This window comes from Motacilla alba, chromosome Z (assembly GCF_015832195.1).
Source record: "Motacilla alba alba isolate MOTALB_02 chromosome Z, Motacilla_alba_V1.0_pri, whole genome shotgun sequence".
In the NCBI taxonomy this organism is placed as follows: domain Eukaryota; kingdom Metazoa; phylum Chordata; class Aves; order Passeriformes; family Motacillidae; genus Motacilla; species Motacilla alba.
Genome location: NC_052046.1, coordinates 61,462,490 through 61,530,106, shown reverse-complemented (window position 1 = coordinate 61,530,106; position 67,617 = coordinate 61,462,490). Strand labels below are relative to the sequence as shown.

Sequence of the window (67,617 nt, the reverse complement as noted above, 5' to 3'; positions counted from 1 at the left end):
GTGACCCACAGATGGCCTTAGAGGGTACCATCAAATCAGCCCCATGCATGTGTCTTCCAGGGGGCTTCCAGTGGGCTCCCTGCAACTGCCGCTTTGAGGCATGGCCAGACCCATTGCCCACACCTTTACTGGTCTAGAGAGCATGGGTTTGGGCCAAACGACTGGTGATTACACTGATATTGCAATATTCAGCTCAGATGATACTTTATGGTAAGTATATCTGAGTGTTCATCTTCAGAAATCAGGCCTCTGGGGATGTTTCAGACTGAGCAAGAAAGAAATACAAGCCACTTCAGAATCACTGCAAAAGTCCTGGTCAGGCACTTCAAAATGCTAACTGTTCATCCTCATTTGTAACTTTTCCATTAAATCAGAAAACTTGAAGATTTTCACTTTCTGCTAGTTTAAAAAAAAGTGTGATAGGAAAAAAATTTGTTTGTGTATCTAGAGATCATGTGAGCTTTTACACCTGCATGCAAAACAAAATAAATATATTTTGCTACTACTTTGAACTACATAGCCACTTCTATTAAAAGTGGCATTCAAATGCTATCTCTTGTGTGCCATAGATTAGTCATACTTTTTTCCAAGGAAGACTATAAATAGTGTTAGGAGGGAAACAGAGAGTATTTTGCAAATGAGTCCAGATGGAAAACTAACAGATGGCCTAGTGCTGTATTTTGTATGCTCAGCTCTATATTTAAATAAAAAAATTTTCATAATTAAGATGAAGGTCTGTAACAACGCTAGCTACTTTTCCTGTGGCAGCATCATACACCATGGATCACAGGTATGAACTGCAGGCTTTTCATTAAATAGTGGTTAATGTATGTACAAATCTTGCTACTCAATTTATTTAAAACAGAGAGGAATAAAATGTAATTAATGGAAATTAAATAATAAGAAAAAAAAAAGCCTTTCATACAAACATACGTCATATAGTAAAGACATTTACCACCATCTGGTCTTTTTTCCCCTGCAAACTGAATGACCCACCACCTTACTTGGAAGGGAAAGGAGAAGGATCACATTTGTTATAGGTCTTCATCAAAGATCCATAATGCCAGTAGGATTTTCCTATTTCACTACCTGAAAGAAATGGGGTTCTTGAATTTCAATAATAAGATCTGGAGAAGATAAACTGTGGCCCTACACATATATTGTAATCTGAGAACCGAATTCAGAGAAGTGCCTTACATGTTAGTATCTTCCATAAAGTGGCACGTGTATGTATGTAGATGTTACTGCCAGAGAGTGCTAAAGCAAGGGCTGTACCTCGCCCTCACTGTAACAGGTCACGGGACACAGCAGCCAGAGCAAGGGCTCCTTTCTCAGCAGGCAGCCCCAGCCTGTGCTCCTTACCACCCACAGCGTTGATGCAGCCTGCAAGAGATGCAATTGCACTTACACAAAAGAGCTTCTCTACATCTTCAGCATATTTTTCATGCCACCTGTGAGGAGGTAAGAGGTGCTCTTTTTCCAGTAGCAAGCAGGGGCTATTGAAGTCAGTGGCAAGTTACACTTGGTTTTGGGCCACTCAGAGTTCAGAAAGAGAAAAAATGGCTTAAAAAAACTTCCATCCTTCTGCTGTGTTCCCTGAGGCTTTCCTCAGCTGTCTCAATCCAAAACCCAACTGTAACTTTGTGGCAAGAGGGACTGCCTCTGTACAAGACAGAAATGCCACACAAATCTACCTGCCAAGAAATCTTTAGTAGCAGCAGGGTTCAATAAAGATGACTCTACCAGGAGACATCAGGCTGCAAGTCAGCAACTCAGTGGGCTTAAAAATCATTCACAGTGGTAGAAAATATGTGCTTTGTTATCAAATAGCTTCTTCTATTGCTCTCACAGTCATAACATTCAAGTGCCTTACCATAGCACATTAAATACTGTGACTCATAACTATCATCTGCCTCATTTTCCAGCTTATCCTCCTCCCATGGAGGGAATTTGATGTACAGCAGGGTGTCTTGTTTTGGTAGGGTAAATACTATTTTTTTCACATGTTTTGGTTTATACATTTACAAAGGAAAGCCTGAAGCTGCATGCCCTGAGTTGGACTGCCCTTTGTGGCAGTCATTTTCCTCTGTGGGAGGACAAGGAGTATATGTACAGGTTAGCTCCAGGGATGGCAAGCTTGCCCTTTTTGAGAACAAGGCCTTTTTGAGGTAAAGATACCAAATTCAGAAACTTTTTATTCTTGATAAACCACTCTGTAAACAGACAGTTTGAAGGTGCTCATGTTGTTATTTTTAAAACCAAGTAAGACGTTGATTCCTTCCTAGGGAGTGCTGCTATAATGCTGTCAGTCTCTGCTCTTCTGGAATTTGTTGTGTAGGTTTGACATTTCTGGAAGTCAATCTTAAAGTGAAGGCTCACTCACAAAATGCTTCCTCTTTTCCTCTTGTGTGCAGCTTGTGTGATCAGTAGCTGCAGAGACATCTGCTGGTTGTTAAATTTTGAGTATGTAGTAATCATAAGGAAGACAGAAAATTTCTCAAATAACACAAATTCTTTCATAACTTTCTCAATCTCCTGAAATTTGCTGAATTCAGATTGGGCTGATTGATGTAAGGGAGGAACAAAGAACTGGAATAATCTGTTTCTCTTATGAGATTTAGTAAGCCTTTAGAGTTGCAGGAAATCTTGTTTGAATGATGGCTCTGATTTTAGGGATTGAAGTTTTGCATTAGCAATATCAGAGTTAGGTTTGTTTAAATTTTTATGATGAGTCCTGCATTTTACATGACAACCTCAAACATCTTACCTATGTACAAAATAGTGTTTTGGTTTTACTTCTCTATTGCAAGAGCAAATTCTTTGAAGTAAAGAATATTCCTTTTTTATTGGTGCACTGCTTGGAAAATACATACTGCCATAAAGGTAGATACTACCTTCTATTAAATTATTTCCATGGCTTGCAGTGCTTTATGTTTGTGTTTGGGAAGATGGACTTCCTGTTCTTGAAATAAGGCACTACTCACACACTGTCCTGCCCACCCCCTACCTGCTCCATTGACATTGTCAGAGGTTAAACCAATTTCCCCTTATTTCCAAAGTTATCACTTAATTTCCATCATTCGGAAGATCTGGTAATTCAAGAAACTGAAACACCAGTTTGATAATACGGCAACATGCAATGTAATCTTGATTTTCAAGGCTTATAAATTTGACTGTAAATCAGTTCTGTGCAGAGGTTTGCCTCTTCTGTGCTTAATTACACCTGTGCAAACATCCATTTGTTTATCGTTGCCAAAAAACCTGTGTGAGCTATTTGCATTCCCAGAAACCGCACTTCCATATTGAGCACTTCTCTGAGAATGACAACATCTCAGCCATTAATTCAAATGTGATACACAAAATAGTTAATATTCTTGAACTTACCTGAATTTTCAGCTCATAGTTCTAAAGAAACTATGTGGCTGTAAGTGTAGCAGACTTAAAAATCCAATTGCTTCTGAAGGATGAAAGAAAATTCATTTATTTTCACTTGAGTTTGCTTTGTAAGTATTTACTGTTCTTTGCTATTTTATAGTTCCAGAAACCTTTAAGACCCTGCTATGCACATTAGCCACTGACTTTATCCCCACAAGGGGAAGACAATGGGATGTTTCCTCATGAACACTTCCTCATCTGGGAAAGTACACACAATATGGGCAAGGGCTCAGCAGGGCTTTAATACAAGCATTATTGTTTGTTGTCATTTTCTAGAGATGGAGTTTATTTTCCCACAGGTGCCCTCACAGTGCCGTGCTTCGCATTGGTACCTACAAATGTGTTGGTGACACAACAGAGTTTTGGCTGGTGCTGAGCAGCTCTGCACAGCACCAGTACTGTCTCTCCATCATTCCACCCTCCCACCAGCGGCCTGGGGCAAAATCTTGGCAGAGGACATAACCAGGACAGCTGACCCAAACTGGCCAAAGGGATATTCCACACCGTATGACATCAGCTCAGATAGAAAAGCTAAGCAAAGGACGAGAAAGGGAGAGCACTGGTTATTTACAGTGTTTGCCTTCCAGAGCAACTGTGATATGTCATGCAGCCTGCTTCATGGGAAGTGGTCCACTATTGATGGGAAGTACAGAATAAAATCATTGTGTTTTTCCTTTGTTTGAGTAAGCACCATTTTACTTTTGCCTTAGTAAACTGTCTTACCTTGACCTATGAGTTTTTTCCATTTTATTTTGTCCCCCTTCCGTGCCCAGCTGACGAAGGCAGCACTAGAGCAGTTTGGTGGGCACCTGGCATCCAGCCCGGGTCGACTCTCCACAGTTATATTTCATGGAAAGCTTCTAAATAAAATGCTGGAGCTCAGCGCTGTAACAGCAAAGGGTGGAAAAGCCCCAGAACAGGCTCAGGGGCTCCACCAGTGGTGGGGTATGCCTGTGGCTGCAGAGAAGCACAGGGCAGGCACGTCAGAGCCCAGCTCCCACGTGCAGCCCTGCTCGCCTCCCTGCTCTCAACAGCGTCTTGCACAGTGACGAACCCAGCGGGCACGTGGGCTTGGTGCTGTGACTTTATTTCTCTGAGGTACAATCTTTGGATTCAAGGGATCTAATATGAGGGCACTCTGCTGAAGACTACCAACATATCACATAATAACTGACAGCAGAGAAAATGTAAAAATCTGCTTGTAATAAGGCATACAAGGAATTTGTGATGGGATTTACAATGAACTTAGCTGTCATTAAAATGAAGAAGACAATATTATTGGCTGGATTAGATGAATCTCCTGTCCCAGAATAGGGTTTTTTTCCCCGACCTAGATGATTCTCTGATTCTATATAAGCACAAGGTCTTTCGACAGTTCTGCAGACATAATGTACCAGTCCATTGCCCAGGTTACCTATCCAGGAGATGGGTTATGCCTGTCAGGCAAAACCAACAGATTTATCTGTTTTCTTGCCCTGCTTTTTTTGTGTAACTATATTCTCTTCATGGCTGCAGAAGCATGGCTTTATTGTGACTGCTGTTGTTAATAAAATTTCTCAACACTTTTAATAGGACTCCATTTCAAAGGAAGCTGAGCAGTATCACTGCTAGGATCCAGACTTCAGGGGCATCTTCACCATTGGACGATATTCCTGTAATTTGTATGGTCCTGGACTGGCTCTCCAAGAGCAGGGTGAAGCAGAGGTTAATAGGCATGGGGATATCTGTGGGTACTTGGGCACTTCTGTCTTCAGAGTAGGCTTCTGTAACACAGCTTTTTTCTCAAGTACTGCTCAGACCATGGAGCTAAATTTAGATGCTTACCATGTTAGATGAAAAACAGTGTTTTGGGAAATATACTGGGGCATTGCAAGCCCCTGTCACTGATTAACAGAGGGGAGAATTACCAGTTAGTTGATTTTCCCCAGCTAAATTCAGAAATGGCTGTTTTAGGGCAGGTGTTCAAATATTCTCACAGAGACTCTCCTGCTGCCACAGACCCTTCAGGTGGAAAACTGTTGGTGTGACAAATAAATATGCAAAGGAAAGGTTGAGGACAGCTGCAGATTTTGGAGTAGTGACCCCAACACAATTGCACAGATGGAAGCAGCCACAGAGAGGCAGAGAGCAGATATTGCAAGTTTAATCATGGGAGAGATGTAAGGCGCAAGAGCAGGTGAAGAACCATTTCTGTTTTTTAAGCTTGGGATGTCCTTAGAGCATTTCCCAACTGCTTCAGTTCGCAAGTAATGGAATGGGCATTTTCAGGCATGATCCTTTTCCTGAAATTCTTCAACAGAAAAAAAACTTCAGTTGCTACTAAAGCTGGAGTTGTGGCCTTTATCTGGAAAGAGGATGAAAATGAGGATAAGAGGGGAATTATTTAGTGGCTTGAAACAAACTGCAGAGCTCTGAAGCAGGTGCCTCACTCCATTTCCTTTAAGCTTGCATGCCCTGACCAAGTCTCATTGTCCATTTAAGATAGCAAATCTGTCATGATGGTCATTGTGTTTTCTTGTGAGGAGAATTTTGTTTACACACAGAGCCTGCTTGCTGGTTCTCTTCCCTAAAGAGACTGTTTGGTTCTGTTTTGCTTGAGTGTGTCTAGGGGTATCTTCAATCATCAAATCTTGAATGAGTGCTTCACTACCTTCTTAAAAGCACTTTCACTACTGACAGATGAAGAGTAAAGTATAAGTGGATTGTTTCACAGTACCACATATAACACAGATGCTAGGGGAACCATGAGGCTACTGCCTTTTGTTAGCATACCAAAGAAAAAGCATGATTATTTACAACATCTGTTCTCTATTTAATGGGAAACCCTTTAGCTAATGAGGTAGTTTCTGCTGTTTGTGAAAAACAGAACAAGATTTTTAATAGTTTTTTTTTAACTTCCTTTAAAGTATGGCTCTATATGGATAATTTTGTTTCAGAAACGGAAGTCAACTGCCTGTCTCCATCAGGAATTTATATGAGAATACATGATACTTTGATTTGTCAAGGTTAGGTAAGGTAAGGTGAAGGCTTCCTATCCTGGCCTGTGGGGAGGGTTGTACTTTTGCAATGGGCAGGACTGCCTGCAATCTTGCAGCTGACCTAAAACTCACCAGGATTTGTTACTGTTTATGCCTGCTGCAGCTGTCTCCAGTTTTATATACTGAAGTGTGTTGCTTGGTGTTGGAGGCACAGCCCTCTGTAGTAAGCAGGTTTGAAAAATATTCTCTCTCCAGCTGCACTGTTTTGGGAGCCAGCAAAACCAGGCAGAGGGAAAGACACACTTGGAAACAGCAAACTGTGTGACTGCTAAGTGACTGGGTGACTGTCATGCTCCTTGGCTTTGCTTATGAACTGGAGGGCTGGAGTCTGTTCACAGTGATCATGGTCAGTGCAGGGATTTGAGCAGAACTTGATGTACCTGCCCTTCTGTTCTTTGCAGAAAGGTGAATGCTGCTTGGTGAGAGAGTTTATGCCTTAAAGTTTTCTGTTGTCCCTCAGACACTGTGGGCATTGATTACAATGGAAACTCAGTGTCGTATCCTTAGCAAGCAAGTCACTGAGACTGAAATTGCCACAGCTGTGAGGATGAATGCTGGCTAAGTCCAGCATTTCTAAATGCTCTAAAATTATATGACATGGAGAATTAAGCACAGGAAAATTTATGCATCAAGCATTCCCCCTTGTTTAACAAGGATGCAGTGAATATCCAAGACAGTGCAGTTAGGATTTTATCACAGGCTATGCTACAAATGGAGCAAACTTCAGCAGAGGGACTGAGAGCTGATTTCTTTCCTGAAGCTGAACAATGAATCAGTGGAAATGTGACAGGCATACTGCAGCCAGGAAATGAGGGTTCCAGAGGAAACTTCTTTTGTGGATGTACTTTACAAATCTTTTTCAGATTCTTAGAGCAGAACATTCTCTCCTGTTGTGATGGGAGAAAATAAATTCCCTGCGTTAGATCTTGAAGTCCATTTTGCTTAGTGTTTGGGAATCCACCTGAGGAAAGGCTAAGTAAAAATGGGCTAATAGGACAGCAGGATTTTAATCAAGTTTTCATATGGTGATGTTGAGGATCATCATAACTCTCTGAAAAAATTCTTGCCTACCTCGGTCTGGCACAGACAGCTAAATGAATGGCACTGGCACCAGAAGTAGTGTCCTCTTTCCAAGGTCCTCAGGGAATGCACACACGTGGGCTTACACATTTTGTGACAAAGTGCATTCCTGGGCTGCTGACTTAAGGCTCCATCCATAAAGAGCACCAGGCTCTCCACAGAACTCACCTGGCATGACTCAGGCTGCCCACTTGACTGAGGCTGCTGTTGCCCCCTGTGCCTCCAGTGCTATGCTCCTACGATCTGGCTTGCCAGGGTAGCCTCAGAGGGCAAATCCATGCCTGGTCTGTGTTAGCCCAACCCTCCTTCTCCTATTTTGTGGTGCGTTGGCTGGCTATTCAGAGTACTTAGACAAGGCAGTATTTCTGTAAAATAACACTGCTTTAAAGATACCACATTTTACTCTTGCTTCAAGCCACATTTTCAGTATTGTGTTTGATGCACACAGCTCCACCACATGCCTGAAGGAACCCTTATCCTGACCTCCTTTGTAATGCAAGGCTGTGGGGAACAAACACATAGCATGCTGAATAAAGTTCCTGATGGCTAACACCTTGGCAAGGTTACTGGACCGCCCAGTTTTCTGCAGTTACAGAGATGCAAAGACTTGAACAGTTTGTTGTGGGTTTTTTTGACTCTGCTTCTGCAATAGATGTGTAATTGAATCATATTCCTGGTGTATTAGATAATTACAGCTCTCTGCAACGAAGATGTCTTAAGGTTTTCCAGGTATCTGAGATAGACGTCTTAGATAATCTTTCCACAGGCAGCTCTTAAATCAGGTCTGCAGAAATAGTTTTCTAGGTCCTATGACATAGCAGGGTAGTGTAGTTCACAATAGGTAGAGACAAAATAGACAGGAGCAAGCTGTTACTGTAACTTTATTAGGATATTTTCCTACAGTTGGGATGCACACTTTTTAATATCTACCATTTTTTGTTTTTCCTGGAAATGATCTTCCAGGCTGCAATTAAAAAAATGGAGATGGTGCTTATTCCTATCTTAGGCAGCATTGCCTGTCTCTGGGGCCATGTGCAACTGGAGAGGAAGCTGGGCACCAGCCCTATGTTTCTTAATTTTCCCTTGTTCCCACACAGTGCATTATGAAGGAGCACAGCAGCCTGCAAAACACTATTATTACCACACTGTAATCAACAAGGTAATTTGAAGCTAGAAAAAAAGCAGTCACCTCGGGCTTCCTATTGTTCCTTGGGTCTTGTGCTTTGCCCATGTGTTACTTTGTGATTCTGCAGTGTTTCATGACAAAATATACTAAACACCTTAATAAGGAGCAGCCAGGCCATCCCCTTCTGAAGACTTTAATTCCTACTTTTGCAGCAGAAGCCTCACAGTTATCAAAGGGTTGTTCTTCCTGCTGTCCCTGAAAGTTAGTGCACTGAAGCATCATTACAATGTGGTCTGTATTTTAGGGCAGGAGACGCTGACAAGAACATCAGCTGCAGGAAAGGCAATGAAAGGACAATATTCTGTTCAAAATTAGGCTTGTTTGTACAACACAAGGGAAAAAACCATTTAAAACATAGGAAGCACAGCTGGTGCTAAATCACTCTGGTGTGTGTCTTTTTCTCTTTCTTGTGGTAACCACTCTTTTTAGTGAGCCACAGTGCAGTCACATCACACTGTGCACTGCTCTGCCCTTCTCCTCATGCAGACACACATATGCACCAAGCCCTTGCTGTGCAGAAGAACAGAGACAGAGCTGACCTCCTCCTTCTGTCTTCCTGCAGTGCTTTGACTTTCCTTGGGTTTGAGACTTTTCCCCTCTTTCCTTCCCTGTCTTCTTATACTGCCAACGCTGAACCTTCTCTCAAGATCCCTAGGTTTCAGCTTCCTCAGCTGATTGCTGCTTTTACCATTATTTTCCATGTGTTGAAATTAACATTTTAACATTATTTTCTATGTGCAGAAAGAAAAATTCTGTTTCTCTTGTTTTCAAGACTTTTGCCATTTTGTCTTGTTCCAAGGCTCACATAGCTCTTCTCTGCTCATCCTTCCCCTTTGTTCTCTTTCCACATTCTTACAGTGAAGAGGAGTGGCTCTGACCTTCTCTCCATTTCTCTGTCTCACCACTTTTTTTCCCTTCCTGGCATCAGCTCTAAAACATACCTACTGAAGCAAATGTCTCAGTTTTTTAAAATCTAGCCACCTATACAGAGAAATCCAACAAACAGATGAAATCATCCTGTTTTTCTCCTCTTTCTCCACTTATTTTTCCTGAGTTAGGTAAAAAGCTGTTTATGTAACATCCTGGAACAACTGAAAATGGCTTTTATTCTAAAGGATAAAAATGCATGGATGCCTGTGCAACAGGCTGAGCCCAGAGATATGGAAGACAATCAAGTCCTTCAGGACATAAAATGTTTGAGCCAATCTGATTGTAGCTTTTGATTTCTGGTTCTTTTCTTTGTCTTTCTTTTTTTTTTTTTTTTATTTAGGGTTTTTTATGTGCGTGTTGGTTTTTTGCGGGGGGGGGTCGCTGTTTGATTTTTGTGTTGTGGAGGTTTTTTTGTTGTGTTTTTGAGGGGCTGTTGTGGAGTTTTTTTGTTTGGGTTGTTTTGGTTTTCTAGGTTTTTTGGGGTTTTTTTGGCGGGGGGGTTTTTGGTTTTTTTGGGGGTTTTTTTGTTTGCAGGTGTTTTATTTTTATTCCTCAGTAATAAAGAAATGTTAGAAATCTACCTTTATAGAGAAAGAAAAATGCTGATCACATCTACGCTAGCTCTCAAAAGAAAAGTATAGCAATAGTGAAACAAAATTATTTTTGAACACCATCTTTCCTCTGCATTTATTTATCAGCAGATGTATAAATGGGGCACTGGGCATTGAAGGAGGCATTTCAAAATTGTTTTCCTCATGGCTTTATCACATACTTTGAAGTAGAACAAATTATAATGAGCAAACTACTCAGTGAGTTTGAAGCAGTCTTTTCTTCAGTTTGTAAATGATGAAGGCACTAGTTTACATTCTGACAGATTGTTTTGTTTGTAAGGTTTTGAAATACACTTTGTAGCCATATATAAATTCATGATTTTCCCCACGAAGAATTTGCTTCAACTGCCTGTTGGTTGATTATCCCTTTCTAGTGAATTAGCAGCAAAAAATACAGAAAAATAATTCATTTTCTTACTCAGAAAGCAGGAAAGAATATCAAACCATTCACAGAACTGCTAAATATCCAGGTATTAATGAATACAGCCACAAAAGACCACTTCCAAAAAAATGTAATCTGTGTAGGAAAGGGAATATAACAGAATCACTGGGTAATTTAAGAACATGCTCAACAATAATTATGCCTTCTTTTCTTTTCCACCCTGCTTTAGTCTACATGACATTCTCTCTCCTCTGATCTGCTGCCCATCTCTGCTGGACCTCCCTTGTTTACTATAAAGCAAACTTTGCAGGATGGTGTTCTTGGACAGAATACAGAAAAAGTCTTCTTTGTATAATGAAAACACTGTGAGGGAGTAATTTATTGGATTGGCATGTTGTTGTTTTTTGCTGCTCAAATGGCAGATTTACAGGCCTTTGCCGCGTAGGTATTTACTGCTGAGATAGGGAGGAAACTGAATCATAAACATCTCAGTGACTTTGAATAAAAGCAAAAGAACTGCTGAGGTCATTCTAGCAGCTTGTGTTTGCAGAGTGCAACAGAAGGTGTTCAGCACAAGACAAATACTTTCCTTGGCCAGCTGCCCTAGAATCTGCTCAATTAATGATATTAACTATTATTTGTTTGTGTGGGGGAGATATCCAAGAACAGTGCTCTTCTTAGTAAGTTACTTTGTCTACAACTGATCCTTCACAGAAAGATTCTTGTGATTACAATATTGAAAATATGTGGTGGCGGAAGTGTAATTGAGATCATGTCCCATTGCTTAGCCAAAAACATTACTGTGTATAATTAAGTCTCTTTTTGAGAGGCATAAAAATCCCCACATAAAGTTGCTTACCCACTCCAAATACTAGTTTGAAAGATGGGATTAGGAGGAAGTAACAAGAGGAAGCCCATCAAACTCAGTGGCTGCTCTACACTTCATGCTTGTGTGCCTTCTTGAGGCACACTTCACTCAATGAGAGGTATCTCCTGAGAGACCCTTCAGCTGCACAGAAAGTAGAGTGCAGCCCTTTCTCCCAGCAGTCTGAATGAGGAGAGGGGAGAAGGCTACGTGTTTTGATGCGGCATTACCCCCACATAGTCACAGCTGTTTAGCATGTTTTAAAATCTACAAGTAGCTAATACATCTACACAGAGGAAACTAGATATTTTGTCAGCAAACATAAATACCTCCAAATATTACCCTGTGTTTCTACCAGGAAGATGACAATGTTCAGGGCTACATGTTAGATTTCGACTCTCAAAGCCTACATAGTAGGACTCATTATTATCTTACAACAGCAGATATTACCACCAAAAGAAAAAAAACCAAAATTAAGGAATGTTGATTTTTGCTTTATTTTTCTTCGACGTGATGTACCCATATACAGCCGTCCCAACTAGTGTTAGTACAAATACACAAATACTGACAAATACTTAGATAAATGCCCATAACTGAACCTTGTCTTACATCATAAGGAGAATAGTGCTCCCTACAAATAGAGGCCAGCAAGATGTTTTGGCTCTCTTAAGAAATTTTTCAAGCTTCTATGTGTTTATTCAGAAGTCTGTGTACAGTATTTTTATTTTGTATTTACTGTCTGACCAAAGTTCACCTTCAGCCCTTATTTGTCCTGATGTAATCCTGATGTATTCCTAAGAATTACAATTTCTATACACCCAGTAGATTTATTTTGCCATAACTCCACTGCAATAATGATAACTTATTCAATTTATGCAGAAGACTAAAATGTGATATACAAAATCCATTCCTGTAGAACCTAATCTTACATTGTTTTTGTTTGAAACACTGTTTTTGCTTGAAAGTTCTGTATCCCAGATTTTCCCACACTTGTACTAATATAAGAGAAGAAATACACCTTTAAATACAGGATTTTTTTTACCTGATATTGAAAGTATGTTTCTACTTTGTTCCTTTCCTCTCTGGTGTTGCAAACATAACCTGCTCACACTACTTCACCAGGACATGGCAGTGTTGTCCACATCACATCACCAAGGTAAGACTCACATGCCAGAAGCCAAGATTCCACAAAAGTGGTATTTTAAGGTTACACACCTAATTTCAACTTTAAAATCCAGTACTTGACAACTGGTAAAGTCACTGTTGAAATGTGATCTGTGGAGCTCATGTCCTCTCTTGGTGTCTAACACTGGACATATGTGAACTGTCTCCTCAGACAACCTCTGGAGTATCCTTGCAATAGCCCAAATTCATGCAAGATCTGATCAGATGGCTTTCAAAGGTGGTTTCAAGAATTTGCACAGCAGTCCAAGGAAAATACCACATTCTTGTGGTAGGCAGGATTATGGTATCCCACTACTCTTCTCCCATGTGTGTGAGATGGGAGACGACAAAGCCATCCTGAAACCAGCAGCAGTTTTAACTGTGTAACTGTAGTGCCTTCCATTCACTTTGGGAACTTCATTTGGTTTATTTATTTACTTTATTTAGTTCAGTTCTCCTTTCAAACAGGACCTCATGCTGTGGGAGGAAAAATATATAATTTATTACTTATTGAACAGCAATGGCATCCATGGCCTCCCTGAAAACAGTATATCATTAAAGAATGTACCAGTCAAGATTTGCAGCAAGTGTCTGTTGTGTATGAAATGTAATCTGCATTTACCACAATGACTTTGAGGAACCCTGTTCATCACCTGTTTTGTGACAGTCATGTAAAAGAGAAAGAGAACACAAGGAGAGAATTTTCCCCATTGCTCCTGTCTCAAATCATTCCTCTCAAATTCCCCACAGACTAAAACAAGAGAGTCAACATGAGTTGCTTTCAGAACCCTGGCGATGTGAGTTTTCCTGCTGGAGTGATAATTTGTTTTCCTTCAGGCAGAATGTATCATTCACAATTCCCAGTATAAGTGTGTTTTCTAATTCTCTTCTTAAGGGAAAAATATACCAATTAGCTCAGTTTGTGGTTTGCCAGGTCTTAATTCATTAATAGAGACAGGTAGCTCAATGCATGTAAAACCTGACTTGCTAAGTAAAAAAACTGGACGCTGGACTCAGAATGACATTATCAAGGTTCTTGAGCTCTACCCACAGGTCTGCTACTGTGCCTCAAGAAACATCTCTTGTCCCTACCACTGGCATAAAAATAATCCCTGCACTGCCTTCTGAGTTATTGCTGAGACTTAAGACATGACTTTGTATAAAAGTGCCTCTCTTCACCATAAAGCTTGATGTGCTCAGTCCAAGCTCCTGGAAGCAGAAGGGTGGTGTAGCAACCCCAGTGAGAAACACAAGAGCCCCAATGCTATCTCACATGTTCATCAGGATTGCTTCCAAGAGCAGAGAGGTGCTCATAGTACTGCACCTGAGCAGTAGTGTCCTGAGCTAAGTCCAGCCTATCACTCCCACTCCCACCCCACAGTAGCTGCATTCTAGCACATAGTGATGAGTCATGGTGTTGTGATTCTCTGCCAGTTATGGGGGCTGAGACTCTGGACCTGTACACAAAGGACTCCCAATCCCCTTCACAAGTCCACCTGACTCAACCTGAGAATGTCTGAGGGACAGACAGACTGCTTCCCTTTTTACTTTTGTAGAGTTTGACCTGTCTTACTCAATGCTGGCTTGGCATCCTTTCTCTTAAGTCTATGGAAAGCAGTTTAGGTTTTCCTTCTCAACTCTGCAAGACTGCTGCTTGTTTTTAGAAGACCAATCCTGCGCATATGAAGTTTTTCCAAGCAATTTGATGGGGAGATAACTGAGGTGGCACTTGGTCATTCTTGGACTACAAAATACTCTGACAGTAGACAAGAACAAGGCAAACTCATTCTGATATTTCTTGTCCCACTGCAAGTGGAAGCTCATCCTTGTCCTCCCATCCCTTTTCTCCAACGCACTCGGAGCAGTTGGCAGAAATACCAGTCTGGAGCTCCTGAATGCAAACTTTTCTCATGGGAACTCATCTGTGCAGAAAGTCACCATGCAAGTGCATACTGAAAGAGCATGTTGTTTCTGCACTGTTGATCCCTTAAAAAAAATTAAAAAGAGGAAGTAAAGAGGAGCACTGGGGGAGCTGTTTAAGCTTGGCTGAAAGGATTCATATGGTCTGTGTCAGGCATTCCCTTTGGATGGCAGACATGGTGATGAAGTCACTGCAGATATTTTGTTTTGAAGGCCCTGGCCTTCATCTGGAATACAGAAGGCCATATTCATATTCATATTCCTCAGTCTACTAAAATGGACTTAAAAGAAGTTGGTATGAAATGTAGGTGTATGCTTTTGTAAAAGTCTGGCCTTTGAGAACAGCTCTCTCCATTAAGAGAGGGTAGATGGCAAAAGGTAGGAAAATCATGGACTTCTGAATTAATGCCAAAAAAAACTAAATGAGGAAGTTGCAGGCAGCTGATTAAAACTGATGGACAAAGCTATGTTCGATATATACATGCACGGCTATTTTGAAGGATGCAATCAAGGGAGGTATAGTTATTCAGAGGTCTATTTAGCAGCATTGCTCCACCTCAGCTGCTGCCCATTTGCAGCAGTTCATCCATGGAAAGAACTTATGCCATGCTTTCTGCAAACCACTAACTCAGAGTACCCAGGGGCACCTGCAGAAAGACAGAAGGAAAAAGGCACTGAGATCAGACTTCTTGCTGCATGCTGCAGCTTGTAACAGTGGGACACACTGGCAAGGCTGGCTCATCCCCCAGCCCAGACACCTGCTACCCAGTGATCTGATGTCCTTCAAATGCCCTCTAGTGGCTGTGGCTCTGCCTGGGGGCCACATCCCCGTGGTGCAGCTGGAGGAAAAGAGCACTTTGCATGCACACACAAAGCATAGCCTGAAAGCACATGTGTGCAAAATGGCTGGTGCTCACTGGTAGCCCCCAGCTCCCCCATTTCTGGTGCTACTACACAAAAGTAGCATCCAATAGTGCAGCTCTCAGCTCCACCAAGCAGAAGAGCTATGCTGGGAAGGAACTGATGTTCCAACACTGATGGAGGCTCAGTGGGCCATCCATGTGTTCATACAAAGTGCATTGCTGTTTTAAAGACCACTGTCTGAAGGGAAATTTTCTCTTCTGAATCTCTGCTTAAAAGGAGACATAGCACTCCAAGCACCAGGGAAGAAGATTAGGCTCCCTGAGACAACATGGTCAGGAACCACTGAGTAAAGGATCCTAATATAAACATCAGTGGGATCTGTCACAGACTGAAAAAAGTCTTTGGACAATGAGGTTCTATTGCTGAAGGTCCTAAACAGTAATTGAGGAATCTTCTGCAAGAAGTACAGCTTGGTGAAGAAATTAAAGGAATTCAAGACACGCTATGAGCTGCATGTTTACTTAGGGGAGTGGGGAGTCAGATGGAACAACAACAAGACCCTGTCCCTGTCATGAGGAAGCATAAGGCTGGTTTCTGAGGTGTCTAATATGCCTGTGAAGTTTGCACTTTCAGGTGAGGGAGTTGTCTGACCTGCATCTTAAGGTTTTAAGGAGCATAATGGCTTGGATTCTGCTGCAGCAGATCATGAGAAGTCAAATGGCTGTGATAGTGACAATCAACACAATTGACGGGGAGGCTGAAAATCACTCTGATATTCTCTCTAGATTTCTTTATATTTTTCCAGTATTTTGCCCTCCTATTATTACAGAGATGCTACTTTTTCTTTTCAGATGCTGTTTTTGCTTTCCAAACCAGTATTCACTGACTGCTCCACGGTTGGCCCTTGCTTAGATAACCTTTGGGAGCAACACAGCTCCCGCTTGGTGTGTCTGTGACTGCAGAGTGTTTTTGTAATGCTGGGTTTGGCATTGATAACTTCTCACACCTGCTGCAGATCTACCAAAATTATTTCTCAAGAAGTTTCAAACTTGTGTGTGGAGCAAGAGAGTTACAGAAATACTGCTTCACATCCTGGTTTTCTGCAACTATATTAAGAGTGTAAGATATTTGGGGCACGGATCACCTCCTAGGGCATTGGTTCAGCCTGTGCTGCAATGACATCCAGAAGACCTAATATTTTACTGCCCAGAAAAGCAGAGAGGGAAAAAAGGCACTGTATCCTTGTGGGAAGAATGCCCTGATCTATTCTCTGTGTGGATGTGCAAATTACAACAGATGATGCACTCAGCAATTATGTTCTTTGCATACATAAGCAGGAACAACAGCTCCCAAACTGCCAATATCTCTCTCGATTCTCACCAAATGGCTGCGTGTCACATGGTCACACAGCAAGGGGGATGAAGGAAATGAGAGGAAAGAATGGCAGAGGAGGAAGCTTCAAATGGGTACATACATGCATCCCAAATTAACTGCATCTTTTTTAAAAATGACTGAAATTCACCTGCTCTTCAGGTCTTCTCTTCTTTGAAGTATTTTGTTTTGAGCATTTTAAGCTCTCTCTGAAAGGATAAATGTGTCTTCAGCTACCCATGCCTTAGAGTGCACAGCCTGAGCCTATCTGTGTGGTGGACTGCTTCTTTAATCAAGTCAATTTTCTGCCCTTCCCTCTCTGTCGCCTGGATCTTCACATAAAAGAAGAACAATGCCCCCTCATTCCCAACCCCGCCCCCCAAAAAAAACCCTAAAACCCCACCCAAACCTAATAACCAAACAAAAAGCCTCCAAACCCAACACAAACAAATAAACAAAAGTCCCAACACAAACAACTGAAATAAAAGGAAACTGGCTCTTTCTCACAGACCACCTTCTGAGAATTTCTGTGATTCATTCCACATTCTGAATTACACCCTTCTGCTCACACAAGAACCATGGCAGACAGTAGGCACAAGGGCAGAAGATGTTACCCTTTCCCTTGTCTGTATTTTGAGTCCTTCTTACAACCTCTCAGAAAGTTTGAGAGAAAGTATAAGAGCTGTGTGTGGTTTAGGACCTCTGAGGCTGGCTTCTCGTAGCAAAGGGTTACTCCTGCCCTTACAAAGCTTCACACTGACATGCTGATGGAAGACTGCAATTTCTACAAGTGTTGATAACCAGATAATGTTTTATATCACCTGCCACACAATCTTCCCTGAATCATGGAGTCTGCTGTCTTTTCTGCTTTCCTGCAGACTTCAGGAGAAAGAAACTCTCAACTTCATCTGCATATGAAAAAGGGTTGAGACCTCCAAACTCAGACATTTGGAAGATGACATAATTTGATGTGAATCAGCATGATTGGCAGTCAACGCATAATGCTGGCTCTTGCAGCTCAAAAGTGCCTGGTAATTGGCAGAACTGTGAAGCTCACCATGTTGTAGTCTGTGAGGTGCATTTCTTGATATTCCCTCTTTGTACAGTTATTTGATAACTGAGAACAGTTATTTGATAGTTCAAATTATTCAGACCACATCAGGGCTCAGGAAAGGTGGAAGAAGACAGAAATGGAGGTAGCCTGATCCTCTGACAGGTAGCCAATGAAACAATGACACCAGGTGTGAAGTCACTTAGAGTGAGCTTTTGAAGTAACACAGCCTGTTGGGTGGTGCTAAGCTCTGTTTAAAAGCTGGGACAGAATTTTTGCAATGGAAACAGCTGGATACTGAGTGCTTTTAAAAATCTGGCTCTTGTTTAGCTGCCTCCATGGGAACTGAGCTTAACTGAAAACCTGGCCCTGACTGGGCATGCTGAGCACTTTAAAATGGGCCCTTCTGGTCTTTAGAAATTTCAGCTGATAGCATTCTGCAAATAGCTGAGATTTCCTTTCTGAAGTACTACTGTTCTGTGTTACATGTTTTTTGTTGTTGCTTTCTTTTTCAGCTGACACAAACGTCAGTGCCTGCCAGTCTGTTCCAGGCTTTGTAAGCTTGTGCAGTTACAGCCTGCTAATTCCTTTGCTTACACGCCAAAAGCCAGAAGTAGCTATCCGTCACCTTACTGTTTGCTGCTTTGAATCCCAGCCTGAGTGAGTATGTGAATCCTTCAGCCTGAGTCCAGAGTAATGCTAAAATTCAAGCCTTATCTGCGGGAGGAACACTGACCATCAAAAGCCTAAAAGCCTCAGCCAAATCTTGAAGCCCTGTGCATGCACAATTGTGGAAATAAAGCTTATATGTTCCCTGCAGAATAAACAGACAATATTGACATGCAGCAGTGAGAGAAACAGAAGGTATGAAGTGTTGAAGCCACTTAGATACAAGTGCACAAAGCATGCGTAAGCAAGGTGGAAAAAATATTAGATCAAATTTCTATCATTGTGTTTCAAAAACACAACAGGACAAGTGCTTAGTATATATCACCAACTGTGAGGAGCCAGTGAAGAGTTATTAATAATTCCCGATAACAATGAGATGGGAGATTTCAAATATAGGCAGAGAACCATATGTTAAAAATCTCTTACAGGGCTGCACCCAGTTATTTAGCATGGGTGGCTGCCAGTTGACAAGTGAGCTGTTTTCATAGCTTGCAGTGATGCTCTCACAGGAATGTGAGAGGTGTCTGGACAGTATATCTCCAACATTCATGTCAGCTACACACTGTTGGGAAGTGGTGATTGATGCCATGTAGCACATTAGTGTTCTTGGATGCTCATGCCTGTAGCATGGGGACATGAAGGCACCAGCAGTGCTAGCTACATGATTATGGTGTGACTTCGGGGCATATTATAAAATCCATGGAAACATGCAGTCAAGCATTTTTAACAGTCTTGTTCCAAAGGGCCAAGGCAATGCAGCAGGCAGAAGGCCAAATTTGTCTTCCCATGAAACCCTGTTTTTTGTACAGGCAAGGAGTCATTTACTGTTTCTTTGAAGCTGAAGAGTGATGGTAAACAGAGCCTCAATGCCAGCTGGAGAGTATGCAGATAATTCTGCTTTCATATGAAAGGTATGAGGCTGGTCTGAACCACTGGACTCTCTGGGTAGAGGACAAATCTTCCAGCTGCTAACTTCCTGTTGGCTGTTGGCTTCCTGCATCTGAAAATGTCTCCTTCTGGGCAGTAAAGTCAAAGCAAAGTGGCAAAAAACAGGAGAGATACTCCTCCTGCTCTCCCTGAATCTGTGAATTTCTTGTTGCACTACTTGGGTCTGTTCAGAAGAGAGCAGCCAGCTTCTGCTTGCCCCATGCCTAAACAGACTCCATTCCTGTGGTAACACTGTCTGCACATTTGCATGCAAAGTATGATTTTCACTACACTGTTTAGATTGGCTATTGTGTGATATAATCATTCTGTCAGGGTGGGGGAGTAAGGGAGGAAAATCCTACCTAGTTTTTGTTTTGCTTCGGCTATCTGAATACTGATTTGGTTTCTTAAAAAAAAAAAAAAAAAAAGTTTGTGACAGAAACAGGAGCAGGAGAGGGAGGACCAGCATTGATTGCTGCTAGGGAAAAGAGCGTTTTGTTGGCTAAACTTCATAATGACTTTTACACTCTTCTTCCACATTAAAGACCATACTGTCTTTTGATGTTATGCCTGTGACCACAAAGTTGAGTGCAGATGTCTCTCCTTCTCTTCCCTCTGAGTGATAGCAAGGACAGGCTGCACCCTCCACAGGTGCAGATGGTGTCTGAGTGGCTTTTTGGGGTCTGCACTATGTCCACTGTCAGGAGTCAAGTTTAATATTTTAAAAATGGAGATCTTTCTGTATGAGACACTAAATTAACTATCTCTTTAATATATCCTTGAGATAGTCCTACCAACTGTCTTAGTTTTGAGTGAATCCTAACAAAAGCCTGACATGGATTAGATTAACTGGGGTCTAATACTGGGCATTTTCTGATGAAAGTTTTGCTGTGGGTGGTTTGGTTCCAATTTAAAGGAGATTCCCCCTTCTGTTTCTTCAGGATCTCTAGGGTAAGGCGAAAAATATGCTCCCTGATGTGCATTCTTTCCTGCAGCTATTTCAGACTGTGCATAGTCTGCTTCTCCACAGTGACCAGGCAGGTGTTTAGTACGTTATGGGAGATTAAACAGATTTCCCTGCTTTGAGAGAACAATAATCTTATGACCATTCAGTGGCTGTATGGTTTTTGTTCTTTTTTGTCCTAAACAGTTTAAAGATACTGGAGTTTCATGTATCTTAAACACAGATCCATAAAGTTCAAAACATGAATCTGGTTTTGTGCAACTTACTGATACAGAAGGAGGTCCACTTGTGAAGAAGAAAATGCAGAGATTTACTGCATATATTGTGGAGAAATACGGCAGTGCGACATGAAACCCAGCATCAAATTAGGGGAGGACATCTCAGGCACAAACATCAGCCTCATGCTTCATCTTCATGCCTTCCTTAGGTAGTAGCCATTAGATATTCACACATGGGATCTGAGAGCCCACTCTACTGATTTTGTTGGGGTAGATCCAAGGATAAGCCTCAAGAATGAAGAAGAAGCAAACCTCCTCCCATGATAGGAAACCATGGATGGATAGGAAACAAAGGATGAAAAAATTAATTCCTTCATCTTGAGAAGATTTACCACTCCTACTCTTGGGGTGCCTGATTATGAAATTTTGCTTGTCTCCCTCATTTTGCTTTTCCACCTACAGCTTTGTACATGTAGGAAAAAATGGCCATCTGAAAACCCTCAGAAGCAGAGCTTTTTCCACTGATCCATGTTCAGCCCTGCACCTGCACTGCACACATCCACCAATGGATTACATATGGTGCCCTCTGCTCTCAGAGGGATGTGCATGTGACAAGAGAGCCTGCATACTTCTTCAGCCTGCAAGCTGCTGCTGGAGGATGCTGTTGATCACCACATGAGCTGCAACTGTCAGTGTGAGGAGAAGGCCTGTCCCACAAAAGTCCCAGAAGCTATGTGTGTGCTTTCCTCCCTGGGATGTCCTCATGCAAAAACACACTACTGCTGTTTCATCCAAGATAACGGGCTCCACTGTTACACAAACAGTGGGCTCAAACTGGACTCAGCAGTATCCCACAGACAGTGAGATGGATTGTGCATGCATGATGGCAGGTTTGCAACTTAACAGCTCACTTTAAAAAAATGTTAAGATGGTGTTTAACTAGCTACTAAAATGTCCTCATGAGGACTATAGCAATTAGGAATTTATCTTTGTTTGAAACAAGAAAAATATTTCCCACAATGCATCAAACCCTGAATATAAACTTGTCAATAGGTGGAGAGATTTATTTTGATGACCCCTTTGTTCCAGTTTGCCCTTCTCAAGATTTGGCTAGCACAGAAGAAAATCATGGATCCAGGAATCAGCCAAGTCACTCCTCATACAGAAATTTAAATTTCTGTCCCTACAGTGTAAAAGACATGAGAGGAGAAAGTGCATAATTTTGGGCCTTCATCCAAAATCATACAGGGATATTAGGAATTATACTGTAAAATCATCAGGACTGGAAACACATGAGCATTTTCTGCAGTAGACCTCACCGACTTTTTTACGTGACATGCAATATGACACTAATAGTATACTTTGTTGATAAATAAAATTATAACAAATATGTCCATGCACTGAAATAACAGAGAAAATCATGTTTGTGCTTACAGAGTAAAGTAGACATACGTTGCAATTTATCTCTCTACACTGTTACTGCCCAAAGAAATGTACTTATATTTAATCCAACTCTGGTGCACATGACAGGCATTCTGCAGCTGTCAGTGATGTTATGTACTGCAAACTCCAAACATCCATTGTAAAACTCTGCTCATTATAAGAAGTAAAATATGGTACCTGAATCTTAACTGAAGTATTAATAATAAAAATGGATTACACGCATCTTGTTTGCTGAGTAATTATTCCAGGGATGAGACTGGTTTCAGATTTTGCCTCACTGACTGAATGGCAGAACAGGTATTTGTATGCAGTGTCTTTGACCTGAGAGAAAATGTCAGAAACTTTGTAAGTTTTAGAAGGAGAAATAAAAGGTTCTTTGTTTTTTTTGCTTTAACTATTAAGTAAAACTCTATTGTCTGTGTTATTTCTTAGAAAAAAGAAGAATCTCAGAAAAACTAAATATAATTTATTGAATAAAAGTCTGTAAAAACATAAATTTCTCTACACTTGAACATGATCTATTTTTTGAATGTGTATCATTGAGGCTTTGTTGATAAGGCTGTTAATGAAAACCCCAACCCTGTGTAAGAGGCATACATTTAGATGATGCAGTAGTGTTTAATTTTTTAGCAAGCTTCAGATGTAGGCTGCTTGAACTGCTTATCTTTTATATGTACAGAAAATGTATGAAACATTTCACTTGTGTAGAATTCTGGGCCTCTATCTACAGCTCAGCCATCGGCAATGTGTACCAGGCAAGTTCTGTGCACATCCCAGTGCTGGCAGCCTGATGTCATAAAATCTAGGAATGATTTGGGGTGGCAGATCCAAAGAAAGATTAAAGATCATCTAGTTCCAGCTCCCCTACCATGGGCAGGGATATCTTCTACCAGATTAGCTTTGTCAGGGTCCCATCCAACTCTGCCTTGAATATTTCCAGGGATGGGGCACCTGCAACCTCTCTAGGCAACTTCTTCCAGTACCTCACCACCCTCAAAGTAAGAAATTTTTCCTAATAATCTAATCCACATCTACCCTCTTTCAGCTTAAAGCTTTTCTCCTACCAAACACGGCTTTTAAAAAAGTTCCTCTCCAGATTTCTTACGCACTCTTTTCCTCAGCCTCTTGTTTGAAGAACCCTCTTGTCTAGGCAAAAGTATTGAAACAGTGTGTTCTACCCAAGAATCATGCTGAATCAGGAAGAGCATCTTAACTGTACAGTTTCAAGGGGAATGTACCCTGAAGCCTTGGAAGTTACCTTGGCAAAGCTTCAAAAGCTAGAAATATAAACCCCCAAAACTGGCATAACAGCAGCTGATTTAAAGGATTCCTTATTGCTTTCAATGAGATCTAAGTTCTACTGAATTTAACAGGGACTTTTCTTGTTGTGGAAGGTGTTTCAGACTTCATGTAAACTTAACCCCAGGTGTGGTTCAAATCAGGACCATTTTACCCAGGGTCAGGCAACATGTGATGACTTTCCTTCTGCTCCTTGAAAAGGACTGTTCACATCTGAAGGAGCAAAACCATTGAAAGCAGGAAGGAAAAGCATATTTCCAGTGTTCACTGCCTCCCAAACAAGTGAGATGGAGCTGTTAGATTATGGTGGGACCATTCATCCTGTGGCCAGTGCCTCACATGCCACCTGCAAGCTGGCTGCTGTATCCATGGCAATGGCAGCTCAGCTTCTAACTTTTAGACATGCAGAAAATTATTTCATACTTGATGTAATGGCTGTCTGGTTGGACATTCATAGCTAATAAACAATAGGCTTTAGGTCAGGTGTTTCCTGGCAGCTAATGGCCACCTGTGCTAAAAGTTGTCAGTTGCTGCAGTAATTCATTAAATGATAGAAAATGGTCATTATGTCAGTCATTATGGCATCAGTGCAAAAGTTTTGTTTCAAGTGTAATCGGCTTTATGACACTAATGCCACTTCTTAATGAAAAAGGAAGCTATCTGGTAAGTAGAGAAATGCAGTGTACACAGCCAAACTGGTAAAACTTGCAGGGAAAAGACCCAACTTGTGTGAACTGCCAAAGGCCAGTGAAAAAAAGAAATAGCATTATCTTTCTTGACAGAAAGCACTACACCCTTTACAATTTAGACTTTTTCTGAGAAGCTAGGGAAGGGGGAAGTACAGTACCCCACTTCAACACTCTACACATTGATTCCACTTCTACAAAATTATGGATAAATTATGTTTCCTACCAGGATGTGAGAAACCATAAAAAAGCAAAAGCTTTCTCTACAGGTAGAGTATAACGTTGGCAAGAGCACATGTATGAATTTCTACTCAGAAGACATTAAAATGACAAGGGTCATGTAAGTATTCACAGTGGCAAGAACCACGTATTTCTGGGTATACCATTTGTAGTGATAACATCTCATAAGAGCCCCGAGCTTGGTACATATCAAAAGGAATCTATTTTCAAGTTTTACTTTGTGCCTAATCTTTGCAATCTCTCCCATGCAATCTGTAAATGGCAATTGATTTGTACATGGATGAGAATTTGTAATAAAGAAGTGCAGGAAGACGTCCTTTTCTTTCTTCTTCAAACACCTTTCTTCTGCCTTGGTGAGGAAAATGTTGCACTTAAATTGAGCTGTATACTTCACAGAGGCATAGTGTGGTGTAACTTCTAAGCTCCGACTAGAAAAGAGGATCATAACCACCTCTCCAGCAATTTTCAAATTTGCGTGTTGACTGTTGCTATTGAATTCAGAAACTACTTATGCCTCAAAACCCATGCAGTGTGGACCAGATACTGGGAAGTACTTCCTGTGACCTCTGTAGCTGTTTGGCAATTAGCAGTTGCACAGCTGGCCGAAAAGCCAAGAGCAGCCACTGGGTCTGGCATGTTACCTGAGCTGGGTGCTGGAGAAGAACACATCAATTAGGACAGCCAACAATTTTCAGCTGCACCTTCCAAAGAGACATCCAGGTTTACATGTGCTTGTAAGCAGGAGGAGGAGCAGTCACAAAGCAGGGCACAGCTGGGCAGATGTGCTGTACAAAGGAAATAGAAAGGAAATTCACTTATTTGCCTGGTTTTGCTTGTCCTCAGAAAAAGTACACAGAGATTCTTTTCCACAAATAGAGATAATGCTGATCATTTACATTAATAAGTAGCTAGTGTCCTCAGGCAAACATTGAAGGGCAAAGAATTCAACGGGAATTTTATCCCTAACACCATCAGCCCAGGATGCTACCACTGGGCCCTACCTGCATAGCATAATATTCATCATTTACATGCACATGTGAAAGGAAGAAGGAGGATCAGCAGGGGTAAGAGTCATGAAGGATGAAGAAGACGATCGTATCAGCACTACTACTTGACCTCAGGCCTCTTCTCTAGTTCTAATAACTTTTTTATCATTTGAATAAATTCACGAGCTTTCACTTGCATTTTAGCCAAAGGTGAAACAGCAGGCAAAACTCTCCCTCCCTGAGAGTTTTGGAGCAGCAAAGGAGGGGTCTTTACTTTTGTATACAGAATGTCAGGTTCGAAAAAAGGATGGATGGTCATGGGAGAAAAAAGTGAGCAGAATAACAAAGTAGCTACACTGGCTGATGGAAAACAGTAGGTAATTTGAGAAGAGTTTGATTACACAGGGCAAATTAAAAGACTGAGCTTGCAAATAGAAACCAAAAAAATGACAGTGATGAAAGAATTCGAAAATAAATAAATTAAAAGGCAGAGGTAGATGGAAGTAAAATATTGCTTTCATCACCTAGTGGAAAATGTGTATTAATGTTTCAATAACAGGACAAAGAGAGAACTACATTCTACCATAATTTTAAATTAATTAGGGATCTCTTGCAGCAAATTCACGTACATATATATATGTACATAATGTGTGCGTATGTAACAAATACATGGAAATTTACTCCCACTGCAGAAATTCCTATGAGATTTGCCCACTTCTGCAGAATTGCTTCAGTCTGTCTAGTCCTTACTAACAGTGTCTCTAATGCTCTGTTTCTGAGGTAAAATGGAAAGGTGAACAGCAAGTGAATTATAATATCTTTTAAAGTGTGGTGATGGTCTGAAGAAACATTAGAAAGGTACAAACTAGCTGAATTCTGGCATTTGAAGTTAATAGTCTGCATCTCATTAGAAATAAGTACAATATAAAATTAAATATGATACCCCATTGTTATGAAATTTACTGAATGCACAATTCAACTACTAAAGAATTGCTCTATCTGCCACAACTCTTTGCAAACTCCAGAAGAGTCTGCATGAAGACAGAACAGGCTGCAAGTGGAATGGATTTGATACCTGGCTGCTTACCAGACAAAGGCTGGCAATCTTTGCCATTAGGCAATGTAGTGCCTTAGTGTAGATACACCCCCTGAAAACTGCAATCTTGAGAAGGCAGGGCCACACATTTCTGCAAACTCATGCTCCTTTTGTCCTTTAGGGTGGTGAACCAGATGCTTTTGCAGAGAGACTTAAAATACAGAGAAAACATACTCAGACATGACATCTGGTTTTGTTTCCTTCACAAATAAGGGATTTAAAAGGTCATCTAATGGAGGTATATGTCATCCCACTGACAAAGAAAATTATTGAAGCAATATAACAGTTATTATGAAAGTATGAGATGAAGAAGTGCCAATGGTGTGTGAAAGACTTATGTGCAAGTTATTCAAAGGGGAAATTTTGACTGAAAAAGGAACTATGGAATGAACATAAATTCTCTGAAGTGCTTAGTGGTAACTGAGCACTATGCATTCTGAACTAAACAAAACTAAGGCCATGCAAAAGTTCTTCCCATCAACATCCTACAAATTAACTTATCCAAGGAGAAGAAAAGGAGTGTACCTGCAAAAAAGTAATTTTTGCACTTGATTCATTTGTGTTTATTCTATGTGAAGACAGAGGTGATTGGGCCATCTGTGCTGTACAAACAAAAATAAATTCTAAAGTGCATGAATCCTACAGCACCTTTAAAAAAGAAAGTTTTTTTTTATTCTTTGGAGACCAAAACTGGCCTCAAGCTGTATTACCTAATGAGCATCATGCACTACCTCATGGGCAAAATGTGAATGAAAATCTGAAAATCCTTCAAGTCAATGTGCAGTGTTTCTAGTAGCAAGAACATCCTTCTCCCACACCACTGACAGTGTCAATTTCACAAAGATAAGTAAGTAATGAGTCATTTTGAACAGCGGGTAATGACAGTACTGGCCTTTTTTCTCACTTGTGCCAAAACCCCTTTCACACCAACCTGGAAGACTAGAGAGTCCTAAAAGCAGCACTTCACCATGTGTTGAGCAACCTTAATGAACATGAAAATCAAGCCCATTACCTGAGAGAGGGTATAATAAAGTGTCTGGATGCCAATAACCCTCACAGGTGCCCCTCTCACTGGGAGACATAAAGAGACTCATCAAAGTCACTAGAAAGGGAAATTATTCCATTAGCTGCAGAAATCAGGAAAAAACACTTCCAAGAAAGGTGGCACTCTGTACTTCGAAGGAGGAAGAGCCTCTCTCCCTCTCTGCAGTTGGTTTTGCAGACAGTAAAAGGTTGTGGGGGGGAGGAAAGAAAGAATAAAGGAAAAAAGAGGTCTTTCTAAAGCTTGAGCACTGCTTATCTGCAGGATCTACTATCTCTGCAGGACAGTGCATTGAGCAGACAAGTGCAGCTAAGGATGACTGGAGAGACAGGAGAGAAGATAAAAGAGAAACAAAGACAAAAGCTGAGAAAATATTACTAGAGTAAAGCTAGAGAGGAGAAAGAATCAAAAGTAAATCAAAAGTAAAAGGGAGAAAAATGAAAATTAAAAAAGCCAAACCCATAAACAAATAACCCTACAGACTTAAACCAGGAGTCTCTAATAGGAGTTTGGGCTACAATGCAGTACAAATCTGAGCTTAAGAGAAAACAAAAACAAGACACATGGGAATACTTTCTCTTTCAATTTGTCCTTGTTTGTTATATGTCCTGATTTTACTTCTAAAAAGGGAAACTCTCTGGCTGAGAAAAAGCCTTAAACATTCCTTGATGTTACCACTTACTTTCTCATCTTACATTCCCATGATTGGAATGTTTTCACTTTGACTATCAATGTTTTCTCTATCATCAAGCAGCTGCATTGAGTGCAGCACCTGGGTACAGTGGGATTTGGGGCCTGGCACTGGGGAAAAAAGGGTGGTAGTGACACCCAAAATCCACAGGGCTCTCAGAAAAATATTTCCCATAATAAAGGCACATAGGCATCATGCACCTTTTGCACTGAAACATCTTGTTTATACCTTACGCCCAGAGTACAGAGGCAGTAACCTTGGAATGCTTTACCTTGGCAGTAACCATCAGGAATGCTTTTCTAACCTGAAGCTCTCCTGTTCCCTGCAGCCTCCACTGAACCAAAACTGGCTCTGGTGATGCTTCTACACCCTGCTCCACTGCTTGGCTCTACTCACAGAGGGGAAGGTTAGTTCAGTCTTGCAGGTTCCTCCAGGATGTGTTCCCAGCCTCTGTCTGGCAAATGGTTCATGTCTGACCTTGCAAAGTGCAGCACTCTTCTCCTAGCAGATTTCCTAGCTGTGGTGGTGGCCCAAGGCCATGGTTTTTATTCTGTGGGTGATATTCCTCACACTTGCAAAGCATAAGCACTTAACAGACCGTCTGCCTATGGTTTTCTCATGGTCTATCATGCTCCTGGCAATACCCTACATACGTTCCATTACATTTCAGCTTCTTTTCCCTCAAATTCAGTAAAGCACTCACGTGTGTGATGTCAAAATCTTGATACAATATAAAGGGATAGAAAAGGCTGCATGCTAAAGGGGAATTCTACATATTTCTGACATGGTAGAAGCTATTGTTTTGCATAATGCCTACCAAGCCCCAAAGTGATGCAGCAGATGGAGGAAGGGAAAGCAGGTTACATGCCTGCAGTGTAAATGTACTAACAGGCTTTGCTCTGCCAACTACCTAAATGACTTGCCATGCCTCTGTTAAAGTGGGTCCTGAGAGGATGTAAAATTGCAGTTTAGATTGGGATTTATGAATACTTTTCATGTCAGAATAGTGTGCTGAAGCACAAGTTTATCTGCAGGTACCAGCCCTTGGGTTATAAAACAATTATTTTGTAAAAGGCAAAATATTTATCAGTTGGATATAGAAAACAAAGAGTATGCCTTGATTGGAATCTCCTAGTAAGAAGCACCTTGAAAAATCACATTATTTGTATAATCATGTTATTTGCCATGCTGTGACTTTAAAACAAAGAAATTTCAAATAAAAATTTCTCTGTTTTATTTGCTTCCAAAATAATTTCACCAGTTGCTATTTTATAACTTCATAATCTCAGCCTTCACACCAGCACTTACAAGACTGTGGTACTTAATTTTGTTGATGCATACTTAAGATGAGATCTAGGAACTTAGGAAACTAGGTATTGAGTTCCTGCAAACATGTGCTTCTTAAGGACAGTCCTGGGAGTGCTGAACCTGAACAATCAGAAGTCAATCCTGCTTTCAGTTCCACTGGGAATCCTGGGCTGAAGAAATAACATATTTGAATAAATAACATTTGAAGAAATAACATTTCTTCAAATAACAATACTTGAAGAAATAACATTTTTGAAATCTGCAGATTTGGTTTACTACTAAAGCCAGATTTTTTTGTAATGTATGCATGATCCATGGATTTGTACCTGTTTCACTGCAGGCCATGCATTAAAAAAATGTCTACAGTATTTCCTATTACAAATCAATATTAATTTCAGCAAACCTTTTAATTTCAAAGACAGATAAAAGATTAGTGAGGGATAAAACTGTGTGAAACAGGCCAAGATTCAGAGTTTACAGTGTAGCGGCCTAACATACTAATGTACTAATATACTGTTGGTTTATACCTGACAGAGTTTGTACCTATGCATATAAAACAAACCCAATTTAAAGCTGTGAAGCTCTAACTAGCCAAGGGTCAAGCTGTTTTACAATTGTCTTGCTAAATAAAGTTTCGAAACAACTCCCCATCCATTTCAAATCTAGACAAGTCCATGTATGGCTAACTTGGGCAAGAAGAAAATGGTATTATCCCACCTTGAATTTCTGCTTCCAGGAACCCCAGGTCCTTTCCAGTGTCTTGTACCATAATCAAACCTACCCTTTCCCATCCCTGGGCTGTGGCCCCTACCCTTGCTGACCACCACAATGCACTAACAGGTAGAGGTGCTCCATCCCCATCCAAGTGGTGGTAATGCAGGCACAGGGATGCAGCTGGAGGGCCTTAGCTCCAACTTCTGTTGTCACACCTGCTGGTTACGGTCCAGAAAAACAACTTGCAAACTCCGTGATGAACGTGATAAGACTTCCTGTCTGAGTTGTTAAGATTTTTAGATGTTTTTAGATGTTTAGATGCTTAACATCCTAATAGGTAAATGGGCTTGCCATCCCATCCCAAAACTTGCACATCAGCATGTTCACACAGGATCTGTGTGAAGGAGCAAGGAGAAGAAGGTTGCTTCAACTTGTCCCAGTAAGTTTCAGTTGTTCTGGCGCATTCTGGATGTAGCAAAAACACTTGCAAGTCTTTCACCCACATGTAAAATAATGTGCTGTTCATTTCAATTGTACAGTCCTTTTGTGGGATTAGTTGAACAATTACAAAGAAATCTGTGCTTGCCTGGAGCTGAAATCACCCACTAGCACTGAAAAGGGGGTTTGGTAGGTACCACTGCCTGCTTCACCACTGTATGCCCACAACAGCCTGCCCATACCAGCATGACTCAAGGACTCAGTGCCTTCCCACCTGCTTGCACACAACCACCATCTCCTCCTCCGTTTCTAGAGCTCTGCTGCCAATTCACATCACCTGAGAGTAAACATGACAAATTGCCACCATGGGACAAGGGGCTCAGGCATTTCATCAAGGGTGGCCTCTCCCCTGTCTTTTGTATTTCCCTCACGTTGCCATTGCCTTCATTGATCCTTTTCATGTCTGCTCTTTCAACTGTACTACTGTCAGCCTTTGTTGACATGGTGCCAGCCACATGCATCATGAAGCCAGTGCACCAGGTGACTAACCTTTCCACTCAAGATGCCCTTGTCAGGGATTTTAAGTTCTAATTAAGTATAGCTTCACTGGTTTTCCACCTGTGAGGGAATGCTATCAATTGCTGCAGTACCAGGAGGTGGGTAGACAATTATAGCGAAGAAACACATCCTAATTCTGATCCCTTGAAAACACTGCTCCTGTTTTTACTGTGTGTCACATTTAGTTCCTTTTTGTGTGTGAAGATGTCCCCCTAAATTAAAAAAAAAAAAAAAGCACACAACAAAAAACAAAACCTCGGGGATTAAACTACCCTGCTTTTGCAATCCTTCAGCTGCTGTACTGCCACTGCAAATCAGTAGGTCACACTTCTTTATTCCCACACAGCAACTCAGCAGCCACAACAGAGCTATATGAAGCTTTTCTACTCATTTGATTTCTGTGGTCTAATACCTGCCAAGTGCTTGACCACAGAACTTTGGCATGTGTCCACAGCCTCCAGGACCCTGAGCTGGCTTGCCTCCAGCTAGTAGCTGAGACTACTACTACTTAGCTGGGACTACAGCAGCACAGGCAGTGTGCACTGAGGCCATAGGCACATTAAACTCATGTTGGATCTCCAGCTCTTTATAGGTCTTGGGGGAAAAGGGAATCCACTGAGCAACTGGTTTGTTTCTGCAGAAATATGTAAAAGTTCTTTTTTTCATTTTAGTTGCTTTTCCTACATAATGATGTTTCCATTTAGGGACATTTATAGAAACACTGACACATTGAAGGTACTTGTGGAAAGCAGGAGACCTAGAAGAGACATTTTGAAAGGCACACCAATCTGCCAAATGTATGAAATTGAACTGTGAAAGAGTAAACATTTTTAAACTGATTTTAAATAGTTTCAAAGTGGAGCGTACTGCAAAAATCAGCCCTCTACTTTTATAAGAAGTGTGCAGCTCTCCATCACCTCCACCCTGGCTTGTATAGAGCATGGACCAGTCTTTCCTTGAATGAAGCCAAACTAGAACTTGCACACCAAGACTGCAACTAAGGCACTTCTGCCCTAAACCAGTCCAGGAGATCAGAGTAGAAAAAGTCCAAAGCGAAAACTCCATCACCCTGAAATGTACATACTGTCTATGTGGGTCCTTGGCACTAGCTGTTTCATTCTGTAGAACCTGTCTTGGAGCAGCAGAAGCAGTCTACAGCATCTTACAATGAAAACATAGTTATTACAACCTATTCCATTATTCTGGAAGTTGAGAGTATAAACTGAGCAGTGCAGGAACAACCCTTAGCATCTGCTTTCCATGTGGGAAGATATAGATAGCTCCCCATCTGATATTACGACTACCATTTACTAGAGCAGAATCTAGAGGCCTTTAACTGGGATTAAGCCACAATTACAGGTGCTGCTTGGACTTAATAAAGTAGCCTCTACCTCAAATAATGAAGAAAAAAATGTATGCTGAGGTACAGCCTCTTTGTAAACAAGACACAGGTTACCACTGTGGTTATACACTTTTACAGGCTAGGCATAAATGGGGTTATAAGTGAAAAATTCCTTTAGTCTCATTCTCACCCAGATTCATGTTTACCATAACTGCAAATCTGGCACAGTTACCTGATCTCAGCTGAAGCCAGCCCTGAGAATGCAAAAAATGCTGGAGGTCAGGAGCCAGGTGGGATGGAAAACTGGGCAGGGAAACCTCCTCCAGCCTCCCTCTGCCAGCTGCTATTTCTGAAAGCCTCTGCCAGGAGACCTGTGCCTTTCCTAGCTCTAAATCCACCCCTGACAGCGACTGAATGTCTTTGATTTGTATGAATAAATTTCAAAATGTCCTTCATAATATTCCAGAAGCAGATGGCAGGCACAGATGACACTAACAGCAGCTCTAAGTGCCAATAGGCGGTGGCAGAGAGGAGTGAGGAAAGACAGACTTAGTTTAGGAAAACTATGAAAGTAAAAGAGTTATTACTTTGAAGATGCAACCAAATAATGAAAGCAGGTAGAGATGATTCAATTGCCACTAGGAAAGAAATACAGGGCTATGCTTCTTGAACTAGTACTGTGAGCTTAAATGTCTTACTAAACAGAAAATAGAGGGACAGAGAGAGAAAGACAATATACTCAACTTCCTTTGACAATTAGGACCAAAACTCTGCTCTCCCAGGAAATAAAGAGCAGTATACATTTCAGAAACTAGCACTCATCACCTGGATAAACACACACCATTAACCCTAGCTTCTCCCTTACTTCTGAACCAGGTGATAAAGTTCACTACTCTAAGATAAAGCTCTTTTCTAAATCATCTTAGGAAAAAAAGTATTTATCTGCCAATCCCACCAAAGTTTTAAAAACCATTATACCCTCACTGCAAACCTTGCGGTGATGCTTACTTTTATTAAAATGCAAGTGGGAATGAGAAACCATCCATGGTACTAAATGAAGTTTCTCACAATGTCTCTTCAGAATACTTTCTCTCTCACTCCAGGCAGCAAGGAGAGATTATTTTCTTCCTTCTACAATCTCAAGAATTATGCAATAGAGAGGAAATCTCCTGGAAGATACTCAGTGAATCTTTTTTCTCTCCTCACCACCTCCCCTTTCCAGGTTTTTTTAAACACAGCGTACATCAAAGTAAAAATGGCAATGCAGTTCTCTGAAGTTCTTCTACAGTTCTTTGATTTTGGAAATTTCATTTTCTACCTGACGATGATTATATGAGTGAGGATAAAATGCATGCTTTGGGGTTCATCTTAGGCAGAGATGTAATGAACATTGTAACTTTGCACTGCAATGGAACAAATTCTTTTGTAGAAGGGCAGGAAAGGACTGTGTGGATTAAATTATATCTGAGCACTTGAATACGGATAAAGATGCTATATGGCAAATATATGGAAGAGTGAAAAGGGGGAGAAAGAGAAAAGAGGCAATGGTGGCTTTGAAGATGCAACCAGAGGCCACCAGTGAAGTCCTCACTTTTGCTCTAAATGCAGTCCACCCTACTTTCTCAGTCCCAATGAGCTGCAGCTGTTCATATGCACACACGTGCACACAAACACATAAAATCCCAATTAGTAACAAATAATTTGTCATATTTTGCAATTTTTTTTCTCAGCTAATTGCCAAGTGCGAGTCAGCACAAAGATTGAATTATACCTGCCTTGTACCAAAAAGTTTGTTCTTCCAGGTGCACAAAACAAGACAGAAATAGTTTCAACCATGCCATGCTGTGCTGGATTACTTGTTTGCCTTTTCTCTTTGTGGGAGGCTGTTGTTCAGAAGGGACACCACTGAGGCTGACAAATTCACCTTACTTCCAGCTGTTTAGTAGGAAAAAACAGCTTTGTGTTGCCCTGATTTTCCTTCCATGAAGTTTATAAAATTCCAAAGGGCATCTATATCTAAAAAGGCAAAGGCCATCTGCTCAACACCTCTGTCTTAGACACTAATCTTTCACACCAGGATTGCACACTAGGTTTGCACACCAATCCCTGAAAGATCCTGCTCAACTTCATCTATCAACAACATCCAGCACTTTGTCTGTCTTTTAAAAACATCTTTTTCATTACTTTGGTGTCTTGACATGCAGGTCTGTCCTCAGTGGATGGCCTTCCTCTGCCTCATCAGAGTGGGGAGAAATTAATCCCAGAGATGCTGTGTCAGAGCCTGGTGGGGAGCACAGTGGTGTCTGGGAAGTGCCTGTGTCCGGGACACTCCTCTCCTGGTGTGGGCTGTGACTGGGACCAGGACACTCCTTTCATGCTCAGAGCCACTCATCATCCTCTGTCATGCTCCATGCTTGCTCTGGCTTGCCCAGTGAGATAACAAAAACCTCACCAGGCCGCTGACAGTGCAGACAGCAGACATCTGGAGCACAGTTCCTCTATATTCCAAATGTGCAGAAGATGAGAGCAGATAACCCCTGAGAGCAGAGGGCAAACTTAAGGACAGGTAGAGCAAGGCTAAGCAGGAAGGCATCATGGACAAGTAAGCTTGGTAAGGTTCTCTTTCAAGGCCATATGCACTAGGATTCATGGCAGGCTCATTTTTAGAGCCAGGATCTGGCATTGATGCTGAGCTCTGAAGTGTGCACTCAGCTAGGTCTGATGGGCATCTGTGTATGCATTATCTAGGTAACACGGGGACAGTTATGGGTTAGCTTGTCCATTTCACATGACTCATGATATTTTGGGAGTTTAGTGACACTACCTGGGCATCTTTGTAGGAGATATGTGGCACTTGCATGCTATAGGCTTGCTGGTCTGCAAGACTGGATCCCCCCAAAGTGCTGTTTAGCTTGGCTGACAGCCACTGCAACCTGTGCTTTGGCAGTGTGGGTGACCCATCTTGGCATTTTGCCTGTATCTTTGAAGGATTTAGGTTATGGTGGATTGATTTTATTTCTTCAGTTTATACCCAGGCATTGACCTTTGGCTGTTGGCAGACTGATCCCTTCCCAACAGCTTTGTTCATCCAGAATTTAGACTTACATCATAACAGTAAAGGTTGAAGGACCTTTCTTACAGCTATGCCTACAAATAAATAGCAATATTGTAAGAAGGCAAGGGCACACTAAAAAAACTTGAATCAGCCCCAAATGCAGTCAAGTCTTTCACATAGCAAAACCTACTTCCATCAGAGATCACAACAGCCGTACCTGGTGAAAAAGCTCTTTGACCTTCACCAGCTTCTCTAGCATAATCAGTCACATCTTGACAGTCGTGGGGAGGAAGAGATAAAGCCCATTTCAAAATGGATGTATTTGTATGATTTTAGCAGCTACAGAGCAAGCAAATTTAACTAAGTGTCACATGTGGCCTTACTGAAATGTTGGGAAAACACTGTCCAGACTGTCAGAGCTAAGGGTTTATTTGAATTTGAATCATCCACTTTATCAACCTCCCTGGGGATTGTAGTATCACCTTGCAAAAACTGGCAATGCCACCTACGCTGGTTATTCCAGGGTACTGGCACTGGGGTTTCTACTTGGACAGTAGAAACACAGAGAGACTGAAACACAGAGAAAAAGAGATTGTTTCTGGGTCACCCAAGAGCTGTTCAATGCATTTTTGAGAAAGCATTGAGTGTACTGGACCTTTGCCACACAGAGGCTTAGTTGCTTCTGAAGAACCATAGTTCAGTTTAATTTGTCTTGAAATAAAAGGTTATCATTTTACTTCAAAATAATTGGACTGCAACTGCTAGTGATTCAGGAGCTGTTTTGCACACAGCTCAGTGGTCTTTGACACAGCTGAGCTGTCCATAGGTAAAGAATGGGATGGTCTATACTGTTACAGAAGGTCATCTTATTAGCCCTCCCATCAATAAATTATGATGATGACACAAGTGATCCTTAGCCTATGCACATTTAGATTTTCCACATCCTTATTTCAGTTAGGAGTATTATTTTCCTACAGTACAAATACTATATAAATGTCTTTTTCATAGCATATAGCCTGATAGCTAATTGGGCTGAGTCAGCTTAATAAAGTTTTAAGTATAAGTGCTATTTTTTGTGGCCTAACAAAGCCTTGTGAATAGAAGAACTCTCCAAGCACAAACATGGCCATGAACCAGGCAGCCCTGAGGAGTGGTGTCAGCCTAACACTTAAAGGAATCCAGACCTCAGTCTAGTTATTGTTTTAAAAATGTGTATCTCTATTTCCTGTTACACTGACTTCTGCATCTCTTTAAAGGTGTGGAAAGACTTTCAAGAGTTTATCATTCAGCCAACATGAATGTTGTAATGTCCTCAGCTGCCTATTTCTTTCTTGCTTTCAATAGCAACTTCATCTGTGATCTCTAAAGCCCTTTCTTTGCTTTTCAGAATTGCATTTGTGCTCTTTCACAAAGACTTTATTTGCAGCTTTTTATGAGTAAACGTGGAGAGAAGAAGAGAAATAAACTGTGTAAGTTAACCCTCTGACTTTTTCATACTGCATCAATGTGTGTCTCCTCTACCTACGTGCAGCAGCCTGGGTTTCTCAGTTTATTTCAGATACGTATCCTGGCCTTCTATTCATATGTAAATCAACTTCATTGAGGTAGTGTTAGGACCTACATATTTGGTTTATTAGGAGAGTTTAGTTCTAAAAACTTCAATATTAAAATCCCACAGTACACTGCCTAGCAGACAAAAATCTCATGCTGGTTAGTCTAATTGTCCACTAATAACAGACATATCCCCTTTACTATGACATACTATTATAGATATGATGGGAATTGTCTAAAAAGCTTCTTCCTCTCCATTTTCTCTCTTCGCCACAGAGGAACAGCAGTACCACCATCTTTTTTTTTTTCGTGTACACCCTATACATTATATAAGTCAATGGTAGACTAAGAAAAAGGAAATACTGACTAGTAATTTTGTGTTTCATTCATTAGAAGAGTACTGCATTGAAAGTAGAATGGAAACTCTTATTTGAAGTTTTATCTTTGCCAGGAATAAATGAATCAACAAGACAACTTTTTAATGAGAAGAAGATGGCAAGTGGTTCACCATACACATATTTTGCTGTCTATCAAAACTGCATTCAGAGTCTTTATACAAAATCATGAAGTATTAGGGCTTCATCTAAGATATCAAATAATGTTTCTGCTTGTTGGCAAGATGAATCATACAATGTGTCTCTCCTATTCTCAAGCACATTATATGCTCCCATATGCATAGGAGCACACACCCCTGTGTGCTTTGGACTGCTTGATTTAGGTTAATTTTTAAATTTTCTAATTATTAACAGAATGCCAACTGAGACTAATTTACCATGTTTTCTGGTGGCACCATGTATCATATAATTTTATGCTGGAAGAAGTTCTTACACATAATAATGCACTTGTGAAGTTTTCAGCTGCCCTTTCTATGTAGCGCTCCTGTGTTTAACACTCAGAATTTAATCACAAGGATTTACATCAAGATAAGTAAACCACAAAGATCTCGGTTAAGCTGAGTAGAGTTAAGCTCACCTATTTTAGCAAGTGCCTAGACAGACCAGACCTTAATTTTGAATTAAATCACTTGAATGGCATAAGTATATTCTGAAAAGACAGGTTGATAAAATGAATATATTAACATATTCTGCATACAGGTATGTGACTTTTGTGTTCTGTCATTTTGAGCCCCCCAAAGCCAAAACTTAAAAAACATACATTAAAAAACATACTGGATGGAAATTACGCAAATGCAAACCAATAGCAGAGCCATGATCTATTTACATAGAAATTGAAGTTAATTTTAAAAAACGGGGGGAATCATTAAGGATATTTTGCAGTGTCACTTTCTATCTTGTCACAAGCTCTTGGTGAAATCACTGCTAACAAACCTCTGAAGATACACCTTCTGTACCCAAGAAGCCATGCCAACAAATTAACAGCCCTGAAACTTGGTCCTGAAGAAAAAGTGTCAGTATTTTTTTGGAAAAAAGGGCCAGAGATGTCATTTTCTTGTTCCTTTCATGATAGGATCTTCTATGCCTTTTTATTTCAAATTCAGAAATAATCGTATCTTGGACTGCAGGTTATTTATTCCCTCTGCCACACTCCTCCCAAAATGGCATGGACTCTGGACACACTACACAAACATCCTTTGTAGAAATTTTCAAAACACTTTCACCATTGTGGGTCCTTTCCAACTCACCATATCCTGTTATTCTCTGATTAACACCTTGGCAAGGTGGCTTCATCCACACATGGTTCCTGCAAAAAGTAAATAATCACTAAAGTGTTCATAGACAAAATATTCCTTATGAATTAAGTCCTTGTCAATCACTATGAGTGTGAATGATACTTTTTACAGCGATGGAAGAGAAAGAAGCATTTACCCCAAATATTTTTGCCATCTGACTCTCATTTACCTGCAACATTAGCAAAATTTCAATAATTTGCCCGGGGAGCTGGCACAGGGAAGGGCACTCAGCATACTCATTGCTATGCAAAGCACGATGAACAGTGATGGTCATCACCAGTTTGGCAATTATTTTTCCATTTTGTCATTTCAATATGCTCTGAGGTTGCACAGAAAGCTCTATGTCTCAACCATGTTTATGGATATTCTCAGTTGTTTGCAGTTATTGTGTAGTTCTGATTAATACTTCCTTCTCTGTGACATAGAAGGAGCTGCATTCTAATACCACCTTTATTTTTTCTACCAGACCTCATATTTTTGCATTAAAAAACCCAGCTTATAAATCAAGGAAGTAATGTTGGAGGTCCATAAAATGTGAGACCATGAAAATGTCATCACTATACATTATATTTTCCTGTCTACTCTTCCTGAATCTTCCAAATGTTGTTAGCTCATTTATAGCTGCATTGCTCATTTGGGATATCTTATTCTTAAGAGGTATTCATGTCAGGATCTCCAGCTCTATTTCCATGGCTTAGGTTGTGTTTGGAATGGTTATTTCAGCTTCCCTCCTCATAAGCAAGCTTATGTCCAACCCTCAGTGCCTGTGGTAATCTTAGAGCATGCATTGAGTATGTTAATCCCATTTTTCCCATATCGGGCAAAAGTATTATAAGGTTAGTCACACTATTTCTATGTACTTTATTTTGTTCAATGACTGATGCTACTTTTCCTTTGATGAGAGTAGGCATTAATATGCCTCATATAAGATTTTGGCATCAAAGATCACATTGTGAAATTGATATAGATCTAGTACTGTGTGAATGGGACTAGATTGCATGGATCAGCTTGCCCTGCAAAAAGCTGGAGCAGTTATCACCTGAGTCTTTATTTCTCTTATAATAAAACTTGTATCATTTAGTTAAAAGCCAGTGAATTTTAGTCTCCCCTTAATGGCAAGTTAGGCCAGTCCTGCACAGGCCCTCTCCTTTTGAATTAGAGTCTGCAACCCATAGAAGCATAAGTTGTATTGATGTAACATGTGTATAACCTGTAAACCAGGCTGAATGTTTGCTTCAGCCTGCTAAAAATATAATGGCATTTATAACTATGCATTTCAGTAATGAAATATTTTTTTCTCTTGTTTTATAGTATTCAGCTCAACGACAGCTTACAAGACTTAGAGTTGCCATTTGCATGTCCTTTATCGGCTGAATCCAGATCAATTTCAACAGTTCTGTGATACCTCCATTGCTAAGAAAACTTTTTAGATATATGCTACTGTGTAGTTCAGTAGCACTCTAACAGGAGTTGCCATGGGTTTATTACAATTTATCTGAAGGGTACAAAGCGGTAAAGTGTTCTTTGTCCAGCAGCTGAGGAATGTCTGTGTGTGTGTGTGTGTGTAATACATACATTTTTCTAAATTTCTGTAAGAACTGTTGGTGGAGGGGAGAATGAAGGGAACAATTGAATCAGACTGAAGGTCTCTGTCTACCTCTTGAAGAGCATTGCCAAAGCATTCTGAGTGACTTTTCCAAATTGCAACAGCTGAGATAAATATTCCAGCTTAACCTAATATCTGAAATGGGGGGCCAAATAAAATGATGGATAAATAAGGCCATGGACAGAATAGTAGGAGGAAACTGAGATATAATGATGCCAGAGCCAATACAAGTTGCAGAAAATTAAGCCAGAATGGAAATAAGAAATCTATTAATAGATTCCCCAAATGGGAAAAAAATATTCATCCTGATGTTTAGTCTAAGTGTTCATTGTTTACTAATACAGGGCTGCCTAAGCTATTCTCTTCAGACAATATATGCTTTCATTTATTATCTGTACTGTAACTTGTACTTTGGGATAACTCATGAAACGACAAATTATTATGCACCACTATAACTAAAGTATTCAGCATGCATGTTTTCCTCATTGTGAATATGATAAAGTTAATCCAGTCCTTTCTTCATGAACTGCTGTAATACTCAAAACAGAAGTACAATACATTCTCAAGTGTAAGTGTGCTGATAGAAAATGTACCATTTCAGAGTTAGTTCAACAGAATACGTCACCTGGTGAGGGGTATAAATGCATAAGAAACCATGACAAAGGCACTTGTGACATCATCAGAGTAATGCTTGTTTCAACACATGACATTCTGAAATGCAAGGAGTACACTGTAACAACGAATCACCCTGTGTAATATGTAACAGAAAAGATATTGTAAGAAAATATTTATATGACTAAATACAAAATAAAAAGTATATTATTATGCAAACAGTGACTTCCAATCCTATCAACATTTCACAATGCATGGTGCAATAATGACTAAGAACAAAAAAGCAGTGATTAAAACAAAAAACACAAGACAGGGACCAGGCAACATCCAAATGCAAAAGATAGAGAGAAGAATGTGCAGACAGAGATGGGCTTCACTCATCCTGGAAGGAGATGGACAGCAGACAGGGCTGGCTCACAGCAAACATTCTCTTTCCAGGAAAAAACTGTTGGCCAAACTGAAAAAACCTCAAGACTGCAAAACACTCACACCATTTTTTGAAAGACTAAAGCTTTATACAGCTCTATGTGGACTCACCCTTGGTATGAACATGTCCAGCCCTTCCTGAACATGTAAAGGAAACATCTCACCTAAGTTAATTCATGATGCAGGCTCACATTTTTCCCTTCCAGTATTGTGGAGGTCAGTCTAATACAGCATCTTTGTACTGCCTTACTAAAGAAGTGTGTTTGCTGGATATGCCTGGGCAAAAAGCTCAATGAAGTCTATGCTTAATTCATAGAATGGATGTAATTTAGCTCAAACTGCATGCTTTTCAGTCACAGCCTTCACTGCCTGAAACCAGTTATTCTCCAATTACACCTGAAGTAATGATGAGACCAAGTGCATTTCATCTTGTTCTTTCAGTGGTGCTACCTCTGCTGGGAGAAGGAAGCATCTTCTTCATACCAATGTTATAGTCAAAAGTATACAACATTGCTTGGAAGCTCTGAAGAAATCTGATATTGATCCCCTTTCCTAGTGACTCAAATTCCTTCACTAGACTCCCTCATACTCTTACAAAATCAGTCATCTGGATAAATCTTGTCCATAAACACCTGCCCAAAACCCAACGGAAAATATTGAGATTGTCCACATCTGTTTCATGAATCCTAACAATAAATAAACAAATAAATGGCCTGGAAAGCCTTTTCTTCTGTCTCTTCTGTCATGGCATTTACATGCACGGCAAGAGGGAAAGTATTTTTAAAGATGACACACACACAGTTATTGCCATCTCAGCTCCTATTGCATCATCAGTTTAGCAGCTTTCTTCACAGTTATTAGAATCAGCAATCGAATCCTCAGCTCAAATGAGCACAAGTTTTAAGCCTGAGAGTGCTTGGAAATTTAAGCACATACCGGGAGTCAAACACATGCTTATGTCTTGCCACATTGATCACTTCTGTAAGCAGGGGTGCCTTCATTAAAAGCAAATGGATTTGCTCTCAACAGAGTGGATTTGAAGTTGCTCTTATGAGTTGTCATATCAGCATTGATTTCTAGCTCAAGCTGTTTTATCAAGAGTGACTGGTAAAAGCCTATGTCAGCTGAGTGGGTGTGGACAAAAAGTGTAAGCAAGTAAATATAAAGATGTGATTTTATCGATGGACATGCCACTGTGACAGGGAAATGAGACCAAAGCTGAAAAGACCTTGCTAACATCTCCATATCTGGTAGACACTGGAGTAGATCGAACCTAAGTTTGTCAGTCAAGCTCAGCTGACACAGGAAGGGATAGAAGGAGATGCATCTCTCAGGCTAGAGGACATGGATATTTTTTTATTTTCTAAATCAAGACAGAAAATTCAAACTCTACCACAAGTTTGGAATGATGTTCAATTCTGAACCTGTGATTAAAAACCAGAGCAGAATCTGCTGAACACCATCCAGCTTGGTTCTGATTGCTTTTGCATATTCTGATCTTGAATCCAATCAAAAACTCATGCAGCATCACTTGTTTATGCTATAATTCATTTACATGTCATGTAACTATTCCAAGATTATGTTTAACACTGTCTGATTAGTGTCCAGGTAACCCTAATTCACCATACGAAGGTAATCACTCATATTAACTGATCTGTGTTTGTTGGTCCAAAAAGATATTTTCATGCTCGCGCTCTCTCTCTCTCTCTCTCTCTCTCTCTATATATATATATATATATATATATGCCAGTGTTATCTGCATTCAAATGTCAGCTTGACAAGATATTAGCTAGAGCACATTAAATCAAGTGGAAAAAGACTAAGGTGATGTCTCAGCTTTCCCAAATATGAAGGATTCACATTTTAGTGTTTTCTGGGATAGTGCACCCAAGATAATGTATTAGTGGCTGTGTGACACTAATGGTAGCAATTACTGAGAATGCTTATTATACTATAGCTTCCTATAGTGCTATAGGAAGGCAGTATTGCAACAAATAGATAAATTACAGCATTTGCTCAAGTTCAGTATTCAAGTTTTCTATTAAGTTAAAAAGAAAATCTTTTCTTCAAAGCCAGGCTAGTTTTTCCATTGTTATTGATACATGATTCTTCTGTCCAGGAGATAAAAAATATTGAAAGCTTTTAACTAATTAAATGTCTTGGTGTTGTTTCAGATGTAAACCTTTTTTCACACACTTGTGCTGTGGATCGAGTGAGAGCTTTGAACGAGCCCTGCCTTAGTCTCAGATTTTTCACAGCAGCTCTACTTAAGTGACCTGCACCTAAATCGCTCTGGCTCTCAAGTTCTCAAGAATGGCAGATCAGGTCTATTATAAAATGGATTATTTATTAAATAGACAGGACATTAGACAAATAGACAAACAGACAAAAGGCTTTAAACAGAATTACTTACTAGATAGGACAAAACAAATAAACTAATAGATTACATAAAACAGTGCACAAAATAAAGGTACGTATGTAACAGCTAGCAAAGAAACTCTATAGGAGTGAATGTAACCACCAAATTGATCATGGGGTACACAGAGACCTTTCACTCAACCCTCGTGAGAGTAACTCAAGATAGGCATCCCAAACCTTGAGGAGAGATCCCCACACACTTCCAGGGAATATGCAAATGAAAGCATGGTGTAGCTTCTGTAGTTTGTAAAGTGAAGTGTCTGTTAGTCAGAAATTCAAGCTTGTCTCCCTAGAATCTTGCTTTTAAGGCAAGATGTTTATTGTCAGCTGGGAATGTCACCACCATGGTGCTGAAATGACTTGCTACAAGACAAGCTGCCCTGATTGAGTTATTTCAGCAATTTGTAAATACATGTGAGGGAAAGACGCCCTGAGCTACTGCATCAGCTGATAGGTAACAGATAGGCCCTCCTAGGGCAGGGGGGCATCCTGCCACAACTTATTAAAAAATTTTGTCATTATGGAGATACCAGGCACAATTCAATAGACAAGCTTCCATATGAGACTTTTCTGGGGTGAACAGATTGATAGCTACATGCAAACTGGATTAGGAAGCACCTGTATAAAGGCAGTTCTACAGATACACAGTGTAAGATTTTTCTGTTATCATTTTTTTTTAAATCTTAATATTATAGGACTCATCTGTGCCATTCTCCCTCTCAGAAGCCTCAATACTTCTTTTCTGTTTTGGGGCCTTATACAACAAACATTTAAGCCATTAGTAACTTCATGCATGTGAGTGAAAATTTGGTCCTGTGTGATTTCTGCCAGGCAGGCCCATAGATGACTATTATTTTAGGATATGTTGTGGGTTAATGCTGGTCAGCATGTCAGGCCTACACAGCTACTTTATCATTCCCTCACTGTCAGACAAGGATAGAATAGGAAGAACAAAAGCAAGAAAATTTGGGGGCTGAGATAAAAACAGTTCAAAATGGGAAGGAACAAGGAAGAAGGAAGAAAACAATAATAAGCAAGAATAAAACAAAAGCAAGGGATGTGAAGAAGCCACTCACCTCCCACAAGCACAATGATACTGACCCTGGTTAGTCTCTAAGCAATGTCTACATTCAAAAAAATCCCAAACCCTCCCCACCCATGACATTCTATGGCATGGGATATCCCTTTGGTCAATTTGGGTCAACTGTCCTGGTTACATCCTCTCCCAATATCTCATGCTCTCCCAACCTTCTTGTTGCTGAGGCAGAGTTGGGAAAAGAGAAAGCCCTAATGCCACACAAGCCTTGCCACAACACTGCCATCACCACTGCTTTTGTACCAAATCCAAAATAGAGCAGCATCTCTGCTGGAAGAAAACTAACTCCATCTGGAGAAAACTCCAGAAGAGTTTTGGAAGAAAACTGGAAGAAAACTAACTCCATCCCAGCCAGGCCCTGTATAATGTTTATCTCTGTATCTTTGTGTCTATGCTCCCTATTCAATCCTTAGCAAGTATAGTACTTGACCCTGCATTCAGAAAATGCAGAGCAGAGATGCACTGGCTGCAAGGATAACACACTAGAGGAGCTTCTTATTGGAGGATCAATGGGAAGTGAACATAGACATACATTTTCTACTTCCTTGACCAGCTTTTTATGGGCAAGGAATCTCCCTCTAAGAATTACTTTTCCCTCAGCTAAACCAGGCAAATATTTTGACTATTTGATATTCAAAATCATGGTTTTGCAATTTCCCTCACATTTCCAGATTTCTCTTGGGAGAAAGGGATGCCAGCCTTCCATGAAACATGAAATCCACAAATGGGCAGTAAACCATTCAGGCTGGAAAGAACACAATGGTTTGAAACAAGCAAGCAAAATGCTATTAGCAGTCTTCATCTTTCTTGATAGAAGCCTTCTCATGGTGGCTGCTGTTTAAAGGCTGTCTCATCAGACACCACCATTGACTATGAAAAACAAAGAAGACAAGGTAAGGACTGAAGTGATTCAGAGGTCCTGTTTCGCTCCACATGGTGCTCTCCAGAAAATGTGAGGAATTTCTCTGCCTGTTCAATGTTCCCTGCTTCCATGGACTTCAGAGCAAAAAACTGTTCTACAAAAGCTTCAATTTCATTAATTCATGGGTTTTAAACACACACCTAAAGAGCTGTCCTGAAAACTGATAATTATATGAGTTACGCTAAACTATTGTGGGCACCTAAGCGCCACACAGACACTTGCTCCCTTCCCCACTCTCAAAGACAGTTTTATGGGGAAAGATAAAAGGAAAGAGCAAGCCCCAGAAAATTCATGGGTCAAGGTAAGAGCGGTTTAACAGGCAATGGAAAAGTGAAAGAAGATATAGAGGAAAAAAACCCAGAGCTCATGATACAAGGACAACCACTAATCACCTCCCATGCTAGACAGATGCCCCAGCAGTTGCCAAGCAATAGACAGCTAACCTACCTAACTCCTAACACTTTTTTATTGCTGAACGTGACACTGCAGGGTGTGGAAGATCTCTTTGGTCAGTTTGGGCCATATGCCTAGTTGTGTCCTCTCCCTACCTCTCACACACTCCAATCTATTCACTGGGGTAAGAGTGAGCAGCGAATGCTTTCATACTGCACAAATGCTGTCCAGCGGCATCTGAAATGCTGGTCTGTTATCATCACCACAGGAGTTGTTATGGTGAAAAAAACCTTCATCCCAGTCAGACGTAGTACAAAGGCTTCAGATCAGTAACTGGCAGACAATCCTAACTCTGACCTATCTGGCAAACCCATGAGTCCTTTCAGTCTGGCCTTTGGCATCCCCCTCACTTTTCACTGTTAGGCTACATTTTCAGAACAAAGACAAATCCCTCTCTATCTCTCTCAATGTAGTAGCTGCAAGACAAATTGCTTTTGCAATGAACAGATGTAAATTACTTGAAATTAATTTTTCTAATATACCCTGGTCCTGCATCCCTGGACAGTATTTTGCATTTGTAATGGAAACTCTCTCTAGGAATTTACCTGTAGGTAGCCATTTCCAACTTTTACATCTGAATGAAACAGTAAAATTAGATTGCCTTCCAGTCTTCAGTTCACTGATCATAGCTATGACAAATAGGTTTAACTTGTACAGTTAAGTTCTATCCAAAAGCTTCTTAGTAATTTGTACTTGATGGGAATTATTTCACTGTCACTGAAATAGTAATTCCAGTGAGGGTTACAGTGGGACAAATATCTTTGAAGTCACTGGCGTTGCAGTTGATCACATCAGGCTTAGTGCAACCTCTAATGTTTACTGGAACTAGTAAAGCCTCAGTAGCTCTGGGCAATGGGATGGCTCAGGGGCTTGGGTTTCTATCTGTCTGCTGGTGAAGTGACAGTTGCCATGGTATCAGAACACCTCCGGAAAGACAGCTTCTTCCTGCAGGCCTACAAACAAGCATCCAGCCTAGCTGAGCTTTTAGAAGTACTATCATGCCAGAGCTGATCAACAGCATGTATGGCTCGAAAAGAAAATGAGTAAATTGGCTCGAAAAGAAAAAGAGTTAATTTGAATTTGGGTTCTCTGGAACGTGTGATTTTGAACTTTCTGAAATTGCAGAAGACCAAGAAACCTGGTTCCTTGTTTGCTGAGCAAGTCCTGTTGCATTAAAGGAAAAAAAAAAAAAGAAGCTGGACTGCCAGCTGGATTTAAGAAGGAAAATGATTACAGCTGCTCTCTTTTGGAATGATTCACTGACAGCAGTACACATTCAGGTGCATGCTAAAAACATAGTCACAGCACAGGATTCCTTTGGAGCTGTAGGCACAGGATAACTTATCAAAGCACCTCTGAGCAGGCTCAGGCACGACCTGAAAAGCAGCCCTCAGACCTGTCAAGCCAGCTGCAGCCTAGGCACAGATACATACCTAGAGTACCTTATGATGAAAACTCAGGTTCCTATGCACTTGAATAGGTCTATGTGCAAAATGGACATACACAAGTCCGCCACACAGTGGGGCTACACACAGGGGCTGAACATCTGAAGAGCAGCTTGTCAGAAATTATGCTGGAGATATGAATCAATAACAAGCTGGCCATGAGCCAGATGTGTACCCCTGAGGAAAAAAAGGCCAGTGGTATCCTGGATTGCTTTAGGAACAGCACTGCCAGTAGGCCAAGCGATGAGATCCCTTCTCCCTGCTCAGCCCTGGTGATGCATGTGCAGATGCTGGGTCCAGGTCTGAGGCACACTGAACATCCTGGAGTAAGTCTGATAACAGACCATGAACACAGTGGACTGGAGCACCTTTTACAGAAAAAGAGGCTGAGAGAGCTGGAACTGTTCCACCTGAAGAAGTCTCAGGAGGGTCTTATAAATGCGTATAAACAGAAGAAAATAAAGAAAATGGTGTGAGAGTCTTCCTAGTAATACCCAGTGAATGAAGAGGAGGCAGTAAGCATAAATCAAAGTAAAACATTCCATTTAACCATGAGGAAAAAAAAATACTGGAGGGTGACCAAACACAAGAACAGGTTTTCTAGAGAGGATGGTAGTCTCTGTCCCTAGAGATATTCAAACCAAACAGACACAGCACTGAGCAACCTGCTGTACCTGACTCTGCTATAAATGCCCACCCACCGCAGTGGCTAAGGTTCTGTTGCCCTCATGGATTTCATGCTTCCATTTAGTTTCTAGGTGCCTAAACTCTTCCATGACCTAACAATTGACTTAAATGACTTAACAATTCTGTCCTGACTGCCAGTCTGCTAAACAAGGGCAATAACTTTCTCATTTTTCAAAAAGTATAGAGAAAGGGAAAATGCTAGTTAATATCATATTTACCCAAATCTGTGAGAGAAAATTTACAATGGAGTGGAACTAAGATTATTCAAGTATTTGCAAAAGTTAAGAAAATGCCTGTTCAGCATACAAACTAAGTGTAGCACAGAGCTATACTATGTCCCACGACCAGAGAGATGCAGGAAGTTGGATAAATTTTCTGAAAGGAAGGTTTGCAACAGAAAAAATTGAGCAGTAGCTGAAGTAAATTCTCACTTTTCAGCATTAACAGAAAAAAAACCTCTTGCAAATCTGAGGATAATGAAAAACATTGTTACAACAGTGAATAACTTGTAGGGAAGGAAAAGTGGCTGAGTTTCACCTAAATTTACCTAAGACATTTCAATTAGCCGAAACTAATGAACATATTTTCCCTACTGAGATTTGGAAATTACTAGTTAATTTCATTTTTTAGGGGGTAGGGGTTAATCTTTAGAGAAAGTTTAACAAGTCTAGCATCTGTATCACTTCTTCCAAAAACCTTAGACATCTGGTGAAACATCTCTGAGACAAACACCTACAAAGGCTGTTTTTCTCTGTTGAGAAAGCATCATTTCAGCATGATGCATGCTCAATTTTCAGACTTGCCAATATTTTACCTTAGAGCTTGTTTATACATGCATCTTCCTCCAGGAACCACCCAATCTGTCATAAACAATGAAAATAAGATGAAAGTCTGCCTGTTTTCATCTACTCAGTTTGCCAGCTCAATTTAAATCACTCTGCAGAAGGGAAACCTTAAACGATCAACAAAATTGGGAACACCTGAGTTTTGGTCACCTTTGAATCTGCTCCAAGAGCTTCTAAAGATGTTATGCTTTTAAGCCCAAGTATATCCCTCATGACTGAAAAAGGTAAAATGAGATATTTTTTGCCTGCATCTATGAATGGATCACTTATGGAAACATTATAAATAATGTAACTGGAGCTCCAGCATAAGAAGAACAAGGGCCTGTTGAAGCAGGTCCAGAGGAAGGCCACAAATATGATCAGAGAATGGAACACTGCTCCTATGAGAACATGCTGAGAGAGCTGGACTTACTCAGCCTGGAGAAGAGAAGGCTCTGCGGCAACCTTACAGCAGTCTTCCAGTGTGTAAGTGAGGTCTAGAAGAAAGCTGGAGGGGAATTTCTTACAAGGGCTACTAGTGGCAGGACAAGGGGGAATGGCTTCGAACTGAAAGGGAGTAGATTTAGGTAAGATATTAAAAACAAATTCTTTCCTGGGAGGGTGCTGAGGCACAGAAACAGGTTCCCCAGAGAAGATGTAGATGTCCTGTCCCTGGAAGTATTCAAGGCCGGTTAGATAGAGACCCAAGCAACCTGGTCTAGTGGAAGGTGTCCCTGGCCATGGCAATAAGTCTGGTATGGAAGGATCTTTAAGGTTCCTTTTAACACAAACCATTCTGTGATTCCAAAAATAACTCTGGTGAATACTGTTAGTGTAGCCAAGAAAATTCTACCTGAGGGAAATATGGCAAGTTTAGGCCCCATATTTCTGTAATTAGTAGTTTGCACTTTTAAAAATGTTGACCTAGATTATCATTATTAAGAAGCTGACCTTACTTGCTTATTTAGGCATTGTTTTTTTGTTGAGCACATGGTCACACATTCAACAGCTTTCTCACAAAAAAAGAATGGACCTTATTAGACTCTGCACAATAGTCCTTCCTTTCTCTTATTTCCAGATGGTTTTTCATGCTCTGGCCTTCAGGGTTCTGCAGAATTAGGAATACATTTTATAAACACTGCTACATCTCTGTGCTATGCTTAAGCAAGCCTTAGTGCTGAAGCATTCAGACACTTACTCTGGGGAACAAGCTGGCAAGACATACTAGAAGAGCTTTAAACTACTTTTAGCAAAAGAAGAGGATGCTCTACTGGCTTATCAGAAACAAATCAGGAACAACAGCACTTTAGGGAACAGCAGGGAAATACCTGTAAATCATCCCAAAAGAATTAGAGGGGGTTCTTGCCAGGAGATGAAGAGGTGGATAGCCCAGCTGAAGTGCCTCTACACCAATTCATGCGGCACAGGTAACAAGCCAGAGGAGCTGAAAATCATGGTGCAATTAGAAAACTACCACCTAATTGCTATTGCAGAAACCTGGGACGGGAGTTACATGACTGGAGCACTGCAGCTGAGCACCACAAGCTTTTCAGACAAGACAGGCTGGGAAGGAGGGGTGGAGGTGTTGTGCTCAATGTAAGGCAGGGTCAGATTGTGAATAGCTGCCCCTGATAAAACAGCCATAAACAGACTGAGACCCTGAAGGTGAAAATCAAGGACAGGATTAACAAAGGACACCTGGTGACAGGGGTCTGCTCTAGGCTGCCTGATCAGAGGGAGCCTGTCAACAAGGCATTTTGCTTCAGATATAGGAAGCATCATGCTCACAAGCTCTCATCCTGATGGAGGACTCCAACCACCTGTCATCTGCTGAGAAATCAATACAGCAAGCAATCCAGGAGACTCTTGGAAAGTGTGGGGGACAACTTCTAGTATAGATATTAGACAAACTAACCAGAGGTGAGACATTACTGTACCTGGTACTCATCAATGCAGTGGATGAGCATATCAAAGGAGTTAAGAACAGAGGCAGCCTCAGCTGTAACAACCACCCTGGTTGAGTTCATGATCTCAAGGAGTTTGGGCCTGGCAAGGAGCGAAATCAAGACCCTGAACTTTGCAAGAGTGGAATTCCAGCTGTTGGGAAAAAATTGGTGAATGAGATCCCCTAAAAACAGAGGGGCAGAACTCTCTTAGAGCACAAGAGATCTTTATCCCAATGTGTAGGAAATCATGGAAGGCAGGCTGGAAACTGGCATGGCTGAGTATCTGCTCATCAAACTGAGGAGTAAGAAAGAAATGTACAGCCCATGGAAGCGGGGACAGGTAACCTGGGGAGACTACTGGGATATAATTTGGATGTGTAGGGATGGCATCAGGAAAGTCAAGGCAAAGCTGGAACATGACTTGGCAAGAGATGTGAAGAACAACAAGAAGGGATTTTATAAGAACATAGGTAGAAAAGAAAGGCCAAGGAGGGTGTATCCACCCTGGTAAGTGAGAAGGGTGAACTAGTGGTAACTGGAAGGCTGAGAAATTCATGGAGTTCTTTGCCTCAGTCTTCACTGACAGTCAGGCTTCCCACTTCTTTCAAGTCCCTCATTCTACCTGTGGCTGTTGAAGGATCAAAGTCCTTCCCCCTATAAGCAAAGATCAGGTCTGGAACTACTTGATGAAGCTGAACAGCCACAAGTCTATGAGATCTTATGAGATGCACTTCAAGGTCCTGAGGAAAGTGTCTGATGTTGCCAAGTCACTCTCCACTATATTTGAAATATCCTGGCAGACAGGTGAAGCGATGAGAAAAAGGGAAACATCATTCCCATTTTTAAAAATGAGAGAAAGGAAGATCTGTGGAAGTATGGACCAGTGAGCCTCACTTACATGTTTGGAAAGATTATGAAGCAAATCTTCCTTGTAGATATGCTGAGGCAGAGAAAAGACAAGGAGGTGATCTGAGGCAGCCAGCAAATTCTACTGAGAGCAAATCATGCCTGACTAATCTGGTGGTCTTCTGTGGTCAAGTGACAGCAATGATTGACAAGGGAAGATTGACAGATGTCTCCTGCCTCCTTCTGTAAGACCTTTATAGTCCCTAATGACATCATTACCTCCAAACTGGGAAGACATGGCTTTGATGAATGTACTATTCAATGAATAAGGAATTTGCTGGACAGACACAGCCAGAGAGTTGTGGTCAATGGCTCTTGTGAACCCTCTGGGTGGAGGCTGGTGACGAGTGGTGTTTCTCAGAGCAGACAGAGATCTGGGGACTGGTGCTCTGTGGTATCTTCATCAATGACACCAACAGCGACATCGCGTGCACCCTCAGCAGGTTCATATATGGCACCTGAGACACTGAGGAGGCAGGATCCTATCCAGAGAGACCTGGACAAGCTTGAGAAGTAGGCCCATGGGAATCTCTTGAAGTTCAACAAGTCCAAGTGTGAAGTGTTGCCCCAGGCCAGGGCAGTCCCAGATATGAGTACAGACTGGGAGAAGAACTCATGGAGAGCCCTGTGGAGAAGGGCCTGGGGGCTCTCCAGGATGAAAAGCTGGATGTGACCCAGCAGTGTGTGCTTACAGCCTAGAAGCCATCCTGTCCTGGGCTACACCACAAGGGAGCACCAGCAGGGAGAGGGAGGGGATTCTGCCCCTCTATTCTGCCCCTGTGAGATCCCACCTAGAGTACTGCATGAGCTCAGAAACGACATGTGACTGTTGGAGCAGATTCAGAGGAGACCCATGAAGATGACCAGACAGCTGGAACACTTCTCATGCAAAGACAAGCTGAAAGACCTGGGCTTGTTCATCCTGGAGAAAAGGTTCTGGGGAGACCTCATTGTAGTCTTCCAGTACCTTAAGGGGGTTTATAATAAAGAGGGAAAGAGACTTTTTAGATGGGCAGAAAGTGAGAGGACAAGGGGCAATAGTTTTAAACTGAAAGAGGGCATGCTTAGATTAGCTATTAGGAATAAATACTGTAAGAGTAGTGATGCTACCAACTGTACTACTTGGACTCAAAGTGCTCATTTTATAATATCTTGTCAGATGTTAAGAATTGTTAGGGGATTTTTGCTTAGTTTTCATCCTCATTTTAGAACTAAGATTGTTAAAGTCAAGTCCATGAATTTTTCAGAAAATAAACTAACCCACAGAGGAATACTTCTGGTAGTTGAAACTGTGGGAGTGGAAGTCTCAGTCTGATAAAATTATTTGGTTGTCTTTTTTTCACAGACTTCTTCTGAGCAACGTGTATTCAGATGGTGCTTAATGTCATTAATACCCAAAGCCTTGTGCAAATTAGTGTTCCATGCTGTAATCATTCTAGGTTACATTTCCAGTCATAAAGTTCACCAGGAAAAAAGACATGCCCCAGCTATGAAAACTTCCTTTCCTTTGCAATGGCAGATGCATCAGAACAAGCTAAATGACACAGATGATTAAAAGATAGTAAGAATGTTAAATTCTCCCCTTCTGTCACAATGCCTAGGAAAATATTACAGCAAAAATGCTGAGAAATTACTGAAATTAGGGAAAACCAGACAAATAAATTCTAATTATATCTGGAGGTGTAGTTTTACCTGGAAGTTGAAAAATATTTTTCTCTAAAAACACCTTTGTTCTAAAAGCTTTCTAAAAAGCTTTGAGAAACCATAGCACAACACATAGCCAGCCTTTTACAGGCTACATTTTTACTGGAGTGAAAATCCATTTTTTGAAAAAAAACAATGGAATTACAGTTTCTGGACAAAATATGAACCTGTTATGGGCAAACCACTTGCACCAGCTTTGAAGCTGTTGCAAATATAGGTATTTACATTAAAGAGCTACTTGCAAGACATTGTAGGAATGCAGCAATACACCACTTTCCACCACTTCAATAACATTCAGAGAAGACCAGATCATCAAAAACACTGAAGGAGTAACTTCTGCCTGCAACCAAACCTGTTGTAAGGTGAAGAAGCCAGAACACAAAAGGACTTATAGATAAGCTATACATATTTATTATATAAATCCAGTTCCTGGAGGGTTCAAAAAGCACTTCCTACATTTCAGATGCCTCTTTGACTTTCAGCTTGCATTTAAAGCATGCCTTGCTGGTTTTCTTACTTCAAACCATGGTGACGATTAAAACAGACAGATTTTGGCACTTCTTTTAACCTCCAACTATTCTCAATATTTGCAGCATATTATCTAGGAATCTCTGAACTACAGGAAGTTACAGGAATGACTAAGTGACTGGATTGAAAAACTATCAAAGAATCAAATAATTAGAAAATGCAGGCTCTAATAAAAAACATTTAAATTTTTTTTGTGCTGATATTGTTATTAAAACCATATCAAGACTGATACAAATTTCTAAATCATGTTACATGAGATTATAAAGCATCTAGGCAACTTAAAGAATACTGTGCCTTGATTCAAGATATATATAGGCTGTTTTTTATATTAACCTGATTTAAGAAAGAATGAGAATGAAGCAGCTCTTCTGTAACTTTCCCAAGAAATTATGAGAACTTTCCCAAGCAATTTCACATGCATTATCTGTGGTCTGTAAGCCAGAAAATGGAATGTTCTTGCTTAGAAAGGGGATCTTGTCTTCTCTGTCACTTCTGTGAGCTAGAAAGATGAGGCTCAAGTATCAATTTCTTTACTCTTATTCCTGGAGGAATTGTGAGACTGTACAAAAAACAAATGAAAGAAAAATCCTATGAACAACTAAACTATCCTTTTAGGGAACAACAGGCATTGCCAACAGAAAAATATTTGTTCAGACTGTGCTAATTCCAGTTTTTCTAAGAGGTCAAATGCACTTTTATCCTTAGAGAAAACCAGATTTTTTAATGTATTCTCTATACATATACTTCACATTAATCTGATACTCTGCACTGCAGAATTCGGAGAAACAGTTTTATTAGGGATTTCAGGATCTTTTTACTACATATGATTCAAGGAACTTTTCTGCATGTATTCTGTAATATGTGGTAAATCACTCTACAAGAGATTAGAGTAACCCACAACTATGATATCAGTCATAAAACCTAGTCATGGTCATGTTGAAGTGTTATCTCATATCCTAAGAGTTCCCAATATGTCCTCATTATTCCTGGCTGCAATTCATGCATCAGGGGGATCTTGGCCATGAGTGACATGTAACAGGGATGTTAATAAAAGCACTTGCCTGAAATCAGACCTTTTGAGAATTATGGTCCCATATAATTAATGCACATCTTCACAAGTATGCTTTGTGTTAGCAAATGTTGGCAATTTACTGCAGCCTTAACCTGGAAAGATGATTATTTTTATTTGGAAACAGCTGAAGTGGGATCTGGTTTGGACCAACCCAGTGTAGGACAGGGTTCACCTCCAATCTAGGAGCTGCCAGATAGGAGAGAGGGAACTGCTGAGAGGGAAGAATGGGGGTGTGCTGTGCATGATCATCTTGTGACTCCCTCTCCCAGCCATAGGAGAAGGAGACGGAGACGGTTACCTTTGCAGAAGCAGACTTTTTATTTAAGACATGATAAAGAAAAGCCAATCAAGCTTGAAGGGAAGAAACCTTTACAATCACATCCCAGGTTTCACTCACATTTCCTACTAAGCATACAACAAAGAGCAGATCACTCTTACAAGAAGGATCATTGTAGGGAGAACATTTTTCAGTGTACCAATAAAGAAGCTACCCTGGTAAAAAGTGGACTATCTGCATTTATATCATACTGAAGTTTATACTAGCAGCTTAATGCAAATTTCTGTCCCTAATGGTTGTACTTAGACAAATTTTACTAGGAAGATATAGAGCATAACTCAGCTCCAGCTGCTGCTAAGAGAAACAGAATTTATTTCTACAAGAAATGCAGAAATAACAAGAATGAAAACAAAGAACAATGCTACGTATTTTTCCAAAATAATAGCATTAAGGTATTTTATAAACTTGCTACAGAAAGACATCTTACATTCTGAAATATCTTCAATTTTGGAACTGAGCTGCAAAAACCTACAGATATTTCCTAATCTTAAACATAAATATTTGCTGAATAACATGATTTGACTTTCATTAGAGTAACATACAATCCTGTTGACTTGCTTAATAGATATCTATTCCTACTGAGGCTTCTTTCAAATTAGGAGGAATGACCTCATCCAGAAGTATTTAAACTGGTGTCTGTATGTAATATATTTTATACTTAAATTAATTTTTAAAAAGCTCAGCTGGCTGTGTTAATTAGCTAATCACACACCTGCTTGGTTTAGGTTTCAAGCTGGAAATCTGTAAACATGACAAGTATTAAATTCTGCAGGCAATGCTGCTCAAGCACAAGGACAGTCCCGTGTGAGCAGCTGTTCCACAGGGGCTTGTCTGACTGTAAGACTGTTTCCACTTGCAAATTTTCATGGCTGGGGTAATGTACAACAAAAGAAATCAACCTGCAACAGAAATATCTGGAAATGAGAATTTCAAATATCTTATTAATGTAAACTGTTGACCTCAGATGACAGTTTTGTTTCTAGGGGCAAGTGTATTTCTATGTTTTAATATACAGTTATGTCTAAGACTGTAACTAACTAGAAGGAGAATTTTCTTTGCTTTTTTCCCCCTTTTTGTGAGAGATGATTTTTCAGTCTTGACAAAGTTTGTCAGCTTCAAGTCAAAGAAAATCTCCTATAAATGCACACTTACAAAAAAGAAACTTCAGCAAAAAAACCCTGTTCTTTCTAATGCAACAGTCTAAAAACCAACATAGCACACCTTATTGCTAGATCAGGCCTCCAAGTATTTGCAAATAGGAATATGAGACATAGCTGCCTTTCCCTCAGTTCAGTGGGACTTCTCAAACACTTCCAAAAATCATACTGCTATTCAAGTGGACAAAGAATTCCAAAGCCTTATTTCTCTTTAGTGAAAGTCAGTAACTGCAATGTATATTATCATACTGAATGTTAACCCTTGTGGTACCTGGAGACATGAAATTGACTATTTGCCTTAGTTTTATGATCGTCAGTCAATCTACCAAAAAAATCCAAAAACCAAACCAAAACACGCAGAAAGAAACCCCAAACCAACAACTTTCCAGGAGTAAATGTTCAAAAAATTAATGAATTTAGAATGACTCATTGTAAACAAATAATTAAACACAACTTTTTAGACTGAAGAATACTTGAAAGCAGGTGAGGGGTTGTTCACATGTATTTTGTGTTCCTTATTTCAGAAGAAGAAAAATTTCTTTCAGAACAAATAGTCTAGTGAAACAACTAAAAAATCCTTGCAGCAAACTTAACATTTATTTCAATCTTTTTTGATTCACCAATAATGTTTCATGACTATTTTCAAAAGAAAATATTTCAGGAAGATAATTGTTGTGTGTTTGTTGCAATTTTTTACAAAAGCACATTCTAAGGAATAGTTTAAACTTGTTGGTATTCATCAGCAAATTAAGCAACCTTAGAAATGTGTAGGACACTGTATGAAAGAAGATCTTAAGTATGTTTGTTACTATAGGATTTCACTTGAAACATGAGGAGATTTAAACCTTTTCCTCTTCATTACATCTGAAAAGCATGTGGCTTTCCAAATGGATGTGCAGATGAGTGCACCACTAGCAAAAAAATTCCTGTCTGGAGTTGCTATGAAATACAAGCAGACTGTAGGAAAGTTTTTATTAATTTTATGCTCTTGGATGAGTAAGAGACATTTCAAGTGTTAAAGCAGAGTAGCCATTAAGATTACAGTCGAGACATGATTAATTTTCCCCTTGCTGTCACCTGTGCTAGTCTGTCACCTTTCCCTCTGACCTGTTTCTATTCTCATTTCCTCAGCACTCTGTGGACCAAATTTGTATTGGTGACATCAGTGATGCTGAGATCAGAAATTGGCTCCTTGCCTCTGTTTTTCCCTTGCCTTCCCTTTAATTTGCCTTTCCCTGTGCTTCTCTTCAAAGATGCTTTGCTGCAGCTCTCAGTGCTTTGCAGGTATCCTTGACTACAGCTGACATTCCCATTCTCTGGCCAGCTGGAGCAGGTCTGGATATAATCCAGACCAAAAGCAGGTGGCTAATCAGCAAACGAGCAACTTGTTGGCATGCTACAGAAGTGACTAAGTCACTACTGGGTCCCCTCTTTTCAGTCTTAAATTTGGCCAAAAAGTAATTGTGGGAGGTGGATCTTGAAGAAAGTGGATTATAAATCATATTGCAAAAGAAAAAAAAAAAAACAACTAAAAAAAAAAACCACAAAACAAAACAAAAAAAAACCCCAACAAAACAACAAAACCCCACAACCACAAAATGGCTCTTTTGGAACTGAACAGTCACAGCTACCCAGCCAGCATCCAGCTAGCAGGCAAGCCAGCAAGGCCCAATACTGAAGCACACTTGTAATGTGCTTTTTGGAGAGGGCACCAAAATAATTTTGTAATGCAAAAATCTATGATTGGAAGGATAGCAGAACTTCTATGGTATTAGAAAGAAAACTGCAAAGTATTTTAGCAAACTTTTAAAGATATTAATTGCACAGTAATGTAACTGTTGCATGAGATTTCTAATATATAACCAATCTAGCATAGGTTCTAAGAGCAAACAAAGCTGCCATGTGCACAGTGATCTGAATATGTTTACAAACCCTGCTTTGTATTGGAAATCAAAGTACCTCCCCTCCTACAAACACTTCCACCTCGTGAAAATCATTACAAGGGTAAGACAAGTCACTATTTATTTTCATTATCTATTCTTGGATGGCCTGTTTTCTAAAGAATTTTTACTGAAGAGAACCCAAATTTAAAACTACAAGTATTTAAACCTACCTGTCAAAATTCTTATTGACCATGGTTATTTTACAGAATGCCTTCAAAATATCCCTCTTCCTCCCATCAAGTAATTAATGCAAATTTTTGAGCTGAAACGGGAAATTCACTCTATCAACACAGATTCAACATTTCTGCCACCTAGATAACTGAATAAAGAGTTGACCTCTATGTACTGCCCATATATCTGCCACTAATTCATGCTTTCTTTCAGGGAAGTTGCACGCTGTCTTTGTGCTTTCAAAGTGGGGATTATCTAACTTTCAAGAATTTAGGTGTTTGGCCACATTATGTTTTCATCACAAGAATATTATTCTCCACAGTGTAATTGCAGACATAAGGAAACACTGGGGGGAGAAAATGCACCATCATGGCATGCTTAGCTAGAAGTTCTATCATCATGTGTTAACATGGCTCCATATGCCAGAAGTACATAAAAAGAAGACCAGTGTAAGGAATCTGAACAGGAGTATCAATACAGTCTACTCAGTTTAGCTTCCAGTGCAATTTAATGCCACTTTCTTTAAGCCAAGGTACAAAAACACCCAGTGAAAGAAGTATTTGTCAGGACAAGAAAATATGGTAGCTATGTGCAGCATAGTTCCCTAATGTTTTGGCAGCAAATCACTTGCTGTTATCAGAGTTAAAAATAAAAGAATTTCCAAAGAGGGACAAACATGTGTACTTTCAGAAACAAAGAAAATGTTCAATCTATGGCCTTTCAAGTCATCTGCGCTAACACCTTTACCAATTTTTTTGCCAATTTGAAACCGATGCTTTGATTTTCCAGAGGGCATCTGGCAAAGCCTGGCCATTAGATAAAATCTTCAATATAAGTGCAGACCTCCACTCCTAAACTGATGTGCAAGTTGTATGGTCTGTTGCACGGCTCGTGGTAACTATCACAATCACAGTCCTTCTAACAACAGATTTTGTACTCACCAGTGTCTACTAATAGCCAGGCTGTTTCTTGAGTAAAATTACATAACAACATAATCCTTGAAATTAATAAGCTATGCCTGGAAAAAAAGCACTTTCATAATGACTGATATTTGAGATCTCTGAAAGTGGATTGCCTTAACCCTCAATTCAGCCTCTCCACAATTGCAGCAGCATTAACGCACTTGTTTCTTAAATTGTTATAACACTCCTTTAACCATAACAAAAAATAATAGTGTACGTGAGCCACAGTAGCACGAAAGAAATGTTACTTGTTTACAATCTCTACTAAGTGTTCTTTATCCCTAGGATCATCCTCTAACCAACTACAATCATAATTGCTTCTGCGTGAAGTTGCTTATACAGGGTGTTCCAAGTATGCCTATGAGATGAACAACACATAGAAGTTAGTTTAAAGTTATATACTAGCTACCTGAAAAACCTGCACCGGCCATGAGGAGGGAAAAGAACTGGCTCAGTCAAATGTGCTCCCCACTAACTGCCAGGAACCTCCATTTTACATTCCTTGGCCTGAATATTTTGCCATAATTTAGTTTTAACTTGGTTTGTTTCTTATTCCCATTATGACTTTTCTTTTACTCTTACCTTCTCTTGTGCTTCCTCAGCTCCTCTCTCATGTAAGAAAAAGGCCATTTTTTCTTCTAGGCAGACCGTGCATTCCAGCTAGGAACACAGACACAATAAGGTTTCATGTATATTTGAAGGCAGATTTACAAAAAACCAAATAAACAAACAAACAAAAACATGGACAAAACCCCCACAAAACAAATGAAAAAACCTCATCCACTCTAAACCACAGAAAACAGGTATAGGAAAGAGAATGGATAAATACAAGGAGCAATATTTTGGGGGAGTCCTTCCTTCAAAGCTGCCAAAATGTTGTGTGTTTAATGGGTGATGTACAGGAAGCAAGGAATAGCAATGGATACATCAATGATGCTGATAATGGAGCCTGATCTTCAGATTTGCCTGAGTAATACAGTTTCACATATTGCCAATGTTATTCTCTGTGGGTGCTGACTATGTAGCACTGAAACCCAGTGTATTTGGGTTATTCTTAAACAGTCCACAAGTTTTTGATTGCTGGGCTGGAATGACCAGTTGCTGCTATTGCCCTTAGTCATGCATATCGTCCAACTCCTTTATTTAGAAATTCTATGCTGTGACAAACACAGGTTTTGCAGGTCAATTCCCCAGGCAACAAGACTAGCTAGAAGTCTGCCCAACTAGCCAATCAGTTTCTAAGTGGACAATTTCTATTTAACTTTTGAGATGGTTTCTGAATTTACCATGCTGCTAGCGTATTTAGAGTTAACCTTCCAGTTTGGATCTGCCCTGTGCAAGGATTTATGCCACACCTTTGCTCCAGGAGTTCTTCTGGAAAGTCCTCCCTCTGTGCAGTGGCTTCAGAAACAGACATGTCTGTGCAATCTTTATTTAGATTGCTCTGAACATAGCTCTTTCTAAAATGCAGCCCATTCAGAGCCTCACAAGTGAAAAAAAAAATAGCTTTTGACCCAGGCAAAGTAGGAAGCAACTCAGAAGAGCAGCCTACCTGCTTTATTTGGGATAAGACAGAAATAATCAGTTGTTTCAGCAACCTATGCAGTCTGCAGAGTCAGTTTTACTTCCTACTTGCATAACCTTGGTTTCTGAGGAAACAGTTGGAGGGATGCAAGGCAGCAGCAGAAGCAAACAGGATTAACAAAAGTACCAAGTTTTTTTCTTCTCCTGGTTGTCCTACACCATGGCAGAAGTAGCAAACTTAATCTCTTGCAAGTCCTCCTGAACAGGCAGGGCAACAGCTGAATGCAATGGGAGTGATGTGGGAAGAATTGCTGAAAGAGGGAAGAGACAGAACTCTCATCATTACTTCAAAACAATTTTCTTGTTGCAAGAACCATTATCACCTCTTTCACAAAAAAAGGGACAATTTATAAATTCCAATTAATTAATTAACAATAATGCCCCTAATAATTTTCTAATGACAAAAAAAAACTTGATTTGTTTACAGTGGTGCAGGATAATGAATGCTTTGCAAGAGATTTCCATGTGGTCCATATCTGTTTCAATCCTTACACAACTGCATCTCCAAGTAAGTTTGGAGGTTATTTTGTCATTATATCGCTTTCATCTAGGGCTATAATAGCTAATTTTTTGTAACTGATTATATTTGTTTCCTTGTCCCTGGGGTTTTCTAACACAGCAGTACAGTAATGGTTTCCAGTTAACTTCTAAATGTCACTTTATTTGTTCAGTGGGGGGATGGTTGTCTTAGTCTTCTTCTCAGTCTGCTTGCATCTATCCACTCACAAATTTGTTTTCTTCCTTGTTAATTATTCTTAATGCATCCAGTCTTAGAAGAGGTTCAGTAGTTCACCAGCAGAATTCAGCTTCTCTGGCTTTTTTGAAAGACTCCTGAGAAAGTTTAATACAATTATGCATCTGTACTGCTTACCAGTCTGTACACCACACATAATAACACTTGCGAACCTAAACATACACTTACACCCAGGCATACCACACTGACAGGCTGCTTTGCCTGATAATTTGTTCACAATACTGGGCCTGGTAAAAAGGCAGATGGCAGTCAGGGGCAAAAGGTGCACAGCCATTGTCCTTAATGTTATTGTTAGAACATACTAGAACGCATGAAGGCAATAGTGAGGCAGAGGATGGTACCCCTGACACACTTTAAAAAATGCAATTTGCCCTGCTAAATAAGAAGTAAATACAATGGGCCAATAAATAATACAGGAAACAATTGACAAAATTATAAGCACTACGGACAATATAATAATAACAATAATGTATCAACCTAGTTTCATCACCCAGAATATTAATATCAAGCCCTTTGTAACAAAGGCCTGCATGTTTACTTAGCTTTTTGGCCTCCCTGGAATGGAATCATTCTGCTTTCCAAAGTTCTAATCAGAGATGACCCATTTAAATGCATCCCTTTACATTTACTGAAATTAGCAAGTGCACTAGAGTTAAACCCCTATTAGACAAACCCCACTCCAGTACAAATCCACAGTTGCACGATGGCTTATTTTCCTTGGTACTTTCATCTTTTATCCTGAAGAAATTAACTTTGAGGTATTAAATTTATCTACTTTCTTCCAGATACTAGTATATTAAGATTTAGTTGAATCTTTCTCCTTATTGTCTAATATTAATATTCTTCAGGAACTCTTATGTCATTTAAGACATTTTATAACAACTCTATAACTAGACAGGTAACAAGTGATGACAACTTTTTGCCAGATTCCCACTCTCTGCTGCAGGGATTAACCTGACTTTTGTTTTGCTCTATTTTGTTATTGCTCTGAGCACGTCATTCTATACAAATCTTATAGTGGAAAAAGTCCTCATTAATTTTGCAGAAAAGTCCCAGATATTTTCAGAAAGTTGTAAATTTTCAGAAATTTGAATGGCTGGTTAACTGCATTTGTTTTATATGCTCTAGAGGAAGTGAAAGTTGGAAAAAAATTTGTTTCATGTCAGTTGATAACAGAAATATTTGAAAACCATTAATAAGTTCTGTGCCACAAGCTTCTAACTCCTCTGAGTATCTTCTTATCAGAAACGGATTATTTTAACACTGTTCAAAAGTAGTATCCAATTCTGCTCCTTTAGTTACAAAAAGCATTAAAAAATAAAGTTTATAGCCCTACTAACAGTTTTCATTAAAATATAATTCTGATTATTCTCTAATTTAGGAAAATAATTGAAAACCATATTTGAGACAGTTAGAGGCTTTCAGACTGATGAAGGCTTTTAAAAATCCTAAAAAACAAAACAAGAAAAAATCAGGCGGACAAGAACACAATGTTTTGATTGTGATAACAGACTCAGACACACATTACATTCCACTTGAGTATTAAAGAGTGCATGGCAAAGGATATAGGACTCTGACTCATAAGCATTGCAGCAAACTGTTGCAGCAGTTAGACATTACTAACACACCATTCTGCTTCTGCCAGCCAGGACAATGGAGTGTCCAGTGATGTAAAGTCTCTTCAACGGGCTAAATTTTCTCTTAATGGAAAGCACAGGGTGACTTTGTGAAGTTGGCAGTGACAGTCTCCATATCCTTAGACACCCACAAAGCCCCACAGCAAAAACCACTGCATGGTTTTGGCTTAAGAAGCAGTGCCATACCCAGACCTCAGCTATCACAGGTTAAACTGAAACAGCACCATCAAACACAGACCCGGTAGCTTAATCTCACGAACATTTAAGAATCTAATAGACCAACTCCAGGAACATGTTTTATGATTTATGGGAGAGGAAGCCTACCCAAGGGGTAGTGTCCTAATAAAATATTTTATTTCAAATTACTAAAATTTCTGTCAGAGGTGTAATGAGAGGAGCACTATTCGAGCCTAGTAGAACCTTGAAGAGTTAAGTAATTTTTCATAGGAGATCTCTAGTAAAGCTGGTGAGAATAAGTGTTAAGCCTCAAAATTTTATCTACTGACAGACATTTTTTTCTGCATTCATACATAAGTCTCTGAAAGTATAAAAATTTTTCCAAGGTATGAAGACAGTATATAGCTACAGCTGTTCTGAGAACTTTCTTTGCCAGAGGCTAACCACCTCCTAGCTGTCTCAACTAACTTACCTTTTATTGCACAAGACAAACTGGACAGTAAGTATCATCATCACTATCCTACCCAGAGCTATCAAGCACATGATTGTGAGTTAATTCAAGTACATTACACAGCTAGATTAAAACATCATGTATTAAAACAATGCTTTTTAACTGTCATTAAGTTTAACATCTATAGGTCACTGAACAAGATCACAAAGGCCAAACAGCCCCTAGCTATCAGACAGACAGCAGGCAAAGCTGCTGCAACAATGAGCACAACACTCTTGCAAGCTAAGTAGCAGAATTTATATGCAATAAAGTAGGAAACATGTAAAGAGGCTGAACAACAACAATTTAGAAATCACTGGGATTTCTAAAAGGAACACAGATATCTTAACACACAAAAATTTCTGGCTAAGCTAGACCATGTGAACTTACAATTTCTTCACAGTTATTAATCCCTTGTATGATATCCTGTTTATGACTGGATGATTTTTTCTGGAATCACTTTTTTGTTGGATAAAAAGTTGCCTTCACCTATCACATTTCTTGTGAAGAATGAAGTTCTCTGTAACATGTCAAAAACACAGCCTGAAGCAGCATTACTTGGCCAAAATGCAGCGGGGTTGGATCATATCATAGAATCAAAGAATGGCCAGGGTTGAAATGAGCCTTAAAAATTATCTAATTCCAACTCCTGCCATGGGCAGCATCACCCTTCACTAGACCAGACTGCTTTGAGTCCCATTCAAACTCGCCTTGAACACTTCCAGTGAAGGTACGCCGACAGCTACTGTGGGCAACCTGTTCTAATGCCTCACTATGTTCACAAGAAAGAATTTCTTCCCAGTATCTAATCTAAACCTCCTGTCTTTCAGTTGGAAACCATTCCCCGTTTTACCTGTCCTTGTAAAAAGTCTTTCTACACCTTTCTTGCAGGCTCCCTTCAGGTACTGGAAGGCTGCAATGAGGTCACTTCAAAGCCTTCTCTTCTCTAGGCTGAACAAGTCCAGTTCTCACAGCCTTTCCTAACAAGCGAGGTGCTCCATCCCTCATTCAGCTTGGTGGCCTCCTCTGGACTCACTCCAACAGGTCCTCATTCTTCCTGTGCTGGGACCCCAGAGCTGATGCAGCACTGCATGTGGGCTCTCACCTGAGCAGAGCAGAGGGGGAGGGCTTCTCCCTGCTGACCATACTACTTTGCATACAGTTCAGTACACATATGGCTTTCTGGGATGTAACTACACATTTCTGGGTCATGTCCAGCACACCCAACTTACTTTACCAGTCAAAATTAACTGATTTATCTGAATTTCTGTGTTAAAAAGTGGTAACATGAATAGTTTTTTAAGCAGACCGCTAGAAGCAGTGACTAATGTAAGCAACAGTTGCAGAAAGCTGACATTTACTTCTTCCATTAGCATTACTGAATGGCCTGTCCCGTACACCATCCCCTGAAGAACGATTTATTTTGGTTTCAAGATCAGTTGTTTAAAGATAAACAGAAGCAGACTATTATTATATCCTAACCAGAGTGTGAACACTAAATTGGAAAGAGTCAGCATATTGAGAAGACCAGCTGAAAACAAAACTCCACATCTTAAATTGCATACCTTCCTTCTTGAGTAGCTGTATTTCACGTTCATGCAACTGATTTATAAGGAAGAAGTAAAAATAGAAAATAAAAATATCTCCAGAGTCCTACTTACCTATAGCAGTTAGCACAATGAGCTCATAGGGGAGCACAGACAGAATACCCTTAAGGCTTTATCTTGTCATTACTCTGCAAGCTGAGTAGCAGCAGAGATGGCTCCAATTTATCCAGGTGTTTGATAGCCTCTAGAAAAACTTACTCATCCCAGATCTGCTATTTGCCTTTGGTACTTCTGAACAATTGTGTACCTGAGCAGCTAGCAGTCATTCATCTGGGAAAACTCTGTTACAGTACACAACAAAATTGCCCTTGCACACTGAGAACATTTTTAATGAAATACCAAAACAACTCTCTCTTAGTAGACCATTTCCCTCTCCATTTTACTGTTGTTTTCCCTTGTCATCACACTCACTAGTCTGATTTTTGATAAAATACATTTCTGAGAGAAAAAGGCTAATGAGACACTCCAGGACTTGTCTCAGATGTCACATGTTTAGGTAGGAGAGAATCTTACAATATTCTGCTACTTTATGCAGTGCATTGATTTATAAAATTTACCAGTATGTTCTAATTGTGTTCAGCTGTTATTGCATCATGTGAAAACAGATACCATGACTTAGAAGTTGCAAACATATTCTACTGCTTGAGAATTAGAAAAAAAATATATTGATACAACCTGTGACTTGCTTGTAGATTTGCAATCTTGTGATCTGAAAACTAAGCACACATGAAACAGGACCTAGAAAAATACTATGAAAACAAACAAAAAATCTCTACATTTTTTCTTCAGAGAATGAGAATTAGAGTTTCTTTTTCTGTCTGTGCCATTTAATTTTTTTTTCCTAGTTGCCAGGACAAGAGTATCCCCTTTCAAAAGCTGAAGTTAAGTATGAAAAAACCCACATTTTAGGGAGGATGAAAGTCCTGTTAACAGCAGTTAGCTTTACTTAGATTCCACTGTCTTAAACATGCTTGCATCTGGGCAAAATCAAAGTCTGTAGTTCACGAAGAGAAAGTACTCAAAATTGGTTCTCAAACATTGTTTAAACAGTGAGCAGTAGCTTATAAAAATGAGTCTTTTTCACACCGTGTAATTCCACCTTGCAGTCACTGTGCATAACACTGGCATAAACAGCACTGATGAAGGAAAAAGAAAATCTGGAAGAAAACAAAGCAAATTAAAAAAATAGGTAACTGTAAAAAAGGAAGGAGAAAAGTGCAAAGATAAACACTTGTGAGAAAAAAAAGAGATGAACACAACTCAAATTTGATTGGAGGAAAGAAAAGGGGAAAAGAAAAAACCTAATTTTGAAAAATTATACTAATCGAACAGTCATAAG

The 67,617-nt window shown here is 40.1% G+C and overlaps 1 long non-coding RNA gene across 1 annotated transcript; it reads right to left on the bottom strand.

Annotated features, from left to right (window-relative positions):
- Nucleotides 1–12,019: 12,019 nt before the first annotated feature.
- LOC119695864 lies at nucleotides 12,020–61,720 on the bottom strand. Its single transcript, XR_005255414.1, has 5 exons — nucleotides 61,582–61,720; nucleotides 60,612–60,689; nucleotides 38,767–38,825; nucleotides 24,985–25,128; nucleotides 12,020–13,168 (listed from the first exon to the last, which is right to left on the bottom strand). It is a non-coding gene; the product is annotated as an uncharacterized LOC119695864 (long non-coding RNA).
- Nucleotides 61,721–67,617: the final 5,897 nt, after the last annotated feature.